The 72,089-nt window shown below is 41.4% G+C and overlaps 1 long non-coding RNA gene across 2 annotated transcripts; it reads right to left on the bottom strand.

Moving 5' to 3' along the window:
* Positions 1–29,994: 29,994 nt before the first annotated feature.
* On the bottom strand, positions 29,995–49,699 carry LOC138424337 (uncharacterized). Of its 2 annotated transcripts, none has more exons than XR_011250758.1 (4): positions 49,373–49,699; positions 37,554–37,694; positions 30,514–30,713; positions 29,995–30,168 (listed from the first exon to the last, which is right to left on the bottom strand). It is a non-coding gene; the product is annotated as an uncharacterized lncRNA (long non-coding RNA). The 2 variants fall into 2 exon arrangements; XR_011250759.1 differs by lacking the exon at positions 49,373–49,699 and adding an exon at positions 40,670–40,957.
* Between the last annotated feature and the right edge of the window lie 22,390 nt (positions 49,700–72,089).

Raw genomic sequence — 72,089 nt, 5'->3', positions numbered from 1 at the left:
AAAACATTTAAAAATTTGTATGGAAACACAAAAAACCCTGAATAGCAAAAATAATCTTGAGAAAGCGGAACAGAGCTGGAGGAATCAAGCTCCCTGACTTCAGACTATACTACAAAGCTACAGTATTCAAAACGGTACAGTACTGGCACAAAAACAAATACACAGATCAGTGGAACAGCATAAAAAGTCCAGAGATAAACTCACACAGGTATGGTCAATTAATCTATGACAAAGGAGGCCTGAATACACAGGGAAGAAAAGACATCTCCTCAATAAATAGTGCTGGGAAAACTAGACAGCTACATGTAAAATAATGAAATTAGGATATTCTCTAACACCATACACACACACACACACACAAATTCAAAATGGATTAAAGATTTAAGTGTAAAACTAGACACTATAAAAATATCAGAGGAAAACACGGGCGGAACACTCTTTAATATAAATTACGGCAGTATTTTTTAAAATCTGTCTCCTAGAGCAACAGAAATTCAAACAAAATAAACAAATGGGACCTAATTAAACTTAAAGCTTTTGTAAAGGAAAGGAAACCATAAACAAAATGAAAATACAGCCTGCAGACTGGGAGAAAATATTTGCAAATAATGTACCATGAGGGATTAATTTCCAAAATATACAAACACCTCATACAGTTTAATATTTTAAAAAATGCAATCAAAAAATAGGCAGAAGACCTAGCTAGACATTTGTCCAAATAAGACATACAGATGGCCAACAGGCATGTGGAAAGATGCTCAATATCACTAATTATTGTTGTTGTTCAGTCACAAAGTCATGTCCAACTCTTGCAGCCCCATGAACTATAGTCTGCCAGGGTCCTCTGTCCATGAGGTTTTGCAGGCAAGAGTACTAGAGTGGGTTTCCACTCTAGTGGAAGTGCCATTTCCTTCTCCAGGGGATCTTCCTGACCCAGGGATCAAACCCATGTCTCCTACATTGGCAGACAGATTCTTTACCACCTTGCCACCAGGGAAGCCCCATCACTAATTGTTAGAGAAATGTAAACCAAAACTGCAGTGAGGTACCTACCAGCTAACACCAGTCAGAAAGGTCATCAAAAAGTCTACAAAGAGTTTGTCCTGGGGAGGGTGTGGAGAGAGAGGAACATTTCTACACTCTGGATGGGAATGTAAATTGGCTTAGCCACTATGGAGAACAACATGGAGGGTCCTTTGAAAATAAAAGTAGAATTACTGTGTGATACAGTAAACCCATTCCTGGGCATGTGTCTGGAGAAAACTCTAATTCAATAGCCGAGACATGGAAGCAACCTAAATGTCCATTGACAGAGGAGTGAATAAAGAAGACGTGGTATACATGTGTATGTATGTACGTGTATATATATTTAGTGGTATATACTTAGCCATGAAAAAGAATGGAATGATGCCATTTTCAGCAACATGGGTGGACCTAGAGATGATCATACTGAATGAAGTAAGTCAGAAAAAGACAATAGCACCTGATATCATTTATATGTAGAATCTAAAAAAAAAAAAAGGTACAAATGAACTAATTTACAAAACAAACACAGAATAACAAACATAGAAAACAAACTATGGTTACCAACGGGGAGAGAGAAAAGGGTAGAGGGCAGATAAATTAGGAGTTTGGGATTAACAGATATACAGTACAATATACGAAATAGGTAGACAACAAGGGAACTATACTCAATACCTTGCCACAAACTATAATGGAAAAGAATCTGAAAATGTGTGTGTGTATATATATATATATATATATATATATATATATATATATATATATATATATATATATAGTGAAGGTGATACTTGCTCAGTCTTGTCTGACTCTTTGCAACCTCATGGGTATAGCCCACCAGGCTTCTCTGCCCATGGAATTCTCCATGAAAGAATACTGGAGTGGGTAGCCATTCCGTTCTCCAGGAGATCTTCCTGATGCAGGGATTGAACCTGGGGTGGATTTTTTACCACCAAACCACCATGGAAGCCCGAATGTATGTATAACTGAATCACTTCACTGTATACTTGAAACTAACACAGCACTGTAAATCAACTAAACTTCAGTAAAAATGTTCTTAAATGGAATCGATTTTTTTCTGGCCTATTCTAGCTGTATTTTAACTACACGCTTGCTGCTGCTGCTAAGTCACTTCAGTCGTGTCCGACTCTGTGCGAACCCATAGACGGCAGCCCACCAGGCTCTGTCATATTACAACTTTGAGCAGCAGTTTTTGATGTGAAATAGGATGAGAGGACACTATTCTGAGACAGCTGGAAGCGCTAAGAATTTTAGCACTTTTCTCTAGAACTGGCTTCCATTTCCCTAAGGGTAACTAGAGCAGACCATCTTATTAATAGCATGGCTTCAGCAAGAGTAGAAATATTGGCATCATCAGGTATCTTTAGTACCTTTCTAGGCACTGTGTTTATAGAATGAAGGTGACTCCCTCCCACAACTGAGTCATGTTCTGTGGTTTAGATATGTTTCCTCAGCTGATAATCATGAACTGATTATCATTATGGCTTTTTCCTGGGCTGGTTTCAATGCTGAATTTGGTTTAAAGAGTGTGCTCACAGATCGGTTATCTTGTAATATCCTTTGACAACTTCATTCCTATTGGGCTGTTGGGCTTTCACATATTAAGCCCCTTAGGTAGTACTGGTATTTACTCTGCATATTAAATGGATTCCAAATATTTTTATGGAATATTTGCCACATGAAAGTAAGTTTTTGTTTTACTTTTCATAGTAAAAATCTGTTGAATTCTACCTTGTTTCTGAATTTAACCAAGATTATATAATAATTACTTACATTTTGGCCTAATACCTTACAGTTTTTAAGAACACATTTCATTTTTAAATTTACCTGGAATTTTTTTGTATTTGTGAAGAAAGAAAGGATATAACTTTATTTTTTCTCTGAGTGTCTAGTAAATTAGCTCAGCAATAATTTTTATTAAATTATTAAAATTATTATTTCTGCATTTATATTGTATATATAATTCCCATTGTACGTGAGCTAGGTGCTGGTTTCTCTATTCTTCCTTACTAATTCTTTGGTCTATTTTTCTACTACTATCACACTATTTAATTGCTGCACATTTCTATCATGTTTTGATACCTAATGGGAAATTTCTGTATTTTCAATTATCTCTATACTTCTAGCACAGGTACTCTTCCAGTTTTAAAAATACCCTTGGGCTTTTAATTCAGTTTTATTTTAAAAACTACTAACCTGTTAGACCAGAAGATAAGCTGTTATTATATTATTCTGAATTGACTAAAAAACTAGATTTTGGTACACAAAACACTAACTTCCATATGGCAAATTCATCTCCAACTGGATTCAAATGCAGTCGACAATGTCAGAAAAATACTTGCAGTATCTAATGAGCAACTTCCTATGTCAGACGGAAGGCACTGGGCCTCGTGGCATTTACACGTGGCAAGGTATGGCTGAAAATAAACAATGAGCATAAATGAGTAATTATGTGGTCATTAGAGGGCAGGCATAGGGCTTCCCTCGTGGCTCAGAGGTTAAAGCGTCTGCCTGCAATGCGGGAGACCTGGGTTTGATCCCTGGGTCAGGAAGATCCCCTGGAGAAGGAAATGGCAACCCACTCCAGTATTCTTGCCTGGAGAATCCCATGGATGGAGGAGCCTGGTGGGCTACAGTCCATGGGGTTGCAACGAGTCAGACATGACTGAGCGAATTCACTTTCATGCTATGGAAAAAAGATGAAAAGTAGGGGAATCGCCATCACTTCATGGCAAATAGATGGGGAAACAGTGGAAACAGTGACAGACTTTATTTTGGGGGGCTCCAAAATCACTGCAGATGGTGACTGCAGCCATAAAATAAAAAGACGGTTGCTCCTTGGAAGAAGAGTTATGACCAACGTAGAGAGCATATTAAAAAGCAGAGACATTCCTTTACCAACAAAGGTCGGTCTAGTCAAAGATATGGTTTTTCCAGTAGTCATGTATGGATGTGAGAGTTGGACTATAAAGACAGCTGAGTGCCAAAGAATTGATGCTTTTAAACTGTGGTGTTGGAGAAGACTCTTAGAAATCAGTCCTGAATATTCATTGGAAGGACTGATGCAGAAGCTGAAACTCCAATACTTTGACCACCTGATGCGAAGTACTGACCTCATTTGAAAAGACCCTGATGCTGGGAAAGATTGAAGACGGGAGGAGAAGGGGACAACAGAGGATGAGATGCTTGAATGGCAACACCAACGAGAAGGACATGAATTTGAGTAGGCTCCGGGAGTTGGTGATCGACAGGGAAGCCTGGCGTGCTGCAGTCCATGGGGTTGCAAAGAGTCGGACGTGACTGAGCAACTGAACTGAACTGAATTTAGGGGAACTGGTTAAGGGAGTCTGAGTTCTGGATTGGGGTGGCAGGTGGAAGCTTTGAACAGTGAGTGTGATCAGGAAAAGCCTCATTGAGAAAGGAGCAGTTAAACAAAACTTGAAGAAGGTGGAGGATTTAGCTATGTGGATACCAGGGATTATCTCTTGGGATCGGTGGCTAATATGTAAAACTCATTCGGCGAGATGATAGATTATTGATTCTTCCTACCCAGGAACTAAGTATGTTTTTCCATTTATGTAGGTCTTCCTCTCAGAGAAGACAATGGCACCCCACTCCAGTACTCTTCCCTGGAAAATCCCATGGACAGAGGAGCCTGGTGGGCTGCAGTCCATGGGGTCGTGAAGAGTCAGACAAGACTGAGCGACTTTACTTACACTTTTCACTTTCACGCATTGGAAGAGGAAATGGCAACCCACTCCAGTGTTCTTGCCTGGAGAATCCCAGGGACGGGGGAGCCTGGTGGGCTGCTGTCTATGGGGTCGCACAGAGTCCAACACGACTGAAGCGACTTAGCAGCAGCAGCAGCAGGTCTTCCTCTAATCCCTTCAGAAAGATTTGTATCTTTATGGATTTTGGATATTTATAGATCTTCCACAATTTCCATTAGGTATATTCCTAGGTAATTTATGATTTTTTTACTTTTGCTATTTCTAATGGAAAAGTGAACTTTTCCACTATATTTTATAATTTTGTTTCTGATATAGAAAAAGTATTGATTTTTGCTTATAGATCTTCTATCCATCTATCTGATTCAACTCTTTTATTAGTTGTAGGTTTTTTTTAATTTTTTAATTAATTAATTAATTTATTTATTTTTTAAATTTTAAAATCTTTAATTCTTACATGCGTTCCCAAACATGACCCCCCCTCCCACCTCCCTCCCCACAACATCTCTCTGGGTCATCCCCATGCACCAGCCCCAAACATGCTGCACCCTACGTCAGACATGGACTGGCGATTCAATTCTTACATGATAGTATACATGTTAGAATTCCCATTCTCCCAAATCATCCCACCCTCTCCCTCTCCCTCTGAGTCCAAAAGTCCGTTATACACATCTGTGTCTCTTTCCCTGTCTTGCATACAGGGTCGTCATCGCCATCTTTCTAAATTCCATATATATGTGTTAGTATACTGTATTGGTGTTTTTCTTTCTGGCTTACTTCACTCTGTATAATAGGCTCCAGTTACATACACCTTATTAGAAGTGATTCAAATGTATTATTTTTAATGGCTGAATAATACTCCGTTGTGTATATGTACCACAGCTTTCTTATCCATTCATCTGCTGATGGACATCTAGGTTGCTTCCATGTCCTGGCTATTATAAACAGAGCTGCGATGAACATTGGGGTACATGTGTCTCTTTCAATTCTGGTTTCCTCGGTGTGTATGCCCAGCAGTGGGAGTGCTGGGTCATAAGGTAGTTCTATTTGCAATTGTAGGTTTTTTAAGAGTTTTTTTTTTTTTAAGGTGGAACATGTTTAGTCTTTAATTTGTTGCAATATTGATTCTGGGTTTTTTCTTTTTGCTTCTGTTTTTTATGTTTTGCTCTTTTGGCCATGAGGCATATGGGATCTCAGCTCCCCAGTCAGGGAGTGAACCTGCATCCTCTGCATTGGAAGGCAAAGTCTTAACCACTGGATTTCCAGGAAATCCCTGTTGTAGGTTTTTAATTTGTTAACAAGGTATAATTTCTCAATATGTAAACAAATTGTGTTGTTTTAGACAACCATATTAACTAAAAAATAAAAATAGTTCTGTTGTTACATTTTATCTGTCCTTTTTACTTATCTATCTCAAATATTGACTAGAATTTAAAAAATAACATTGAATACCACATGTAAGTATCTTAATTAACCATGACTTATTCCTGATATAAATGGGGATATTTCAAACTATTTCAGCATTAAGTACTATATTTGTTCAAGGTTTCTAATCGTTCACTTTTATAAGTTTAATGAAATGTAAGACTCAGAACCAGATGTTAAAGTAAAAGATGTAAAAGTAATCTATTGCAATAATTATGTTATTTTGTGACTTTAATATATGTATTAATATGTATATATTAGTTTAATGAATGAATGAGTGAATTTTAATTTTCTGAACAAGTAGGTAAATGTTTTTAGTTCATCATTAGGATACTTATTTTTAAAAATACTAAATTCAATTGATTCATGCTTTATCTGCATGTTCACATTACGTTTCTTAGTGAGATTGGTGTATAATTTTCTTTTTTGTTCAATAATAAGAACTCTCTCTCTTGGACCTTGAAAGCAATGACCTTGAAAATTGTCTGAACTTTGTATATCTTTTCTTGTTACTTGTTCAGTTTGCTCAGTGGTTACAGATCTAGCCAAGTGTCTAGCCCTTGATTTTGCTAAAAGAGCATCTAGATTTCATCTAGATTTTGACATATTTTGATATCAAGATGCATAAGTTATCCTCTTAAAATTTTTTTTCTGTTTTCATTGCCTGTTTCAGTGGGATGACCTCTTTTTTACCTCTAGTCTCGTTTATTTATTTGTTTTCTCATCTTTTGGAGCAAACTTGCCCAAAGTTTTACTATTGCGTTGGGCTTTTGTAAGAATGATTCAGTTTTATTGTCTGTTTTTATTATTTTTAATGTTTTTTTAATTTTACTTTATTACAGTTTTGTCTTTATTGATATTTCCCTTCTTTCTTTAGATATCCTGGTCTTCTTAACTTTTAAAGTTAACTGCTTATACATATATTTCTTTTTCTTTAATTAATGCAAAATGCTAGTAAAATAAAAGATTATAAAATCAATTACCAAGTTCTCTGCCCCACTGACTCCCACATTCCAGTTCTACTTCTTATAGAGTAAACCACTGTCAAAACTTTTACTATTGTATGTGGTCCTTACTCACTATCCTATCAGCAAAGACTACTTCCATTGCTATTTATTGGTCTCTCAGTTTTAAATATTCAGTTCAGTTCAGTCGCTCAGTCGTGTCTGACTCTTTGTGACCCCATGAATCGCAGCACACCAGGCCTCCCTGTCCATCACCATTCCCGGAGTTCACTCAGACTCACGTCCATCGAGTCCGTGATGCCAACCAGCCATCTCATCCTCTGTCATCCCCTTCTTCTCCTGCCCCCAATCCCTCCCAGCATCAAAGTCTTTTCCAATGAGTTAACTCTTCGCATGAGGTGGCCAAAGTACTGGAGTTTCAGCTTTAGCGTCATTCCCTCCAAAGAAATCCCAGGGTTGATCTCCTTCAGAATGGACTGGTTGGATCTCCTTGCAGTCCAAGGGACTCTCAAGAGTCTTCTCCAACACCACAGTTCAAAAGCATCAATTCTTCAGTGCTCAGCCTTCTTCAAAGTCCAACTCCCACATCCATACATGACCACTGGAAAAACCATAGCCTTGACTAGACGGACCTTAGTTGGCAAAGCAATGTCTCTGCTTTTGAATATGCTATCTAGGTTGGTCATACCTTTTCTTCCAAGGAGTAAGTGTCTTTTAATTTCATGGCTGCAGTCACCATCTGCAGTGATTTTGGAGCCCCCAAAATTAAAGTCTGACACTGTTTCCACTGTTTCCCCATCTATTTCCCATGAAGTGATGGGACCAGATTCCATGATCTTCGTTTTCTGAATGTTGAGCTTTAAGCCAACTTTTTCACTCTCCTCTTTCACTTTCATCAAGAGGCTTAAGGGTGGTGTCATCTGCATATCTGAGGTTATTGATATTTCTCCCAGCAATCTTGATTCCTGCTTGTGTTTCTTCCAGCCCAGCGTTTCTCATGATGTACTCTGCATATAAATTAAATAAGCAGGGTGACAATATACAGCCTTGATGTACTCCTTTTCCTATTTGGAAATATTGAATATTATCTATTAACTTCTGTTATACTTTGCTCTGTTATAGGAACTCCATATAATTTAACATGTCATAACTTGGTTTTTTTTTTGTTTGTTTGTTTTTTTAAATTTTTTTAGTTTTTTATTTTTTAAATTTTAAAATCTTTAATTCTTACATGCGTTCCCAAACATGAACCCCCCTCCCACCTCCCTCCCCATAACATCTCTCTGGGTCATCCCCATGCACCAGCCCCAAGCATGCTGCACCCTGCATCAGACATAGACTGGCGATTCAATTCTTACATGATAGTATACATGTTAGAGTGCCATTCTCCCAAATCATCCCACCCTCTCCCTCTCCCTCTGAGTCCAAAAGTCCATTATACACATCTGTGTCTTTTTTCCTGTCTTGCATACAGGGTCGTCATTGCCATCTTCCTAAATTCCATATATATGTGTTAGTATACTGTATTGGTGTTTTTCTTTCTGGCTTACTTCACTCTGTATAACGGAGCTGGAGGAATCAACTTGCCTGACTTCAGGCTCTACTACAAAGCCACAGTCATCAAGACAGTATGGTACTGGCACAAAGACAGACATATAGATCAATGGAACAAAATAGAAAGCCCAGAGATAAACCCACACACATATGGACACCTTATCTTTGACAAAGGAGGCAAGAATATACAATGGAGTAAAGACAATCTCTTTAACAAGTGGTGCTGGGAAAACTGGTTAACCACTTGTAAAAGAATGAAACTAGATCACTTTCTAACACCGTACACAAAAATAAACTCAAAATGGATTAAAGATCTAAATGTAAGATCAGAAACTATAAAACTCCTAGAGGAGAACATAGGCAAAACACTCTCAGACATAAATCACAGCAGGATCCTCTATGATCCACCTCCCAGAATTCTGGAAATAACTTGGTTTAAAATTGTATTCACTATTTACAATATTTTCATGCTGTAAATAGAGTTTGCTATTGAGTCACATAATATTTTCTTTCCTGTGCACTTCTTGTTCTTTCTGGAGTTGATATTTATCTCACTTTTTCTTTTGCTTTTGAAGCGCTAAACCAGAATGAACAATCTTCACGCCATTTCTGTCCTGGTGGCTTCCTTACTCCAGCTCCCCAGGCCAACTGCAGAGCTTCCCTTCTTTTCTTACACAGAATTCCGTATTTCCCGATCTCATGTTTTCACGTTTTGTTTTACTCTCATTTTATGGAAGCACATCTTCCAAACATTTCTCAGAAAACGATGAACAGGAGGGCCCTATAGGTCTGAAATATCTTAATATTAGGCTCATGTTTAATTGATTGTTTGACAAGTCATGGAACTCTAGTTTTAAAATCATCTTCCCTTAATTTTGAAGGCATTGTTCCATTATCTCCTACCTTTTAGAAGCCCAGTGGTTCTCATTCCATTTCCTCAACCTAGATGGCATATTGAAAAGCAGAGACATTACTTTGCCTACTAAGGTCCGTCTAGTCAAGGCTATGGTTTTTCCAGTAGTCGTGTATGGATGTGAGAGTTGGACTGTGAAGAAAGCTGAGCACCAAAGAATTAATGCTTTTGAACTGTGATGTTGAAGACTCTTGAGAGTCCCTTGGACTGCAAGGAGATCCAACCAGTCCATTCTAAAAGAGATCAGTCCTGAATATTCATTGGAAGGACTGATGCTGAAGCTGAAACTCCAATACTTTGGTCACCTGATGTGAAGAATTGACTCATTGGAAAAGACTCTGATGCTGGGAGGGATTGGGGGCAGGAGGAGAAGGGGACGACCGAGGATGAGATGGCTCAATGGCATCACGGACTCGATGGACATGAATTTGAGTGAACTCCGGGAGTTGGTGATGGGCAGGGAGGCCTGGCATGCTGCGATTCATAGAGTCGCAAAGAGTCGGACACGACTGAGCGACTGAACTGAACTGAACTGGAGACCATTGCGGCAGGTCCTTCAAGCTGAAATAGATTCCCATGACCAGCGCTTTTTTTTAAGATAGATTTTCTTTATTGATAACTCTAACTGTATTTCTTTAGATACAGGAATTTTGAACTCAAACACTTAGGAGAAAACAAATTAAGGTTGCCTTATCCTGAGATTCATTACCAGTAACATCCTGCAAGTAAAACAACTTGGAAAAGAGGTGGGAAGGGAAGGGGAATGAGGGAGGGAAGATAAAGAAAAGTAATTAAATTGATCAAGTAGAATTTTTTTTCTTCCTTTCTTTTTTAAAAAAATTTTAATGAATAACATAATATGCATAAATCAGCTTGACCTTGGAACAGCTCTGAAGTAAAGCCAGTGGCTCTAAAACCTGGCCCAGGTAATGGATGAGATGAAAAGTGGGTGTATGTGTTTACTGGAAAGTCACATGGTCATGTTTCCTACCCCTGCTTAATAGCAATCCCCCTCTCCCGGCACACACTAAAACCTCCTGGGCTCCTCTGCCTAATTCCACCCTTGAACTTGCTCTCTACTACCTCTAGCCCTACAGCTACTTTCTTTCATGTATTCTTTGAACAACTATCCACTTAATACTTAGTAAATTCCAGGCCTACTTTTGGCGCTGCAAATACAGCTATCAATAATGCCTGTCCCTCTGCCTGTGGAGACCTAAAATTGAGTTGCGTCTTTATGATAAAGAATTGGCTCACATGATTATGGAGGCTGACGAGTCCCAAGTCCGCAGTTGGCAGCTGGGGACCCAGGAGAGCCCATCGTGGTCCAGTCTGAAGGATGCAGGGTGAAGATGCAGAAAAAGCTGATATTTCATTTTGAGGCCTTCAACTGATTTGACGAAACTCACTCACATTAGAGAAAATGATCCCCTTTTTTCAGATAGCTGATTGAAATGTTTATCTCATCCAAAAACACCCTCACAGAAACACTCAGAATAATGTTTGACCAAATATCTGGGCATTCCAAGGCCTATGGAGGCTGATACATAAAATTAATCATTATGAGTTCCTTTTTGGGGTGACAGAAATGTTCTACGATTAGATAGTGGTGGTGGTCCCCAATTCTGTGAATATACTAAAACCACTGAATTGTGCACTTTAAAAGGGTGAATTGAATGGTACATAATTGTCTCAAAAATGCTGTTTTGAACTTAACAAAAACAAAACATACTCAAAACTCAACAACAAAAGCAAACACAAGAGCAGGCATGATCCTAATAATGATACTAGTGACATAAGATGTCCATCTAGAAATCCACCCAGTATTTCGCCTCTCAAAGTGTGGTCCGTAGGTCAGCAGCCTAGGCATCATCAAGGAGTTTGTTGGAAAAGTAGAATCTCAAGCTTTGTTCCAGAACTGCTGACCCAGAATCTGCATTTTAACAAAATCTTCAGGGAATTTGTATGAGAGTGAGGAAGTTAGTGAGAAGTTTTTCTGATTTGGTGGTCTTAATTTTGCTTATTGGTTTCTTTTATTTCAGCTGTGCTGGGCCTTTGTTGTGGCCCTTGGGCTTCTCTCTATTGCAGAGCAAGAGCTCTGGAGCACACAAGCTTCAGTAGTTGTGACATCTGGGATTAGGTGCCCTGAGGCATGCGGGATCTTAGTTCCCTGATCCGGGATCAAACCTGCATCCCCTGCATTGCAAGGTGGATTCTTAACCACTGAACCACCAGGGAAGCCCCTTATTGGTTTATTTTGAAGAATGGAATCATTTCTTAATTAACATCTCAGACCAAAGCTTGATCTAAGAAACAGCGAGAAGAGAGCATCTTTGGTTGAAGAGAATCATGGAGCCCTGAGCCCACCTGCCTGTCCCCACCTTAGACAACTCACAGACCCTCCTTCCCAGGAATCCAACTCCAGGGGATCAGCTCACTCTCTCTTTCAAGCAAAGTTTATAATAGTAGTAGTCGGCAGAGTCACAGGAGACTCAGTCCTCTCTTGGGAAAAGCAGAAAGAAGAAGGAAAAGAAATCCTAACACAGACCACCTCCTCTGCCCCCCCGGAGCCCTCGCCCAGCCTTGCTGTCCCTCCCCACCGTGGCGTGACCCTGGGGTCCATGCTGCCCTTCAGCTGACAGCGTGGACTCGCCTGTCCTGGTGCACGCTGCAAGGAGCAGACGTTTCCCGGCACCTGTGTGTCTGTGGGTGCCTCCAGCTAAACCCCACAGTTGAACCGTTGGAAATGTGCTGACCTTCCCTGAGGAGCTGATGCCCTTCCCTCACAGTGTTCACCAGGCCGTCAGACACCATCCCGGTGACATTTCTTCACAGCTGCCGGCCATGGCCTTTAGTTCCCCTGGTATTTAACCAGGGTGACGCAGCCCCCAGCTATCGCATGTCTGTTGGTGTGAGCGGAGCCAGGCTGGTCTCTGCTCCCCCTCACCCAGGATTTCACACCAACTTATAGTCTGAGGGCACCTCAGCCACCACAGCACAAAACCTCTCCTTCCTCTTCTGCTCAGGCTTTGCATTTTTATGCTCCCTTTTGAGTGGCTCTCTGTCAACATAGAATTGTAGGATGGAGCTGGAACATGTCATTTTAATGTAAAATGTAAAATCAGACATAGACAACCATCCAAGTCAGGATGCTACCTGAACTCAGTCTTTCTGATTCCAGATGCCTTTCTCCTGGACAAATGCTGTCCCAAATCCTTCAGCTCACCACAGGTCAAAGTTCAGCAACAAAGCGCCCGAATCACAGGAAATCCTCTGGCATCTTTGTTTTATTTATTTATTTTTCCTGCTGGTGTTGCTGAGATGTAATGGACACACAGCATTGCATAAGTTTAAGGTGTGCAGCCTATGATTTGAGAGTGTACATCATGAAATGATTCTCACAATAAGTTTGGTGAATGTCCACCATCTACTACAGATATAAAACAATAGGAAAAGGAAACATTCTTTTCCTTGTGATGAGAACTCTGCTCCTTTGCTCACTTTTCTTTCCCACCACAAACCAGCTTTCTCTGTCTCAATCTGGAAGTTCTATACAGACCACCTGCAGCCTGGGCCTTGGTGAGTGACTCCCGCAACAACACAGAACCGGTCCTTAAAGGTTTCTGGGACATCTGCTACCATCAGGGAGAATGCACGACTGCAGCTGTGACCCAAGAATCTGGAAGCCATCACCCTCTCAACACAGTTGTTTCCTAACAACCACAAAGGTGGGGGATAGACACAGATGTTGCTTCAGAAGACTCATGGCTAAAAACACATCAAAACAAGTAGTCAAATGCACGTCTGCCTGCAAAGTCTCACAGGAATGCATTAATGAGTGAATCTAATGCGAATATACCGCCCGCAAAGGGGCCTGAAGAACATCATTGTTTACCCTTTGACCTCTGAAGCACAGGAAGGCATGTGATCAGAAAGAGGGTGAGTGTCTAAGGGTCCCTCAACCACATCTAACACGCATAGTCAGACCACGTTCAGAGAGATTCAAATGTTGCATAATCAGATTGATCATTATTCCTCTTTGTCATTTTTCCTCTCACTTCAAAGCTTACAAAGTCATTCTGCTCCAGAGAGATGTAATAAGTATCACATTCTGATTTCTTCTTATCATCTTATTGATACAGTGAGTCCCCTACATATGAACTCAGTTCCATTCTGAGAGCATGTTCATAAGTCCGATTTATTCATAAGTCCAAAGTCAGCCTAGATACCCAACTAACACAATCGGCCACATGGTACCATAATGTAATAGGTTTATAAGATTTTTCACACAAATAATGCCCCCAAAACAAGCACAAAAGATTAACATTTTTAATCTTACAGTACAGCACCTTGAAATGTACAATAGTACTACAGCATCATTGCTGCTCTTACTCTTGCTTCAGGGCATCCTGGGCTTAAAATAAAGACACTATGCTCTGGGCTTCCCAGGTGGCTCACTGGTGAAGAATCCACCTGTCAGTGTGGGGGATGCAGGAGACATGGGTTCGATCCCTGGATCAGGAAGAGCCCCTGGAGAAGGAAATGGCAACCCAGTTCCAGTATTCTTGCCTGCAAAATCCCATGGACAGAGGAGACTGGTGGGATGCAGTCTATGGGGTTGCGAAGAATCAAACGTGATTGGGCGTGCATGCACGCACTAATACGTGCACCCTATACAGTGCGGCACAGCAAAGCACACAAAAGCACACCTGCTCGTGGAGGACACACACACACGGCAGTGCACGCCGCCTTACACGACTGGGCGTGCAAACACATGTTGGTACCTTTGAAGGTCTGTGACTTGAACGTTTGTATGTAGGGGACTTACTGCACTCTCATCTGAAATGAAGATGGATGTAGAAACACAAAGATGGAAATACTTGTTGGGGAATAGTAGATTTTTCATTGATGCTCAAAACTGTAATCAACAGTTATCTGTAAAATTTTAAAAATGATCTTAAAAAGTAGCAATATACAGATTGTTCAAATCTACTTTGGATTTCTGGTTACTGTAACTGCCTGTGGGCAAATCATGTCATAAACTAGGTACCAGTTAACACTGATGTACAGTTTTTAAATACATAGGTATAAGTTATCCTCAACTTTCCGCTCTCACAAAAGTACAACTTTAGTCTGTTCTCATAGGACAGCTGATGGGACAGAAGTCCACGGGATCAGAAAAAACAAGGCAAGTCAGAACTCATAGTCATTAAGTGATAGTCTCTCTCTCATGTGAAGCTTAATTCAGAAAAGATTCCTTCAATTGGGACCTACTGTATAGCACAGGGAAAACTACTCAATGTTCTGTAATAAACTAAATGGGGAAAGAACCCGAAAAGAATGAATACATATATATGTATAACTGGATCACTTTGCTATACCCTGAAATTAGCACAACATTATAATAAATCACGGAGAAGGCAATGGCACCCCACTCCAGTGCTCTTCCCTGGAAAATCCCATGGACGGAGGAGCCTGGTAGGCTGCAGTCCACGGGGTCGGTAAGAGTCAGACATGACTGAGCGGCTTCACTTTTACTTTTCACTTTCATGCGTTGGAGAAAGAAATGGCAACCCACTCCAGTGTTCTTGCCTGGAGAGTCCCACGGACGGAGGAGCCCGGTGGGCTGCCATCTATGGGGTTGCACAGAGTCGGACACAACTGAAGTAACTTAGCAGAGTAGAATAATAAGTCAACACTGTGTGCATGCTAAGACACTTCAGTCATGTCCAACTCTTTGAGACCCTAGGGACTGTAGCCTGCCAAGTTCCTCTGTCCATGGGGGTCTCCAGGCAAGAACACTGGAGTGGGTTGCCATGCCCTCCTCCAGGCAATCTTCCCAACCCAGGGACTGAACCCTCGTCTTTTATGTCTCCTACATTGGCAGGTGGGACCTTTAACACTAGCGCCACCTATCCAATATAAAATAAAAATTAAACTAAAAATTAAAACAAGTAATCATTCTTCTTAAAGATTTCAACTTGAGGTGTTCCAAAATCTTTCTTTAAAAAAAGAGTCAAACTCCCCTAAAGTCTCAGAATGTACTTCTTCTGTCCAGTACTTTAAAGACCCTCACCACCCCACAGAGATTTCTTTTCATCATAACATTCTGCCTGTGCTCCGCCTCCTCCTTGTGATGGCTAGAGCTGGATGCCAACGTAGGGAAGGTTTTCCAGAGTAGCATCTGTGTCCCCACAAGTCCTGGGGCTGCAGCCGGCACGGTGGTCCTCAGAGTCCCCCCAGCACTACAGTGGGTTGGTTTAGTCAACTGAGGCCTTGCTCCAGCTATTACATCCGTAGGAAACCTACCTTCTCTATTGTGCCTTTGGCTAAGACTCTGTTGAACCACTTTTCCCATCTTTGTTGTGGACAATCATGTGAGCTTATCCCTTTTCATGGGGTCTGTTGAGGAAAGAAAGTCATTAAGGCTGGTTTTCCCAATCTTTACTAAACATCAAAATAACTTTTAGAAATTAAAAAAAAATTATATATATAGATCCAGAGATTCAGATTCAATGGTCTGGGGTGACACGCAGGGATCGGCCTTTTTAAGCTCTCCCAGGAATTCTATTCTGCAGCCAGGGTTGAACACTGAGGGGATAAGAAACGCGGGCCTAGCACCAGTAACTATTTTGTTCTGGTTTGCTTGAGATTTGTCTCATAGCCCAGGAACCCCTCAGTCACATGTAAACCTAGACGGTGGGTCACTCTAGGCCAAGAAATTTCTTCTCTCCGATTTCTTCCAAGAAAGCCCATCCCATAAATGCACTGGTCTGCAATGATGCAGGGGACCCGCACTGGCTTACAGACCCCAGGCCAGGCCACAGCCCTTCTGCTGTCCTCACCGCTCACCACCAACGGTGGCCGGGGCTCACTTGGCTCTTCAGGGAGAAGGTTTCCATAGCTTTTGCTCCTTCATTTCCACATCACGTGGATTAAGCAACCGCACACAGGACAGAGGGGGAAACGGAGGCTGGAGGAGGATGCTGACTTACGATGCTGGGTTCCTGGTTTGGGGAGAGCCTCAGCAGCCCCCAAGGACAGTAAGACATGCCCCCACCTCCTCCTTTGGGACCACTTACTTGGCATGAGCCCAGATCTGCAGCTCAGACGCTATTTGTGGAAGTTGTTGTCCAGCCTCACTCTCAAACTCTTCCATCTCAAAATATAGCTAGGTGTCCCACAAAATTGGGCTTTCCAGGTGATGCTAGTGGTAAAGAACCTGCCTGCCAATGCAGGAGACACGAGAGATGAGACACGGGTTAGATCCCCTGGAGGAGGGAAGGGCAACCCACTGCAGTATTCTTGCCTGGAGAATTCCATGGACAGAGGAGTCTGGTGGGCTACAGTCCATGGGGTTGCAAAGAGTCGGATATGACTGAAGTGACTTAGCACACATGCACCCAAAATATTATGGTGACCTTAAAACTGTATTCTGTTCACTTCTATAGTAACTTCCTATCATCGGCCATCTGGGAAACAGAAATGTGGTACCCACAGACTGTGATGCGGGAAGAACACAGGGGCCCGCATCTTCCAGAGATGCCAGGGAGTCCAGGGGCTGCTTGTCTTACACCCAGAGTTATTGGCCTTTTGACTGCACACTCTCACAATAAAAACTTTGAGTAAACTTACCTCTTAAAAACTTAGTTTCAAAAATAAATAAATAAAGACAACTAGCACCTTGTTTAAGTGATGTTCTCATCATGGTTTGACTGAACAACTTGATAGAACCAACTCGCCTGTCTGGAGTTGAAGGGACAGAAAGGAACAGATTTTTAAAATAATTATTCATAAGATGTCAACTCTCATAACACTGTTTCTTGGTTATCTCCTGACCTGAGGGGCTCTTGCTCTGCTCTCAGAATAGTGTGTGACATGCTGACATCCGACTGGTCAATGGTAATGAGATATTTAGTGGGTAAAAGAAGGCTGGACTAAGTCCAGCCTCAGCCCCCGCTTTGTCTGCAATCCACTGGGACAATTCACATAACATTTCCAGGGGTACTTGGTAACATGAACTGAGAGTTTAATGCTAAACACTTGTGGTCTAGGTGGGAGGGAGCAAAGAATAAAAATGATCCAAGAAAAATGTAGACTTTCTTGAGGGAATTTTTAAGTATCAAGGGGATGTGCAGAATAGAAAAAATGGCTGTCAGGAGAATTTCAAATCCCCCTCCATCAGTGTTCTGGCTGTGTGACCCTGGACAAGTCATTTAAACTCTCTGAGCCTCTTTTCCCACCTTAAAAATGAGGTAAAACACTTCTGGGGACAGTGGTGATGATGAAATGCAATAATCCACATAAAGTATCTTGTGCATAAAAACATTATCCAAGTGATAATAAATCGCAAGATTTAGATGTAAATCATTATTTTACTTATGTGAAATTTTAATGTTTCCATTTTGAACTGGACTTCCAAACATGTTTGGTTGAATATTGCATTTGATGAGGCAGGTGTACTGCTTTGAAGAACATGATGTGAGTAGAAAGTCTGATTTAGACAAAGGTTCTGTGATTCTCAAGGGGCAGTGACATTATGCTTTTTAAAAAAAAATTCATAGTGGCTTTTATTTGAATTAATTTTCATTTTGGTTTCTTGAGGGTAAATATCATAATGTGTGGATGTTCCTAATCTTTCAAAAAATTGGTTTACAGTGATGCATTAGCTTCAGATGTACAACAAAGTAAATCAGTTTTGTATACACTTGTATGTATTCTTTTTCAGGTTCTTTTTCTACGTTATGTTTGACTCAAAGTTGCCTTCCAGGTTGGTTTCAGAGGGGCAGGTCTTCCTCGTGTTTCTGCCACATATGAGCAAAGCAGCCTTGAGAAAGGCGAGCTGTGTGAGACGAGGTGCTCGTCTCATCTATAATTACGGTACTCTGATCCTTCCCATCACAGGGTTCCTGGAAGAACTAGGAGAAGGTGCATACGAAGGTGAGAAGTCCTGCACAGGCATGAGAACGCCATGATCCTGAGGAGTCCAGTGAACTCCTGACAGGCATTCCCAGCTGTGGGCTTGGGGATCTAGGTGTATGTTGAATACATGCACTTTGGGGCCCCAGAGGAATCTCCTAAAGACACCAGCTTGGAGCCAAGACAGCCTCCTGGAGGCAACCTACCCCCTCCACACTTTATAGACAGGGTTGCTCTGTGTCAGCTCTTGACTGGGCCATGCCTCATGTGTAGCCAGCGGCCCCCTCCCTGTGTCTTGACACTACCCTCAAGGTCACGGAGTAAGTCCCCCCCGAGAAAAGCACCTGCGGCATTGATGACTGTCCATCGCATGACTGCCATCCTTGCCCACGACACCGGGGCCTGACTGTCATCCTTGCCCACGACACCGGGGCCTGACTGTCGTCCTTGCCCACGACACCGGGGCCTGACTGCCGTCCTTGCCCACGACACCGGGGCCTGACTGCCGTCCTTGCCCACGACACCGGGGCCTCCGTAGGTAGGAGTCCAGAACGTCCAAGGGCAGGGCCACCCTGGAGGTGACACTGAACTCACTACTGTCTCTGTCTCAATTTTCAAAAACCGACGAAGAAAATGATTCTTAGGAAAGATATTCAAAGGGCCGTGCTACCAATCTGGCTGTCTAAATCATGACTCTTGATCTTTTAATATATACGTATTCTTTATCAGCCAAAAGTTGTCTGATTGTTTTTTTAAAATGGAGATGTAACTGACATACCACATTACATTAGCTTCAGGTTTACAACCCAATGGTCTGATATTTGTGCACGTTGTGAAATGATCACCACAATGAGCCTAGTGGACAGTGACTGCTGTTAGAGCTGACAGGGCTTTTGAAACTGGCTCACACTAACCAAGCTTAAGAGACTGATGTGTAACCAGAATGTGGGCATGTGATTTCACAACAGGGGTGGCATCCATTCAGCAAAGAAAATCCGTGTCCACCATCCAGCACACTGCCTCCCCTGTGAAAGTACACACTGAGAAAATATTTGGAGGTCAAAATACTCATCAGAGATTGGCTGGTAAATATTGAGTTTGACAAATAGAAACAGCCATTTCTCCTTTCCATTCGCTTTTCCTAGAACATTCTTAAGGTATTCTTCAAGACAATCTACGTGCTTGTTTTTGTCCCTCTCTGTTGGGTTTCTACCAAATATCCATCCAATGGGAAGTGCCCCTGTCTCCTTGGTTGACTTCACACAGAAGTAGATCCCTTGAAAAGGAATTAGTTTAAATCATTTATTTGGAGAGGAGCTGGGAAGTGAGATAAGAAAGGGCAAGAAACCCTGCAGGGTGTGTTGAGGAGGTTGTCACTGTGGGCACCTGGGTCTCAGGCCCACTGGGGACTCATGAGGAATGAGGTAGAGCACTCCTGAGAACAGCTACGCTTGAGGAGCGAGGAGGCTGGGAGCTTCTCTTCTGACTCCATCACCATCACAACTCCATCACCATTGGCCAAGGGATGCTCCCAGAGACATCATTTCCCCAGAGCCACCCTAAGGCAAGTGTACACTGAGTATTTGCTAGCATAGAGAGTCACAGGTGTTGGCAGCATGAAGTGGTCAGGTGAACAGGCATGGTGAGCTGGGGTAAGGGGGTGGAAGATGTGCAAGGCACTGCAGCATCCGCTAGCATCCCACTGGGCGTGATTTGTGTCAAGTCATTTTAAAGATGGTTGCCTCATAATTTACATATGATTATTCAGGGATTAGATGGAGGCGATCAAGGCAGATTTTCCTCAATTCATGGGCAGCACCCTGAAAACTTGTGTGACTTTTTTCTTAAGACAAGTGCAAACACTTTTAAACTTTATTTCCTGCCTACCTACCAGAGGTCCTAGCTATGGTTTTTCCAGTAGTCATGTATGGATGTGAGAGTTGGACTGTGAAGAAAGCTGAGCGCCAAAGAATTGATGCTTTTGAACTGTGATGTTGGAGAAGACTCTTGAGAGTCCCTTGGACTGCAAGGAGATCCAACCAGTCCGTTCCAAGGGAGATCAGCCCTGGGATTTCTTTGAAGGAATGATGCTAAAGCTGAAACTCCAGTACTTTGGCCATCTCATGTGAAGAGTTGACTCATTGGAAAAGACTCTGATGCTGGGAGGGATTGGGGGCAGGAGGAGAAGGGGACGACCGAGGATGAGATGGCTGGATGGCATCACAGACTCAATGGACATGAGTCTGAGTGAACTCTGGGAGTTGGTGATGGACAGCGAGGCCTGGCATGCTGCGATTCATGGGGTCGCAGAGAGTCGGACATGACTGAGCGACTGAACTGAACTGAGGTGATGAAATAAGATGAAGGATGTAGAACAGAAACAAGGCTGATGGCAATGTGTCATTTCCCACAGCTGCTATAACGATGGCCACAAAAACGGCAGCCAAAGCAGCACCTCCATTTGCCGTCTCACAGTCTCCATGGACCCGAAGCCCGGGACCCCTTATAAAGCACAGGACTGCACACGGCTGCGATCAAGGTATCAGCCAGACTGCATTTGTATCTAGGAAAGATGTCTGCTTCCAAGTGCATTCAGGGTATTGGCAGAATTCATTTCCTTGTAGTTATGTGATGGAAGGGTACCCTGAGTCTTTGCAGGATGTCAGTTAGGGAATATACCCAGGTCCTAGAGGCCTCTCAAATTTTTTTGCCGTATGGGCTTCCTCAATATGGCAGTTTACTTCATCAAGTCAGCCAGGAGAATCTCTGCTAGGAAGGAGTTTTGTCTGTGTGTGTGTGTGTGTGTGTGTGTGTGTGTATGCACACCTGCTCAGTCATGTCTGATTCTTTGAGACCCCATGGACTGTAGCCCGCCAGGCTCCTCTGCCTGTGGAATTCTCCAGGCAAGAATACTGGAGTGGGTTGCCATTTCCTTCTCCAGGGGATCTTCCTGATCCAGGGAACGAACTGACATCTCTTGCGTCTCCTGTATTGGCAGGCAGATTCTTGACCTGTGCCACCTGGGAAGCCTCAGGAAGGAATCTTACATAATATAAAATCATCACAGAAATGGCAGTCTATCACTGTTGCCTTATAGTGTAACGTATTCAAAGGAGTGACACCCATCACTTTGGACACACTGTCGGGAGGAGGCAAGTCCCAGGTCCAGCACACACCAACAGGAAGCAGATGAGGCAAAGGAGTGGACTCAGGAAGTGAGGGATCATGGAGGGGTCACCTTAGGTCCATCTGCCGTAGATATGCAGTGCATACTCAGTCAGTATGAATGCGTTTCCTCTGGTTTAGCCTCTCCCATGCCCGCGTGTTATTACTGCCACAGCACATTTATGCCAGAATAAGGCCTCATGATGGACATGGATTCTCCGGGATTGAGAACACAACGCAGACGTGACAGCTCCGTGGTGACGAGGAGAACTGTCAGATCCCATTACCTGCCTGAGCACAGTTATCACACATTTAATGTGGTGAAATGTTATGGCCACATCACAGTCAGGCTGAGCTGATGGTTTTAATTTGGGTCTAACACTAGGGCTATGCTGATGCTTTTCACCACTGGCTAGACCCGGGGAGTCACATTTCCATGAGCTTCTGCAATCAAGAGGAAGTCTTTGTTCCCTCTTCATCTTGAAATTTTCAAGCAAGTGAAAGCTAGTATTTACCAGGTGGAAAAAACTGTCATTAGGCATTAGTCCCTTGCATTTCATATGGGATGAGATTCTGAGTGAGTTATACAAATAGAGGGGTTGACACACTCAGGCTTTGGGAACTCTAAGTGGCAATGGAAATCTGGCCTCCTAAGGAACTGGTGAAAATAAAAGAGCTCATACAGGTCCACAGTAGCCAAGGTCACCTGAGTATAAGCTGCAAAACTGCTTTATGTTCATACAACTACCATTGACTGTTGAACAACACGGGTTTGTACTGCATGGGTTCATTTATGTGTGGGTTTTTTCATTTCCCATCACAACCCCAACGCTGCTGGTTAGACCTCCCAAAACAATGACTTGGCAGTCAACCTTCCCTGCATCAAGGAACATTCATGACTTAACTTGGAGGATCATATTCTTGGAGTGACCTCTGTTGATTTTGGAGAGATTGAGCCCATTTTATTAACTGATGATGGTACTACAAATGTATATGGATTAAGAAATCCATAAGCAAAATATTGCAATTTTAAACATACCATTTTCTGTGAATTCAGAACCTGAGACGTCTGGGGTTGTGATGTTGGAAAGAACAAACGTTGTGAAGAAGACAAACACTATCCTAGAAGTTCCAATTGATAAAATTCTGTGTCCACATATAGATTCCTTGAGGATGCCACTGGTGGAAAGGGTCCAGCTCATTCTAAAATCTCCTTTTGGAGATTTGATCCAAAAGGCACTGGGAACATTCCCCAGTGCTTGTGCAAATGACCGTGAAGGCTGTGAATAGCTTGGAACTGATTGGCTGTGATCAGCTCAGTTTCATTATTGGTGACAAACTCTCAGAATATCCATTTTTGTTTATATACATACATATATATATATATTTTATATATATATATATATATATATATATATATATATCAGTCAGTTCAGTTCAGTCACTCAGTCGTGTCCAACTCTTTGCAACCCCATGAACTGCAGCATGCCAGGCCTCCCTATCCATCACCAACTCCCAGAGTTCACGCAAACTCACGTCCATTGGGTCGGTGATGCCATCCAGCCATCTCATCCTCTGTTGTCCCCTTCTCCTCCTGCCCCCAATTCCTCCCAGCATCAGAGTCTTTTCCAATGAGTCAACTCTTTGCATGAGGTGGCCAAATACTGGAGTTTCAGCTTCAGCATCATTCCTTCCAAAGAACACCCAGGGCTGAACTCCTTCAGAATGGATTGGTTGGATCTCCTTGCAGTCCAAGGGACTCTCAAGAGTCTTCTCCAACACCACAGTTTAAAATCATCAATTCTTCGGCACTCAGCCTTCTTCACAGTCCAACTCTCACATCCATTTATGACCACTGGAAAAACTATAGCCTTGACTAGATGGACTCCTGTTGGCAAAGTAATGTCTCTACTTTTGAATATGCCATCTAGGTTGGTCATAACTTTCCTTCCAAGGAGTAAGTGTCTTTTAATTTCATGGCTACAATCCCCATCTGCAGTGATTTTGGAACCCCCCAAAATAAATTCTGACACTGTTTCCACTGTTTCCCCATCTACTTCCCATGGAGTGATGGGACCAGATGCCATGATCTTAGTTTTCTGAATGTTGAGCTTTAAGCCAACTTTTTCACTCTCTTCTTTCACCTTCATCAAGAGGCTTTTTTATATATACATATAATGAGTCATTTTGCTGTACAGAAGAAATTAACACAACATTATAAATCAACTATATGTCAATAAATTTTTTAAAAAAACATCAAACCTTAAAAAGAGTTATTATGAGGAATTATTGAAAAGGTTACCCATTAATCAGATGCAAAGCTGAGGAAGATCGTGTCACAGTTCCCAAATTTTAAACATCTACAGATTGACACATCACACACATGTGGAGATGATTCTGTAATTTTTTCTAATAATTTTCTTCTACTTGCTTAAATAGTGTATTCATCATTTTAACACATATAGATACTACTAAGGGCTTCCCATGTGGTGCTAGTTGTAAAGAATCCACTTGCCAATGCAGATGAAGGAGACCTGAGTTCGATCCCTAAGTGGGAAAAATCCCCTGGAGTAGGAAATGGCAACCCACTCCAGTATTCTTGCCTTGAGAATTCCATAGGCAGAGAAGCCTGGCTGGCTACAGTCCATGGGACTGCAAAGAGTCAAACGTGACTAAGCAACTAAGCACACACTTGAGATATTATTAAAAACATGTTTTTTCAGGACATCATATAATAAAAAGTATAGGGAAATATATAAAAGTATGTGATTTGGGATCAGATGAACCAGAGTTGACTTCTATGTCAGTCACATCAGCTGGTAGCATGAACAAGTTATTTAAACTTTCTGAGCTTCAGTTTCCTTATCCGTAAATTTGGGCTAAGAATTTCATAATTATGGTGTGGATTAAATGAAATCATTCAGGCAAGATGCTAAGTACAGGTTTGGTACACATTAAACATGAAACAAAGGCTCTCTTTTCTATGTCTGTCATTATTTCAAGTAAGTCCTGGCTAGTTTATAACTAGAAAATGTAGATTTGAAAAGAAATCCTTCTTTAAATGCTGTCCAATAGAATTATAACACAAGCCACACAAGTAAGTTTAAATGCCCAAGTAGCCCCAATAAAGTAAAAGGTAGAGGTGAAATTAATAATATATTTTATTTAGTCCAATATATATGCCTCTTGAGAAACCTATAGGCAGTTCGGGAAGCAACAGTTAGAACTGGACATGGAATAACGGACTGGTTCCAAATAGGAAAAGGAGTACGTCAAGGCTGTATATTGTCACCCTGCTTATTTACCTTATATGCAGAGTACATCATGAGAAACACTGGGCTGGAAGAAGCACAAGCTGGAATCAAGATTGCCAGGAGAAATAGAAATCACCTCAGATATGCAGATAACACCACCCTTATAGCAGAAAGTGAAGAGGAACTAAAAAGCCTCTTGATGAAAGTGAAAGATGAGAGTGAAAAAGTTGGCTTAAAGCTCAACATTGAGAAAACGAAGATCATGGCATCTGGTCCCATCACTTCATGGGAAATAGATGGGGAAACAGTAGAAACAGTGTCAGAATTTATTTTGGGGGGCTCCAAAATCCCTGCTGATGGTGATTGCAGCCATGAAATTAAAAGATGCTTACTCCTTGGAAGGAAAGTTATGACCAACCTAGATGGCATATTCAAAAGCAGAGACATTACTTTCCAACAAAGGTCCGTCTAGTCAAGCCTATGGTTTTTCCAGTGGTTGTGTATGGATGTGAGAGTTGGACTGTGAAGAAAGCTGAGTGCTGAAGAATTGATGCTTTTGAACTATGGTGTTGGAGAAGACTCTTGAGAGTCCCTTGGACTGCAAGGAGATCCAACCAATCCATCCTAAAGGAGATCAGTCCTGGGTGTTCTTTGGAAGGACTGATACTGAGGCTAAAATTCTAATATTTTGGCCACCTCATGCAAAGAGTTGACTCATTGGAAAAGACCCTGATGCTGGGAGGGATTGGGGTCAGGAGGAGAAGGGGACAACAGAGGATAGATGGCTGGATGGCATCACCGACTCGATGGACGTGAGTTTGAGTGAACTCCGGGAATGGTGATGGACAGGGAGACCTGGCGCGCTGAGGTTCATGGGGTCGCAAAGAGTCGGACACTACTGAGTGACTGAACTGAAATGATCTGAAATATTATAATTTCAATATGTAGTCAGTATGAAAATTATTAATGAGGAATTTTTTATTCCTTTTTTTACTCAGTCTTTGAAACCCCATGTTCACAGTTATAACATTTTAAGTGCTTGACTGCCCCACGAGTCTACTGTCAGTCATGTCCGACTCTTTGTGATCCCATGGAACCTGTCAGGCTCCTCTGTCCATGGGATTCTCCAGACAAGAATACTGGAGTGGGTTGCCATGCCCTCCTCCAGGGGATCTTCCCAACTCAGGGATCGAACCCAGGTCGTCCAAGTTGCTGGAGGATTGTTTACTGTCTGAGCTACCAGGAAGCCTATAACAATGATTAATGAGGAAATTTTTATTCCTTTTTATACTCAGTCTTTGAAATCCCATGTTCAGACTCACAACATTTCAAGTGCTTGACAGCCCCATGTGTCTACTTGGACAAAACAGAGTTGGAAACTTTTGTTTTAAATGGACTGTAGAAAAGGCTTCTTCGGTTGTGAGGGTGGCGTGGGTCGTGGGAATGCTATGAACCAGTGCCTCTTGCATATAAGAATCACCTGTGGAGAAGGTTAAAATGCAAATTCCTGGATCCCAGTTCCAGAGATTCTGACTCATTAGGTCTAGGTTAGGGACGAAGACTTTGCCTTTCCAGTAAGTTCCCAATTGATGCTGATGTTGGTCCATGGACCACACTTTTTTTTAGTTTGTCATTTTCCTTATTAAGATAAATTGCTATGGTAACAGTGAAACTCTGTTTACCTGAAAGTCTTAAGAGAATGAATCATTTTGAACAAAATTTCATCATAGCTAATTTCTAAATACATGGTCAGTTTTCCTCTACAATTTAAATTTTGCTCTAAAAACTGTATTCTATACTTTCTCAGCTTCTTAATTATAGCAAATTGAAGATAATTTTACTTTTTATTTTTGATTCAGGTTATTATCAGCATTACTTATTATGCTGTGCCATAAAGGAAGTTGTTGACTGTTTCTCCTTTTGTGGGAAGAAAGTTATTTGAGATCTTGAGTATGCATTCTGCTTTTAAAACTTCTCATTTTCTATTGGAGTATAGCTGACTAACAATGTTGTGATAGTTTTAGGCTGGACCACACTTTCGGGTACATTGGTGTAAAGTCTCCCTCTGTGAGTTTTACTAGGACCTCGCTGTTTTCACTACTTTTCCAAAAGACTGCATGCCCCTACTTTGGCCACAGTAATAGAAATGCAGGCCTTTGGCAAGGCGAGCACACATATCAGGCCCTATCTATACCAGCCCCACATACTTACAGGATGGAGAGCTTGCAGCCTGTTGACTCGACTCTGCTAGTTACTGAGCTACTCCAGCCCAAGCCTGGTCATATCTGGAGAGCCTCATCTCCTCCTTCAGTTGAGGACCAGCTTGCTCTTGTTTCCCCAAACCTGGTAGAGGTTCCCCGGGAGCCTGCGCCTCTTCAGCTGTTACCTCTTCCTTCTAACCACCATAGGCTCTGCCATTAGTCTTATCTTGACTGTGCATTTAAGACAGTTTGGCACAATGGACCGGCTGAATTTACGTGATAATTTTGTCTTAAAATCTAATGTAAGTATATACTAATATATATTCATTCTTTCTCCATAGTATATATTAATGATCATTCCTTTTGCTTGAATACAACGATGCTAATATTTAGGCAGCAGACCATCTGCTCAAACACATGCCTTCATGCCAGTATTCACATGTCAGATAATCTTTACTGCTCGTCATATTGCCACTACAAAAAGATGTTGAATAATTATGATGGAAACTATGGTTTAGCCAATGTTTATATTTAACTTACGTGATGTGTCCACCATCTTGTTTCACCAGAGCACTATTTCAACAGTTTGGCCTCGTGGCCCTCTGAGAGGATATGTAGTGAAACCTCAACAGTCTATTCTATAAAAGCTGTTTATCATTTAGTTGGGGAAAACTATTGCAAATGAAGGAGATATAGCTCAGTATTGCTTAAGTTCACCTAGAACACCACGAGGCTCCGGGCACTCAGGGGCCGGTACCATGGGAGGCGGGAAATGGGCTGAAGAGGTGGACCAGGTGTGAGGGATGCTCCTGTCACTTAGCAATCTGCGTAGCAGCAGCCCAGTTACACAACCTAGTTCCTTTCTAGTTACTTCTCCAAACTGAGTTTCCTGTAAAACAAAAATCACAAAGCCCGTAGTTAACGGGGGTGACTGTGAAGATTAAATAATGTCAACCAGAAGGAAAAAATAGTATTCCTCACTGGATAATCTGAAAACATGTCATGAAGGAGACAATACTTGAGTTGGATCTTGAAAACTGTTAAGATTTTTTGGTCTTTTTTTTCCCAATATTTTTTATTGGAGTAGAGTTGATTTACAATGTTGTGTTAATTTCTGTTGCACACCCAAGTGATTCAGTTATACATATATAATCTATGCTTTCCTTTTCATAGTCATTTCCATTATGATATTGAGAATATTGAATATTCTCACAGGATATTGAATATAGTGCCATGTGCTATACAGTAGGACCTTGTTTTTTATTAATATCTGTCTTTTTTCAGTATTTTTAAGCATGAATGAATCCATTGTATAAAATATTAAAGTTAAGTTGAAAAAAAATCACTAATGATTCCATCACTCAAAGATAGTCCCTGTTACTATTTTGGTGTGTTTTCCTATCTACCACTTGGTCTTTTTTATAATTTTATCTAAAGTGGCAATGTCTTTAATACGACTCTTCCTATCTCAGGGTTAGCCAATGTCCCCACATTCTAAGGCAGGGTACAAGAGCATCTTTGCAGGATTTTCATTTGGGGTGCTCTTTTGCCAGCGTTAGCTTACCACCCATCTTCATAAAAAAGAAGAAAAACTAAAGAAGTCATTAAGAAGTAGGCAGGTTTGTAGAAAAAATGCTTTTAGGTCAGTGGCTCTCAGATGGAGACAATTTTACCCCCAAAGGACGTTTGGCAATGGTTGGAGACATCACTGGTTGCCACAACTGAGAGCTGCTGCTGCTAGCTAGTGAGTAGAAGCCAGGGATGCTGCTTATCCTTCCATAACCCATGCAGCAGCCCCACAATAAGGACTCATCCAGGCCCAGATGTTGATAGTGCTAAAATGGAGAAGCCCTGCCTTACAGACAGTGTCATCCTGAGCAGCTGCACTGTTCCACCCCACAACTTGCTCTCACCCTGATCTAAGTAAAGAGACTGAAGAAAAATGCTTGGATACCTTGGGCCTCTTGAGCTTGCTGGACACAGTAGTAGTATTTGATGCTCTCCTGGAAAAATGAAAGAGGAGGAGCTGAGGGAAGTAAGCAGTGCCAGCAGGTGGGGTGGGGGAGCCTGAGTTAAGAAGTACCTGCACGTCGAAACAACAGCAGAAACTGTACTCTATACTTGAAGTTTAAGAAAGTATGTCTTGGAGAAGAAAATGGCCACCCACTCCCGTAATCTTGCCTAGGAAATCCCATGGACAGAGGAGCCTTGTAGCTACAGCCCATGAGGTGGCAAAGAGCTGGACACAACTGAGTGACTGAACAACAAAAATAATTACCAAGTGTCCAATCCTAACTAGCTGGCTGATCGTTTAGAAGTTAAGTGTGTCAAAGCCACAGAGAACCTGTGTGTTAAGCTCATTCAGCTAGTGACCTTTATTGAATCCCATGTATGTTTGTTAAAAAAAAAAATTGAAAGCCTTTGTATAAAAAAAGAAATTAAAAATAAAAAGAAAGTATGTCTTAAGTGTTCTCACCAAACACACAACAAAAGGGGTAACTATGCAAGATTATAGATATGTTGATTAACTTGATTGTGGTCATTTTTCCACAGTGTATATGTATATTAAAGTATCACATGTACACCTTAAATATGGAGCTTCTTGGGTAGCACAACGGGAAAGAATCCACCCACCAATGCACGAGCTGCAGGGGGACAAGGGTTCAATCCCTGAGACAGGAAGATCCCCTGGAGAAGGACATGGCAACCCACTCCAGTATTTTTGCCTGGGAAATCTCACTGACAGAGCAGCCTGGCAGGCTATACTCCATGAGGTCACAAAAAGCCAGACACAATTGGGAGATTGAGCATGCATGCACACACACCTTAAATATATATGATTTTTATTTGACAATTATATCTCAATAATGGAGAAAGAAATGGCAACCCACTCCAGTATTCTTGCCTGGAAAATCTCAAGGATGGAGAAGCCTGGCAGGCTTCAGTCCATGGGGTCGCAGAGTCGGACACGACTGAGTCACTTCACACATCTCAATAAAGCTGGAAAAAATTTCAGACATAAAATTGGGTATTTTTTGTTAAGAAATTCAAATGCTGAACTACTTATGAATGTAATTTGATTTCTAAATATGTAAATGTGAAGCAAGTATGTTTATAAATTATATCTACATGACACCATAGCAACTGAACACAGAATGAAATATTCGATTCATTTTGTAGATGTTATGCTTTCCCTCCATCAAATGTCTCTGTTTTTTCTCTTAAATGACCTGATATTTTGACAATTTAGGAATTCAAAATGCTGAGAGTTTACTGACCTGAGCCTTTTCTTAACTATTGAGATAGACAAATAAATCATAATATTCTTAAAAAAAAGAAAAGTACCTGCACTTCAAGGGTTCACTTGGGACCGAGATCCCTGCTTCTCTGTTTTGCTGGCCACATGGACCATGACTATAATCATCTCCAAAGGGATCATTTCCAAGAAGACATTGAAAATCATGACGGACAGCCTGGGGTGAGGGTTGAGGACAGACTCGTGAGGCACAGAACCATCCTGATGAGTAGAGAGAGCAGAAGGGGAGCTGTGAAGAGAGAAGGGTCAGACGATGACGCTGTGGGGAGGGGCACAGCACAGGCTCTGAGGATCCCTGGGTCACTGGCGTCACAGCCCAAGACAGGATGGCACCCATCTTTTCTGACCTCTCCTTTCCTCCTTGCCTTCAGATGTTAAGATTTATGTTATGACAGTTACAGTAATTTTAAAAAATGATAAAGCTTTCTCAAAAGCAATTGGACAAAAATATCAATAGTACTAAAAATATTAATAATCTTTTTTCCCCACACTGTACTGTATGTGGAACTTGGGTTGAGCCCAGGCTCCCTGCAGCGGAAGCATGGAATCTCAACCACTGGACAGACAGGGAACTCCAAATTCATAACCTAAGTCCAGGAAATCATACTATAGGACAAGATCCATAAGGATGTTCATTATGGTGCTATTTCCAGAAGTAAATTGGTAATTCATTATTGAAATTTCCAACAACAAAATTAGGGGTTGCTCACATGAATTGTTGATATACATATATGATATTATTTCAGTGACATGAAAATAACCTTATAGTAAAATGTTAAGTGAATAAATCATGATATAAAATTCTTGATATAGTGTGATCCAAATATATAATATACATATATACACATATGTATGTATACCTATTTGTTATACAGATGATATAATTATATATGGATTGAACTGAACTGATATTCTCTACACATATATATATATATATTTATACCATATATATTCTACAACGCATGTAACCAATTTGTTGCATAAACTGGACTTCAGTTCAGTTCGGTCACCCAGTCGTGTCCGACTCTTTGCGACCCCATGAATTACAGCACGCCAGGTCTCCCTGTCCATCACCAGCTCCGGAGTTCACTCAAACTCATGTCCATCGAGTCTGTGATGCCATCCAGCCATCTTATCCTCTGTTGTCCCCTTCTCCTTCTGCCCCCAATCCCTCCCAGTATCAGAGTCTTTTCCAATGAGTCAACTCTTCGCATGAGGTGGCCAAAGTACAGGAGTTTCAGCCTTAGCATCATTCCTTCCAAAGAACACCCATGGCTGATCTCCTTTAGATTGGACTGGTTGAATCTCCTTGCAGTCCAAGGGACTCTCAAGAGTCTTCTCCAACACCATAGTTCAAAAGCATCAATTCTTCAGTGCTCAGCTCTCTTCACAGTACAACTCTCACATCCATACTTGACCACTGGAAAAACCATAGCTTTGATTAGATGGACCTTAGTCGGCAAAGTAATGTCTCTGCTTTTGAATATGCTATCTAGGTTGGTCATAACTTTTCTTCCAAGGAGCAAGCATCTTTTAATTTCATGGCTGCAATCACCATCTGCAGTAATTTTGGAGCCCCCCAAAATAAAGTCTAAACTGTTTCCACTGTTTCCCTAACTATTTGCCATGAAGTGATGGGACCAGATGCCATGATCTTCGTTTCTGAATGTTGAGCTTTAAGCCAACTTTTTTGCTCTCCTCTTTCACTTTCATCAAGAGGCTTTTTAGTTCCTCTTCACTTTCTGCCATAAGGGTGGTGTCATCTGCATATCTGAGGTGATTAATATTTTTCCTGGCAATCTTGATTCCAGCTTGTGCTTCTTCCAGTCCAGCTTTTCTCATGATGTACTCTGCATGTAAGTTAAATAAGCAGGGTGACAATATACAGCCTTGACATACTCCTTTCCCTATTTGGAACCAGTCTGTTGTTCCATGTCCAGTTCTAACTGTTGCTTCCTGACCTGCATACAGGTTTCTCAAGAGCAGGTCAGGTGGTCTGGTATTCCCATCTCTTTCAGAATTTTCCACAGTTTATTGTGATCCACACAATCAAAGGCTTTGGCATAGTCAATAAGGCAGAAATAGATGTTTTTCTGGAACTCTCTTCCTTTTTCCATAACTCAACGGATGTTAGCAATTTGATCTCTGGTTCCTCTGATTTTTCTAAAACCAGCTTGAACATCTGGAAGTTCACGGTTCATGTATTGCTGAAGCCTGGCTTGGAGAATTTTGAGCATTACTTTGCTAGCGTGTGAGATGAGTGCAATTGTGTGGTAGTTTGAGCATTGTTTGGCATTGCCTTTCTTTGGGATTGGAATGAAAACTGACCTTTCCCAGTCCTGTGGCCACTGCTGAGTTTTCCAAATTTGCTGGCATATTGAGTGCAGCACTTTCACAGCATCATCTTTCAGGATTTGAAACAGCTCAACTGGAATTCCATCACCTCCACTAGCTTTGTTCGTAGTGATGCTTTCTAAGGTCCACTTGACTTCACATCCCAGGATGTCTGGCTCTAGGTGAGTCATCACACCATCATGATTATCTTGGTCATGAAGATGTTTTTTGTACAGTTCTTCTGTGTATTCTTGTCACCTCGTCTTAATATCTTCTGCTTCTGTTAGGTCCAGACCATTTCTGTCCTTTATTGAGCCCATCTTTGCATGAAATGTTTCCTTGGTATCTCTAATTTTCTTGAAGAGATCTCTAGTCTTTCCCATTCTGTTGTTTTCCTCTATTTCTTTGCATTGATCACTGAGGAAGGCTTTCTTATCTCTTCTTGCTCTTCTTTGGAACTCTGCATTCAGATGCTTATATCTTTCCTTTTTGCCTCTCTTCTTTTCACAGCTATTTGTAAGGCCTCCCCAGACAGCCATTTTGCTTTTTTGCATTTCTTTTCCATGGGAATGGTCTTGATCCCTGTCACCTGTACAATGTCATGAACCTCCATCCGTAGTTCATCATGCACTCTATCTATTAGATCTAGGCCCAAATCTATTTATCACTTCCACTGTATAATCATAGGGGATTTGATTTAGGTCATACCTGGTCCAGTAGTTTTCCCCAGTTTCTTCAATTTAAGTCTGAATTTGGCAATAAGGAGTTCATGATCTGAGCCACAGTCAGCTCCTGGTCTTATTTTTGTTGACTGTATAGAGCTTCTCCATCTTTGGCTGCAAAGAATATAATCAATCTGATTTTGATGTTGACCATTTGGTGATGTCATGTGTAGAGTCTTCTCTTGTGTTGTTGGAAGAGGGTGTTTGCTATTACCAGTGCATTCTCTTGGCAAAACTCTATTAGCCTTTGCGTTGCTTCATTCCATATTCCAAGGCCAAATTTGCCTGTTACCCCAGGTGTTTCTTGACTTCCTACTTTTGCATTCCAGTCCCCTGTAATGAAAAAGACATCTTTTTTGGGTGTTAGTTCTAAAAGGTCTTGTAGGTCTTCATAGAACCATTCAACTTCTGCTTCTTCAGCGTTACTGTTCGGGGCATATACTTTGATTACTGTGATATTGAATGGTTTGCCTTGGAGACGAACAGAGATCATTCTGTTGTTTTTGAGACTGCATCCAAGTACTGCATTTCAGACTCTTTTGTTGACCATGATGGCTACTCCATTTCTTCTGAGGGATTCCTGCCCACAGTAGTAGATATAATGGTCATCTGAGTTAAATTCACCCATTCCAGTCCATTTTAGTTCGCTGATTCCTAGAATGTCGATGTTCATTCTTGCCATCTCCTGTTTGACCACTTCTATTTTGCCTTGATTCATGGACCTAAAATTCCTATGCAATATTTTCTTTACAGCATTGGACCTTGCTTCTATCACCAGTCACATCCACAACTGGGTATTGTTTTTGCTTTGGCTGCATCCCTTCATTCTTTCTGGAGCTGTTTCTCCACTGATCTCCAGTAGCATATTGGGCAGCTATCGACCTGGGGAGTTCCTCTTTCAGTACCCTATCATTTTGCCTTTTCATACTGTTCATGGGGTTCTCAAAACAAGAATACTGAGGTGGTTTGCCATTCCCTTCTCCAGTGGACCACGTTCTGTCAGACCTCTCCACCATGACCCACCCGTCTTGGGTAGTCCCACATGGCATGGCTTGCTGCTGCTGCTGCTGCCGCTAAGTCGCTTCAGTCTTGTCCGACTCTGTGCGACCCCATAGAAGGCAGGCCACCAGGCTCCCCCGTCCCTGGGATTCTCCAGGCAAGAACACTGGAGTGGGTTGCCATTTCCTTCTCCAATGCATGAAAGTGGAAAATGAAAAGTGAAAGTGAAGTCGCTCGGTTGTGTCTGACTCGCAGCGACCCCAGGGACTGCAGCCTGCCAGGCCCCTCAATCCACGGGATTTTCCAGGCAAGAGTACTGGAGTGGGGTGCCATTGCCTTGTCCATGGCATGGCTGACTTCATGGCAAATAGATGGGAAACAATGGAAACAGTGACAGATTTTATATTGGGGGGCTCCAAAATCACGGCAGATGGTGATTGCAGCCATGAAATTAAAAGATGCTTACTCCTTGGAAGAAAGGTTATGACCAACCTAGACAGCATATTACAAAGCAGAGACATTACTTTGCCCACAAAGGTCCGTCTAGTCAAAGCTTTGGTTTTTCCAGTATTCATGTATGGATGTGACAGTTGGACTATAAAGCTGAGCGTTGAACAATTGATGCTTTTGAACTGGGGTGTTGGAGAAGACTCTTGAGAGTCCCTTGGACTGCAAGAAGATCCAACCAGTCCATCCTAAAGGAAATCAATCTTGAATATTCACTGGAAGGACTGATGCTGAAGCTGAAACTCCAATCCTTTGGCCACCTGATGCGAAGAACTGACTCATTTGAAAAGATCCTGATGCTGGGAAAGATTGAAGGCAGAGGAGAAGGGGACGACAGAGGATGAGGTGGTTGGATGGCCTCACTGACTAATGGACGTGAGTTTGAGTAAGCCATGGGAGTTGGTGATGGACAGGGAAGCCTGGGGTGCTGAAGTCCATGAGGTTGCAAAGAGTAGGACATGACTGAGCAACTGAACTGAACTGAACTAGCTGCGTTAAATATATTCATATTGTTGTGCAAGAAATTGTCAGAATTTTTTCATCTTTCAAAACTGATACTATGCCCATTAAACGACAGCTCTCCATTTCCTTCTCCCCACAACTGCTGGTAACTACCATTCTACTGCTTCTATGAATTTGACTATTTTAGATAACGCATGTAAGTGGAATCATACAGCATTTGTCTTTTCATAACTGGCTTAGAATGTCCCCAGACTTCGTTCATGTCATAGCAGGTGATAAGCTTGCCTTCTTCATTTTATGCATATGATACACTTAGTTTATCCACTCATCCATCAATTGACATTTAGACTACTTCCAGCTGTTGGCTATTGTGAATAACACTACTATGAATGATGAGTGTACAAATATCTCTTCAGAACCTTTTTTCAGTTCTTTTGGATAAAGGACTGGGGTAGACATTTCTCTAAAGATTATATTAAAATGGCCAAGAAACACAGGAAAAAACATGTTCCACACCATTAATTATAAGAGAAGTACAAATCATAACCACAAGGAGATGCTACCTTAAGCCCATGAGGGTGACTACTATTAGAAACAAAAAGAAAACCAGAAAACAAAAAGTGTTGACAAGAATGCAGAAACCTTTTAACCCTGGGTACTGTTGGTAGCATTGTAAAATGGTGCAACCACTATAAACCAGAGTATAAACTGAAAGTGTTAGTCGCTCAGTTGTGTCTGACTGTTTGCCCACCAGGCTCCTCTGTCCATGGAATTCTCCAGGCAAGAACACTGGAGTGGGCTGCCATTCTCTTCTCTGGGGGATCTTCCCGACCCAGGGATCGAACATGGGTCTTCTGCATTGCAGGCGGTTTCTTCACTGACTAAGCCAGCAGGTACTTCAAAAAGTTAAACACAGAACTACCATATGATCCAGGTTTATCAATTTATATGCACACCAGCAACACAGATCTTTACATATTAGATGCACAGCATCACTCCTATACCATTCTATTGTTCAACACAAGTCAGACTATCCCAATTCTAAAGAAAAAGAAATGCACGCCACCTCTTGATAAGAGGTTGACATGCCTGTTACAGCAATGGAGGAATTCTAGGTGGCTATCTTTACAGACCATTTGCAATAGATAATTTGATGGATGGATGGTGATAATCTTATGCTTTATTGTTCATTTCATTGATTACTCGTGAGGTTTTTCTCATGTTTCCCAGCCATTTTGTAGTTCTGTGAATCATCTGTTCATGCCTTTAAAATGTCTTTGACCGTTTTAAAATTTCATTTATGAAATCTTTATATATTAGAATTGTTGATTGCAAGAAAATATTACATTAACTCATTTTCTATGTTTATTGCAAAACTCTCAATCTATCCTATAGTATTGAATATTTATAAGTAAAAAGCATTCTAAAATTTTTAATTTTTAAGAGCAAAGTCTGTTGAGTTTTCTTGTAACATATTCAGTGATAATACACAATATACGTAATCATAGTGAGCAGTCATCATCTTTGGGAACTCAACATCTTAACACTTTTCCTAATTTGAGAACATTTCCAATTGTTGGGTTTGGAATGAGACAAGGCACATGCCTGGTGGTGGTGTGTATGGCTCACTAGGACAGAACAGAAAAAAACTGAAGTATCTCTATTCATTGATTATTTCCTCTAAACAATATAGAAATGAAACTTTACTAATACTTAATAGAGACATGAGCCCTGGGACTGAACTCGGATCACATATCAGTGATAAGAGGTACCCTGGGCGAAGGCAGCAGTGATGCTCTTCTATCTTCCTTCCTTTGCAGAGGATTTCAGTGTGTTACCATTTATTTACATGTGCCTAAAATGTGAATTTATAGATGATCGTACCCAGCTTTATTTAAACTACCCTTCAGATATGGACATGTGTCTAGAAACTTTCCTGCAAATAAATGTGGAGTGAATACACTATCATCAACGCAAAAAGAAGTGACAGCAAAAGAACAGCAGGACTGACACCCCACTTCTTAGGATCTCCCTTCAAAACTCACCAGATATGCCAAGAGAGTAGTCACCAGAGGTAAAGAGAATGAGAAGGCTATCTGACGTGTACACATGGATTGACACCCCGTGTGCACATTTCATCGCAGTAGCTGATAGCAGCAGGAGGTCTCAGTGATTGGCAAGGCGATCTGCATAAAGGTAGAAACAAACATCCATCATTTTTTTTTACACATTGAAATTCACATGATGCTCACCCGGTACTTCTTTTTTCCCCTAAACTTAATGATACATATTTATACTGAAATTTTTTACTGAAAAATCTTTCTGAGGAGAAAAATTTCAGCTGTGACAGCATTAAAAGTTGGTATTAAAATAAACTTAAGAAACAGTTCTTTGGATACACTCTCAAAATAGCAAAGGCAATATTGTGGTAAAGCATTTTAAATAATGCTGCTGTTTACAAACTATTATTTATAACCGTTTTAGAGCATAAGTAAAATGCATTACCACTACTATTGCTAATATAAAATAAATATGTTAAAAATGCAGTAATTTCCACTTTCATCTTTATATCACTTAAAATGCATATTTTTGTGTGACTTTTATATATATTTATACATAACCACGTATAAAGAAATAAATATGCACGATCATGACACTGCTGTCCCAGAAAATAGGCAAATTACAAACAGCATTCTTAGAATACACAATGGGGAAAAACAGCCTCTTCAATAAATGGTGTTGGGAAGATTGGATAGCTACATTCAAGAGAATGAAACCAGACCATTCCTTACATCATATACAAAATAAAGTGAAAATGGATTAAAGACTTAGGTATAAGACTGAAACCATAGAACTGAAAAGATAGACAGCAAACTCTGACATCAGTCTTAGTATTATTTATTTTTTATCTGTCTTCTCAGGGAAGAGCAACAAAAGCCGAAATAAACAAATGGAGCTATAGTAAACTATAAAGCTTTGGTCCTGTGAATAAAACCATCAATAAAACGAAAAAGACAACTCACTAAATGGGAGAAGATCCAAGCTATACAAACTCCACATCAAAAAAACAAACAATTCAGTTAAAAATGGGCAGAGGACCTGAATACACATTTTTCCAAAGGAGACGTACACATGGCCAACAGACACACAAGAAGATCTGAGCACCACTAATCATCAGGGAAATATACAAAACAAATCACAATGAGATATCATCTCACCGCTGTCAGAAAGACTCCCATCAAAAAGGCGAGGAATACCAAGTGCCGGTGAGGACGTGGGGAAAAAGAGCCCTTGTACAGTGCTGGCAGGAGTCTAAACTGGAGCAGCCACGATGGGAACAGCACAGAGGCTCCTCAAACAGCTAAAAGAGGGAAGACCATGCGACCCAGCAAGGCCACCTCTGGGTCACTACCCAAAGAAAACGAAAACACTGTTTCAAACAGATTTTTGAGCACTGATGTTCATTGTAGTGTTATTTACAATACTCAGGATACAGAAGCAATCCAAGTGTCCACTGATATTAATAAATGAATGGATTAAAAAATTGTGTGATACACAATGGAATATAGTCAGCCATAAAAAAAAAAAAAGAATGCAATCTTGCCATTTGTAACAACATGGATGGATATAGAGGGTTTTATACAGAGTGAAACAAGTCAGACAGAAAAAGACAAATATTGTGTGTGTTTGCTTTCATGTAAAGGTAAAAAAACCAAAACAGGACAGAAATAAATTCATAGACACAAAGAACACACTGGTGACTGCCCGCGGGGAGAGGGTTGGGGGACTGGGCAAAACAGCTGAATGGAACTAAGGGGCACAAACTTCCAGTAATAAAGTAAACCATGGCATATAATATACAGCATATAATATATAGCACAATATAGTCAATAATATTGTAATAACTTTGCCTGGTGACAGACAGTAACTAGGTTTATTGTGGTGATCATTTCATTTAGTATTTAAATTTCTAAAGACTGTGTTATACACCTGAAATGAATATAATACTGTAATTCAACTATACCTAAATAAAAAAATAAGAAGGCCCTTGCACTTTGAAAAAAAATAGTGCTCTTTCATTAAATAAGTTTTTTTTACTAATATATCCCTTAAATTTTTATTATTTATTTCTACAAACCACAAAATTACCAAATATGCTGTGTCAATTATAAAAATAAGATCACCAAACATAAAATAATAGAAAGCGAAATTTTTAAACAAAATAATTACAAATAACACAGTCAATTTATTTTAAACAGTTGTTTTACAGAAATGAAACATTTATGATGATTTCCATGCTTAGTAGCTTCAGTATGTCATTTCCCACAGAAAGCACCTCGGATGGACTTTCTAGTTTTCTTGAGATACTGCTGATCAACTTAAGTGGTTTTAAGTACATTTAAAATTTGATGCTCTGTTTTCTCCACTAGCAAGTCTGAGAGTGCCATTTTTCCTACAGACTTTGCTCGCTTCATGTCTCTATGTCATGTTTTAGTAATTCTTGCCATAGTTCAACTTCCATGAAATTGACAACCCACCTAAGTATTCTTGCCTGGGAAATCCCATAGACAGAAGAGCCTGGTGGGCTACAGTCCATGGGGGTCACAAGAGTCCGATAGGACAGAGTGACTAAATCACCACCCGCAGCAAAAAGATTATGACACCCTGAAGGCTCAGATGATAGTGTTTTATTAGCAATAAAGCATTCTTTAAATCTTCCTGGGTTGGGAAGGTCCCAAGACGAAAAACACTCCAGTAGTCTTGCCTGGGAAATTCCATGGACAGAGGAGTCTGGCGGGACACAGTACATGGGGTCTCAAAGAGTTGGACATGGCTTAGCTACTGAATCACCACCACCACCACCACCACCACCACCATAATACTATAGCACACAGTAGGCCCAAAGATCATGTAAACATAGCTTTTAGACCCACTGAGAAACAAAAGACTATCAGTGACTTGCTCTACTGCGATATTAGCTTTACGGTGGTGGCCTGGAAATGAACCTGCAGTTTCTCCAAAGTGCCTGTATATGGAAATGTGTTTAATTAATTTTTGTGGAAAACAACTCAATAGTGAAATTCTAATATCTCAGGAGAAATCAATCAAGATTTTAGAAAACAGCTTAAAAATTCGAGTTTCTTAAATATTTACGACTCACCAATATCATATCCTCTGTTACAGCCATCAGTGGGTGGCAATTATAGCTTTTTATGTTGTAGTATTTCATAGTCCTCATACTTCCTCAAATGACATGTTATTTAGAATATCAGACAGACATGGTATTTGCTTAGCATCACGAAACTTTCTTTAATGATTTCCTTAATGATGACATCATTGCATTTAATACAAAAATCAAAATTTGTGACTTGGAAATTTTGGTTCTGGATCACCAATGGGTTGACTGTGGGATTCCCAGTCAAAATCAGTCCTCTTACTTAGTTTTTATCTAAAATGAGAGGTTCAGACCTGTGTCAGCAAGTTGCAATTTTTTTAGCAAAATAATAGATTCTTTAGAAAAATCACATTTCTTTTTAAAAGAAATCTCCTACTCTCTTTGAAGTTTTGAGAATATTATATCTTTTGAATCTGGTTTCTGCAACATTTTGCTTATAACTCTCACATATTAACAATATAGTAAATTAGTACTAACCAAATGTTATAAATGTTATAAAGTATAAATATTGATACTTTTTCAAGTTTACTTTGGTTTATATTCTAGAATTCTTAGATTAATGTCTTTATTAATACCATCAAAATAGTCTAAGAGAGATTTAACCTGCTTCAACTTTTTTATTAACATGATGTTACCAATTTCATTTCCTATTAAAAATTCAATGGTGGCCAAGGACTTATATCTAGCAAATGTGTTTTCAATAGTCTTCAACTTCTATTGAGTCTACAAAACAGTTGTACAGTTTGTGCAAGATAAAAGCTGCTCGGTGTTAGAATTTTTGCTGTCTCATTTCCTCCCAGTTCAAAAATGCACAGAACACAGAATGCAGGATATTCTATCATTTTCAAACATCATCAGCTGCAATTTGGTATGTTTTCCATGAACATCTATGCTCTTATTGTAGTTTGATTTTAGATGTCCAGATTACCTCTTTGTAAGTATATATTATATGTTTAATAATTAAACATATATAGAATCATTCTTGAGTTGGTGTTAACTATAGGACAAAATTTAGAGATACAAGAGTTGCATTTTGAAATTCACACATCAAGCAACTATGCCGTCTGTTGTACGTGACTTAGATTTTATATATAGGAGCCAGATTGCACTGGTTGGTGAAGTCGATTGTTAAACATGCAGGAATTTTGTGAGCCAGTTATTAAACTTGAAATAAGCTTTATTAGGGTTGTTTAATTTACTATTCAGTGTTACCATTGAAATTGGCCTTTTTATTTCTTGTTTTAAGAGAGTCAGTTATCAGCCCACCACTAGTTGTATCTAAAGTAACTGAATAATAATTAGCAGAACTCACCTTCATGAAATTAAATAATTTGTTAATTTCATCATCTATAATCTTAATTTTTGGTTTTGTATTTCATCCTCTCAGTCATGTACAGTGTTGTTATTTATCTTTGATATTTATATTATGGATAAGTATGAGTCATGACATTGTCAAATTCTGCTATGATTTTTTTAAAATATAACTTTATTTATTTTAATTGGAGGCTAATTACTTTACAATATTGTAGTGGTTTTGCCATACACTGACATGAATCCGCCATGGGTGTACATGTGTCCCCCATCCTGAACCCCCCTCCCACCTCCCTCCCCATCCCATTCCTCTGGGTCATCCCAGTGCACCAGCCCCAAGCACCCTGCTGCTATGATTTCTACCAAATGAAGAAAAACCCCAGTTTTGTAATTTTTTCTCTGAATGCCAATTGTTTTGCTACCCACATAGATATTTATAGTATATATTTATTAGTGGCATGTTAACATTTTCTTGTTTTAAAGTAATTATTTTCTGTCACATCAATAATTATATCTTCTTTTCAATAATTTACAATTTTAAACATTCAGTAACATGTTTGTGGTGCATTTCACTCTATTCCTGTTTTACAACAATTGACTGATAAAATCTGCTACCATTTCCTTCACTCAGTTGTTTTTTTTCTTCATCCTTAAAGAGTTTACAAATTAAAAAAAAAATTTGTCTTAGAAAGAAGGGATTTCAAGCTTAAAAAAAAAGTAGTTAGAATTTTTTTCCCACTGTTTATCAGTATTCTTGTGTAAGAAGTTTCCAGAAATTCCTTACCTGTGCTTTCTTCTGCAAGATAAACATTTGTTACTTGAGATGGATCATCTCTTCAAGAGGGGGTTCTGCTCTTTAATATCAAAGACACATAACTAAATCAACAGAAAGTACATTTTGTTTAACGGATTCCTCATGGTTTTTTTCCTCTCATTTTTTAAAAGGAATTCATCCATTCTTATTAACAAGAAAATAAAGAGTGGGGTCACTATCTCCCCTCTGAGACAGTGTTAACTGTCTGCACTGGATCCTTTTGAGACTGACCTGGCATTGAACAATCCAAGTAATTTTCTTCCATTTTACTGTTTAGTAGATTCCCATTTTCTATTTTTCTGACTGTGATATGTTGTTTTCTTAGATTTCGAATACTGGGCAGAAATAATGTGATCATTTAATTAGTTTACCATCAAATGTGTATTATTTTAAAATTATATTTATTTAAATGAGCCATTAAACTTTAACAACGATCAAAACTGCATGATAAAATGTTCACAACAACCAATAAATAATAGCTGTGATATAATTCAATGATTATGTGGTCATAGAAAATAAATATTAGGTCCTTATTATATAGTCATTTATGTCAGTTTAAAGTGTTATTAGACTTAAATTGAAATACTGCAACATCATTTTCATAAAATAAATTACAGTGCTGTGAACTGCAAAACGAGACATCAGATTTAGCTAACTTTTACTGTAGGGAATTTCTCTTTTTTATCTGAAGATATTTTCTGATGCAGGGCGGCGGGCATGTGTGCTAAGTCGCTTCAGTCGTGCCCAACTCTTTACCACCCCATGGACTGTAGCCCGCTAGGCTCCTCTGTCCATGGGACTATCCAGGCAAGAATACTGGAGTGGGTTGCCATTTCCTCCTCCAGGGGATCTTCCTAACCCAGGGATCGAACCGGCGTCTCTTAGGACTACTGCATTGCCGGCAGACTCTACCGCTGAGCCCCGGGGAAGCATGGCCGTGTGAAAGACCTTCCAGGGTCAGGAGCGTTGCTTATCGCTAAACACGTCTTCTGTTCGTGGCACCCCTTCCTTCTTCAGGAGTCAAAGCAAAATACCTGTCCCCTCTGTCAGTGAGAAGGCATGTCACTTGGTTAGTCAGGGAACGGACATAACGAATACACAAATAGCCTCTCTTTGCAACCTAAAATATTATAGTAAAACTATAGAAAATATCTCAAAATAGTGAAAGCCTACACTGTGGACTGCCACGCCCATGCACAGGACATAGCCCGTACATCTGTGAACGGCAGCCGCGCTCCTCTGTGGACACGCGCTTGGGAAGGTTCAGAGCCCACTTTCATCACCGCGGTGTGAGACCCGGAGCAAGCAGTCAGTTTTTACTAATTTTGCTGTTTCTAGCACTAAAAACAAAACTTAAACTAGTTGATTTGATCAATCCATTCCTTTTGTGATTTCCTCCACTGGTTTTGCTTTCTATTTTGGCTTCTAGAGTCTCCCCCCCACCTCCATCTCTCTGAGATCATGGCACTAATTGTAATTTCTGTTATTTTGTTATATTTTGTAATATTAAGAAAACTTCAATTCTGTTTAGTTTCTTTTAATAGATAATATATAGCGAGATTCTAACTTGCTCTCACAGTTTGCTCTATGGTGTACTCACCCTTTACGTGACAAGGTAAATTTTATCATAATAATTTTTCACAAACTAGCATCAGCTTCTGTAACACCTCTTTTATTTGTACCCATTTTTGGACCATGAACCTGCTATGCTACCTGGCATAGCTTTATAATATACTTTATCATTTGGCAAGATGACTCTTCACTCATTAAGCTTTGGATCTCTTTCTTCATAAGACATTTTTGCCTGCTTTTTCTTTCGGATACACGACATGGGACTTTAAAGAGTGGAGATAAAGAGAGAAAAGATATTTCAAAGTGGGAAACAGAGAAAAGCAGAACTTGCAATGGACAGACGCACTTCAGGTCCAGCGGAGCACTGAGTTTAAAAAAGGAGGGCTGTCTTCTCCTCATCTCAGCTATCTCAAAGCTAAGTTTGCCGAGAGAAGATCGTGTAGGTAAGAGGCTCACAGAAGAGAAGAAATCCATAAATATTCTAGTAGGATGATTCCAGCCGCCTTGCCACAGCACTTGCTGCTTGTTGAATTTGCTCTTTACAACATGTCATATAAATAGAAAGTCTCTGAAAACATTCTGAGAAAGTAAAATTTTATTTTTATAATGGTTTCTCCTAAACCTGCTATTTGTTTCACACTGCCCTCCGCAGAAACCCTGCCTCCTACCAACTTTTGTGAAGTTGTCATATATTCTTTTAGAAAACCTGAGTCAAGATTCAAGGAAACTCTGGTTTTAAAATGTAGAGGTTTTGGCTTGGTTTCATTTTGAGGTTTTGGGGGTTACAGAAACTCATAGCAAAATGAAGTCTCTATAAATCCTCAAACCTCCATTTTATAAGAAGTATTTTTGTGATACCTTCTGTTCTATGCCATGAAATTTATAATTAACCTATCTATACATAAATATTTTTTAAAATTAATGTCTACATTTAGTATAAAGAATAAATCGAAGGAAAGACATTCATAATCTCAATATGTAAATGCTTGGTCACGGTCACACGACAAGGTGTCAAGAAGTTGTAGATACTTGTAAATCTATGTAGCAATCACCATGAATAGCTGTTAGTGAGGTGCAAGGTGTTGGCAACTCAAAAGCCTGAGTTGAGAGGCTGTCACTAACATGATTTTCCAAAATGGTAAACCACGGTTGATAAAATTTAGTCTAAAACAAAACATAATCTTCTCTTGATTTTTATGTGTCTACATCCATGAAAAAGTCAGTATACACAGAAAACAAGCTGAAGTCGAGACTCAATTCATCACACACATCCACTGAGTAATGCATTCAAGAAGCACTGTAACGTAGCTCCTTGACATTCCTAAAGGCTAGACTCACAGACACTCAGTGGGACATTCCCAGCGTCATAATGAGATGAGAGGCTGGATCTGCCATGATAATCTCAGACATGTCAGATAGGCGTGAGCACAGATAGACGGGAGAAAGGGGGATGGGGGGGGGGGGGTGATAACGCCGAAGACAGGCTCCCAAACCGAAATTCCAGACAATGCATGGAAAACAATCAGCAAGAAATTCAGCCAACAGAACCAACAACCAGGAAATAGCCTCTCTAAAAAAAGTTTTTTAAATATAGAAGAGTCTGAAAATAATTCCACCCGTCATCCTCAATTAGCTCTGTTAGCTACATAAATAAAATATTTTCACTTTTAAAAGTCTACTATTTTTCAGATGGATAATTATGATTACATATATAACCTCAGCTAGGTTTTTTTTCTTTATGTGGACCACTTTGAAAGTCTTTATTGAATTTGTTGCAATATTGTTTCTGTTTTATGTTTTGATTTTTTCTCCACAAGGGATGTGAGATCTTAGTTTGAAGCCCGCTCCCCCTGCACTTAAGGCATTCTTAACCCCGTTAAGGCGGTCTTAACCACTGGACCATCAGGGAAGTCCCTGAGTTAGGTTTTACTGCAGTTTTTTTCTTGAGGAAGTGTCGCATGCCACAACAGGAAGAAAAAGCCTATTTCAAACTGAATTTTAAACAATTATAACCAACAAATGAAACGTCCTAGGGGTTCAGAATCAGAGACCTCAGCATCGTGCAGTCCAGTGCCGATCCCACCAGAATCTCAGATCTCGCCACACAATCCACAACACCTTTATTACCCTCTCCTAGTGAAATCGCGACTTCTGAGGCCAGTCTAACTATAAAGATCTTTATTATTACATGAATTCAGAACACGTCTGGAAGCAAAGTGAGGCCGTGAGCCCTGCAGCAAACCTGAATTTGTCCCTTACGGGCTGTGTGAGTTCAGGGAGGTATGATGCCACATCTCCCCATCTCCGTTTCTGTACCTAGTAAATGCAGATGCTAATAATAATGCCTGCCTCCCTGGTGTCTCAGCGCTAAACCATCCACCTGCCAGTTCAAGAGACACAAGTTTGATCCCTGGGACTGGAAGATCCTATGGTGGGCTACAGTCCCTGAGGTTGAAAAGAGTCAGACGCAACTGAGCAACTACACAACAAAAACAACAATAACACCTACTGAATTGTTTGCTGCAAGAACGAAGAGTTAACTTATATAAGGTGATTGAGACAGTTCCTGGAAGATAGAAAGTGCTACATAAATGTTCACAGAAAGACCCCCTCGGTCTGCATTTAACTCTGAATACTAGGAAAGTGCTAAAGTTGCAGCTAAGATCCCAGGTCCTTGTTTGCCTTCTCCCATTGTGTGATTGAGATTCTCTTTTCATCCTCATCAGGCTCCATTTGAAAACTCTTGAAAACTGGGTTCCTAGAGTGAATCCTTAGTTCAGGTGTGTTTGGATCTGTGTGACCCAGAATGCATTCAGAGAGCAAATAAAAATTATGCCTACTCTACTTCTAATAATAATATGTCCAAAAATTGTATTTGTACAGGGAACTTAGATCTCAGGCAAAATGAAGTGGTCAAGAACTTTTCTTTGTTTTTCTGGAACTGAGTGCAATTTATAGTGTGAGTCTCTGGGGGGCAGAGACTTAACGAGTCAGCTCACATCTGCTTCCTCCACGTCCCCCAGGGATGCATCAGAATTCTGGGGGGCTGTAGGCTCACAGAACTCACTGTGTCAGAGGACCGGGGTGGATGGATTCCCCAGGTGCTGCAGTGGTAAAGAATCCGCCTGCCAATGCAGGAGACACAGGAGACAAGGGTTTGATCCTTGGGTCGAGAAGATCCCCTGGAGAAGGGCATGGCAACTCATTCCAGTATCCTTGCCTGGGAAATCCCACGGACAGAGGAGCCTGGTGGGCTGCAGTCCATGGGGTCGCAAAAGGGTCGGACACAACTAAGCGACTAAACAATAACAACGACAACCAGGAGGGACTGGGAGAGAGCAGGTGTCCTGGTTTTCCTGTGAGACACCAGTCACTGGTCATTAGCAGACCAGTACCATACCCTCCTACCCTACCCTGAGCTCCCCATCTGTAAGGCCTCTTTAAGACCCCAGTGTCCCTCTGAGTCAAACCTGTATGGAGGGAAATTCCACTATACGGTACAACTCTGATCTTGGGAAACTGCTGTGTTTTCAGGTACTAGACCCATGTGCTATGCCATATAGTCCCAGGGCTATGCCACATAGACCCAGGGCTATGCCACATAGCACTGAGGCTCCTCATCAGCTGGTGGTAGGCACTGGCTCTGCGTCTCCCCACCTCCACCCCGGGCAGCACCCAGGGACAAACGCCCATGTCTTCTCCGCTGTCCTACCTGCAAACTTAGCTCCGTGTCCTCTACCCTCGGCCCATCCCATTGCTGCAGGAGGCTCCCAGGTCTCATCATGTCCCCTCTGAATCTCCCCAACATTCAGAATAAGGAATCTTTGTTCATCTCTTTGAAGTGAATACTGACTCTGATTCATCGTGTTTTCTTCCAAATGAGATGAGGCCCTTGAAAAGCCAAAACTTATGAACTTTATCAGATTTCTTAAAGTCCACTTTCTGCTCTGGCATCCCCTTTCCTAAAAGAAGGCAAATTCTCAGCTCCCCAGCTGGAGGTAGACAAAAGGGAAGAGTCAAGAGTGACAGGAAACGTGAGGAAAAAATACTAGTTAGAATTAGAAAATTTCTCATATTATTCCCTTTTGGATGTCATTCAACCAGACTGAATCAATTCTATGACAAGTAAGAAATGTTTTCTCAGCACCTACCATATAGACCAGATACTGGGCGGGTGCTAAGTCATCAAAGATAAGTAAGGCCTGGACCTTGCTCCCAAGAAACTTATTCTCTTATACTTCAAGCAGGTCTCATTCTCTTCATTTCCTCTTTTGCTTTATTTAAGATCATATAATTTTTCAGCTGTATATTTTTGTATAATTATAATATATATTAATAAAATACTATTATGTATTATAATATATTATGATGTAATAGAATAAATATTATTTTGTATAATTATAATTTTGTATAATTTCTGTAGAATTTTTCAGTTTGTCTATCTCCCTGCATAAGTTTTCTTATTTTCCAGTTTTAGGGACCCCCTACTCATTCTTCACATTAACTACCACATAAATCTAATCATATCATTCTTTTACTTAAAAATCTGTAGAGGGCTCCATCATCTTCAGGGCAAAATGCCAGGCATGATCTTAGTGCTTAAAAATATATCTTTCAGTTCTGAAAACAATTCTATCAGGTAGTTATTAAGATCTCAAGTTTACAAACAAAGAAATTGAAGTGTGAGAAGCTGAAACCATCCTGATCAAGTTCACAGAGCTGGGAGAACCAGCCCCCGAATCAGTGTTCTTGTCTCTACACTCACTGCTTTTAATGTTAGACTTTCTGCTCTGGTCTCCAAAATCGGTCTCCCTCTTACATGAAGGAGTGATTTAAAGGAGGACTACTGCCCCTATTACTCCATTACTCCTTAAGTATAATGAGAAACTATTGCTTGTTACTTATTAATACTTGCAAGCATAGTTACAAGCATGGTCACATGTTATTATTTATCTTCAAAATGAAAAAGGAAGTAGGAGGAGGACACTTACCTTGTCAGCCAGGTCGGTCCATCAGCCACATGAACCTTGTCAGTCCATGGGTGACACAACTGAGCCAATCACCCTCGAGTCCAATGTAGGGTCCACAAAGACTGAAAGGTGAAACACTCAGAGACCTTAATGTTCTCAGATACTTAGTGTTCATGCACCACGTCACTGAGAAAGTAGAACGGAAATTCCAACCTCCCAAATCCTCTGTCCACTAAGCCATAGTGCAACACACAAATCCACTCATCCAAATGAACCCTTGCATGAGTCAGCCCCGTGTAACAAGCAGCTTAACACGTTCGAAAGCTTCAAAATATGGCACTTAATCACATCTCTAGGAAGAGTGTGGTACAGCTAAATACAGCTAAATGGAGACTCATGCACAAACCTCAAAAACACCAGCGTTGCTTCTGACTGTAAACCTCACTCAAAACTTTTTTCCCAAGTGGTTTCAATATTTAGTTGGAAGAGTGACAGTTGAACTTAATGGTTTTCTTTTCTCACTTTTCTTCAGAAACCAATCCATCTCAGTGCTGCAGTGCTTTGAAACGTTTTTAGACCCATGACCCTTTTGGATAAACCTGAAAATCTCATGACACCATCCCCCACTCCACCTCTAACTCCTCCCTTGAGCTTGTGCAGGGAACAAACTCTATTTCCTGCATATCATGTCAGACAAGACAAAAGTTATGGCCTTTAATTTTCAAGTTATATGAAAAAAGATATTTTACTTTCCATGTATAAATATATTTTTAAAACTTTTTTTTCAAATCACATAACATCCTCTCCTAACACCCCACCCTGTCCCTTCCAGCTACTCTATCAACTAAGTGCTTCCATATGTTGATAATGGATAGCCTATTCTATGCAGTATTGAAGCTCAGTGTAAGACTCTGCTGCTGTTGCTGCTAAGTCACTTCAATCGTGTCCAACTCTGTGCTACCCCAGAGATGGCAGCCCACCAGGCTTCCCGGCCCCTGGGATTCTCCGGGCAAGAAACTGGAGTGGGTTGCCATTTCCTTCTCCAATGCAGGAAACTGAAAAGTGAAAGTGAAGTCACTCAGTCGTGTCCAACTCTTCGCGACCCCATGGACTGCAGCCCACCAGGCTCCTCTGTCCATGGGGTTTTCCAGGCAAGAGTACTGGAGTGGGGGTGCCATTGCCTTCTCCGGTGTAAGACTATAAATGGATCTAATTATGAAAATAGCATATTTGTCCTTCATAAAAGAATTTCTAGTTAAAACAGAAATCAAATAATAGACCCAAAATTCAGAGACTAAGCTATCCAGGTGTTAAGGGCACAAAAGGGTTGTTTAGCCTCAGGCTTTCCATGTCAGACTTATGAGGTCCAAATTTTGACCCTGAGACCCAGGGATCTGGGTTATAAGCAAGCAACTGAGATCAGTCTAATAACCACTTGGATTGGGGACCCAGTTACTCAGTCTTATCCCATTATTTGGCAAATGAGGAAACTGAAATGCAAAGGGATGATAGGCAGCTTACCCAGTTCACAGACCTCACTTCACTTTGCACTGGGTATAAGAGCAATAAAAAAAAACCTTTCAAATCTGATATAGATGTTTTTCAGGCATAAAAACCTTGAAGACATGGTACTAAGTAATTTAAGTCAGATTGTTGCTGTTTAGTTGCTAAGTCATGTCCAACTCTTTACAACCCCATGGACTCCTCTGTCCCTGGGATATTCCAGGCAAGAATACTGGAGTGGGTTGCCATTTCCTTCTCCAGGGGATCTTTCCCACCTAGGGATCAAAACTACATCTTCTGCATCTCCTGCATTAGCAGGTGGCTTCTTTGCCACTGAACCACCAGGGAAACCATTAAATCAGATAGAGAAAGATGATCTATGATCTCAGTTCAGTTCAGTTCAGTTCAGTCTCTCAGTCGTGTCCGACTCTTTGCGACCCCATGAACTGCAGCACACCAGGCCTCCCTGTCCATCACCAACTCCCGGAGTCCACCCAAACCCATGTCCATTCAGTCGGTGATGCTATCCATCCATCTCACTGATGTGAAAAAAAATCTCATAGAAACAGAGACCGAATTTGTGGACCCCAGAGGTAGAGGATGAGGAGTAGGTGAGCTGGGAGGAGGGGGTCAAAAGCATAAACTTCCAGTTATAAGAAAACTAAGTTCTAAAAATGTACAACATGATAACTATGGTTAAGAATACTCTATTATACACTTGAAAGTTAAGAGTAAATTTTGAAAGTTTCATGAGGGAGAGGGATCGGCATTGATGGAAGAACCAGGTCTCTAGCAGATCACCCCAAAGCGATGACAGCCTTGTATCTGTATTAGGTTGTGAGCGTCATCACAACCGCATCCCTCAGAGTGGATGGCTTGAACAAGAGAACGTTATTTTCCTTTAATTCTGGATGACTGAGATCAAGGCGTCAGGAGGTTGGCTTCTTCTGAGATCCCTCTCCTTGTCTTGTCTGTTCCTTCTCATGATCCTCCTGTGGCCTGGGTATCCCAATCTCCTCTTCAAGACACTTAGGCACATACAACTGGGGGCTCCTCATATGCCCTCATTTTACCTTTTTGAAGACTCTGTCTCCAGATGCATCACATTCTGAGGTCTTGGGTTAGGACTCCAACATTAAAATTTTATATGAACACAAGTCCATAAGCGCTTCTAAAAGATTGTTAATCCTTTACGTATAATCATGGTCATCAAGATCATTAGACACACACAAAGCTCTCTAAACACACTCACTCACTTATTCAACACGCCCCAAAGAAAATTAATGTACATGACAGGGAAAACTTTAAAGATACCAATTAATATCTTCAGAGAAATATGAGAATATCTCAAATTGGCAAAACCAGAACTGACTATTATAAAAGAAGATCAATCAAAAACAAAGAATTTGAACAATTAAATGATGATAACAATATATAAGTAAACACACAATGAAAAGAAAAGGAAGTCTAGGATATCCCTCGGAAAACTGAACCCCTCACCCCCGACTATATATGAGGCTTCTCAAGTGGCGCTAGTGGTAAGGAACCTGCCTGCCAGTGCAGGAGATGTAAGAGACTCGGGTTCGATCCCTGGGTTGGGAAGATCCCCTGGAATAGGAAATAGGAACCCACTCCACTATTCTTGCCTGGAAAATCACATGGACAGAGAAGCCTGGCAGGCTACATCCATGGGGTCACAGAAAGCTGGACATTACTGCAAGGACTTACACACAAACACACATACACACAAAACATAAGAAGGTGAACATAGGAAGGCAATGAGCTATTAAGAAGCTCAATCTAAGAGGTTGAATATCTATTAATAAGGATTTCAGAAAGAGATAGCAGATAAAAATGAAGAAGATATCAGAGAAATAGGACTAAGTGTTCTGAAATCTAAATGTCCAACCTGTTCCTGTCTTGAACACCCCAGGGATAGGGAAGGGAAAATGGAGTTTCTCCAAAACAGCTGCCTTTTTGGCAAAGCTTAGATAAAGGCAACGTTGTAGGAAATTTCAGAACTATAGAGAGTGAGGGCAAGGTCAGGGTAAGACACATGAGGGTGGAGTGGGGGGAATTCTAGCTACTGGGTATCCCCAGTCTTTTTCACTTCCAAGACCTATTTATGCTTTTTTTCTTCTAGAAGCTTCCCCACCCCATAAACACCATACTTCCCAGCAGAGAAGACTTCCCTCAGCTTTTAGCCCAGGGGAGGAATTCCCTAACCTCCCCCAAGGGAGGCTGGCACCCTCCCTTGGCTCCCTGAGCACTCTGCCGCAGTGCTAAGACTCTGTCCTCAAATGTCTGTCTTTACCAGCTGACTGTGAGTCCCTTGAGATCAGGGGACATTTCTTTCCTCACTGTTTCTTCTCTGAATGACTCTAGCCTAGGTATCGAGAATGTTGCTTGGCTGAAATAGAGGTGCTGAATGATCCAGCAATCCCACTCCTGGACGTATACCCAGATAAAACTATAATTCAAAAAGATACATGCACCCCAATGTTCATAGCAGCACTATTCACAAGAGCCAAGACACGCAAACAGTCTAAATGTCCATTGACAGATGAATGGATAAAGAAGCAGTACATATATATACAGTGGAATACTACTCAGCCATGAGAAATGAAACGATGCCATTTGCAGCAACATGGATGGAACCAGAGATTATCAAACTAAGGGAACTAAGTCAGAAAAACAAAGACAAATACCAAATTATATTACTTATATGTGGGCTCTAAAATACAGCACAAATGAACCTGTCTATGAAAGAGAAACAGATTCACAGACATAGAAAATAAATTTGTGGTTGCCAGGCGGGGCACTGGAGGGAGAGCAATGGAGTAGGGGTTGGAGTCAGCAGATGCAAACTGTTGCATTTAGGATGGATGAACAAGGTCCTGCTGTATAGAACAGGGAACTGTATTCAGTCTCCTGGGATAAACCATAAGGGAAAGGGACATGAAAAAAGGGAGACACATATATGTAACTGAGTCACTCTGCTATATAGCAGAAATTAGTACAATTTTTGTAAATCAACTAGAGTTCAATTAAAACTTTAAAAAATTTAAAAAGAATGTTTACTGACAGAATGATCACTTTTCCAAATGCATAGTCTTCCAAATATACATGCTCAAACCCAGCAGAGCCTATTCAGTGATAGTATTCAGAGGCAGAAAGGCCTTGATTTTTGGTTTTGTTTGTTTGTTTGCTGATCTTACAACAAAGGCGAGTGAACTCAAACACCTGCAGCGGCTAGACAGGTCAAGTGCATGAGAAGGGGAGGCTACTTAGAGCACACACTGATCCTCAGAGGCTGATGGCTGGCATTCCCTCCGCTGAGGAGCTGCCTGGGGCACTGCGGACCCAGCCTTGCTGCGACCATTATTTCAAGAGAAGCCTGAAATCCAAATGTTGTGCAAAATGGTAGCCAAGTCAAGCGAGCCATCAAGGCCAATCACATCTGTGGTCTGAAGTTGGCCCAAATCCTGCCGACTTGCAGCCTCAACCAACAGAGCTTTATCCTTGTTTCTACTCAAGTGTCTCTCCATCTAGAGGGCTGTCCTGAGCACTGTGACTCCACCAGCACTGCACACACACACGCACACACACACACACATGCACAAACACCAAACACTTATATTTGATCCCTTTAAGTTGCTTAGGAGAAGGCAATGGCACCCCACTCCAGTACTCTTGCCTGGAAAATCCCATGGATGGAGGAGCCTGGTAGGCTGCAGTCCATGGGGTTGCTGACAGTCGGACATGACTGAGTGACTTCCCTTTCACTTTTCACTTTCATGTATTGGAGAAGGCAATGGCAACCCACTCCAGTGTTCTTGCCTGGAGAATCCCAGGGATGGGGAAGCCTGGTGGGCTGCTGTCTATGGGGTTGCACAGAGTCAGACACGACTGAAGCGACTTGGTGGCAGCAGCAGCAGTTGTTTAACTTTTCACTATCTGGCATTATTCTGCAAATTACTTTGTGTATTTTTTTTTTTCTTATGTGTGTCTGCTACTAGAGTGTCATTTTCTCTAGAGCAGGGTCCCTGTGTTTTGTTGACTTCCCCAGGACATGAAACAGTGCCTGGAACACATACGAGACAAAACATCAACTGCTTAAATATTGACTGTTCCTGTCTCCTCTGCATTTCTGGGGGATGCATGCCCTTTTCAGACACTCAAAGACATCAGCAGAGATTCTTGTAGGTTTCCTGTCTCTAGCCCTGAACTGGAATTTCACCATAAGTGCCTTCAGTCTTCCAAAACTGTGATGGGAGCTCACGCTATCAGATGAAAATCTAAGCCCTCGCTGAAGATTTAAAGCTCACAGCTGAAGGCCTGGAACCAGCTGTAAGAGAAAGAGCCTTCAGGGGTTAAGGAGAACTGTTCCACAGGGGGCCGGTCTACAGGCAGGCCCTTATGCTAACTGGGGAAGGAGGAGGCAGGAGAAGGGGCCAAGTCCACAGGAGGCAGTTCTTCACTTTCCTCCCACAAGTTCGAGCCCAGGAGAGCCCGTCTCCAAGGAACCTGGCATGAAGATGGATGAGAGGAAGGGAGAGGCAACCTGGTAGCCAGGATAGCTGTCCCATGACCCTCAGGACACATGCTCTGGGAGGGGGTCTGTGAGGTCATGTGAACACAGAGGCACCTGTCTTAACCCCCACCCTGACCCCATCTCATCTTCCTTACAGTTTCCTATGTTTGACCACATATGTTTAGTTCTTTGTTGTCATTCATTATTAGTTTTTTCTACAAGTGAATCTAGTTGCAAAATTATTCCATTTACTTCAAAATAAAATTTCATGTGACAAACACTCATGACAAAGCATGACCACTATACCCTTTCTCCTTGGAAGAAAAGCTATGACAAACATAGACAGAATATTAAAAAGCAGAGACATCACTTTTCTGACAAAATTCTGTATAGTGAAAGCTATGGTTTTTCCAGTAGCTAGGTATGGGTGTGAGAGTTAGACTATAAAGAAGGCTGAGCACTAAACAACTGATGCTTTGGAACTGAGGTGCTGGAGAAGGCTCTTGAGACTTCCTGGACTGCATGGAGATCAAATCAGTCAATCCTGAAGAAAATCAACTCTTTATATTCATTGGAAGAACTGATGCTGAAGCTGAAGCTCTAATACTTTGGCCACCTGATACGAAGAGCCGGCTCATTGGAAAAGACCCTGATGCTGGGAAAAATTGAAGGCAAAAGGAGAAGTGGGTGGCAGAGGTGAGATGATTGGATGGCATCACTGACTCAGTGGACATGAGTTTGAGCAGACTCCAGGAGATTAAAACAGGGAAGCCTGGAGTGCTACAGTTCATGGGGTTGAAAGAGTCAGACATGACTTAGTGACTGACAACAACATACATAAATAGGTAAAAAACACACACATGCAATGAAAACAAAATACTATTATTAAGTCCTAAATAGCTGCCAAAGTTCTTTGCATAGACTGTGTTTTTCGCTGTTGGCTCTGTTTTGTGTTCTGTTTTGTTTTGTTTCAACTAATTTTATTGGGGGGCATGGTTGCTTGACAACATTGTGTTATTTTCTACTGTACAGCAAAGTGGAGAATTTGCAGGCATTTATCCCTTCCTTTTTGGATTTCTGATATTGATGGACCTAGAGACAGTCATACAAAATGAAGTAACCTAGAGCCTATTTTATTTGTGCTCATCTAAAGCTTGGTTTGTTGTTGTGTCCAACTCTTTCGCCTCCCCGTGGTCTGTAACCCGCCAGGCTCCTCTGTCCATGGGATTCCCCAGGCAAGAATGTGGAGAAGGTTACCATTTCTTCCTCCAGGGGATCTTCCTGACCCAGGGATCAACCCGTGTCTCCCGCAAACCCATGGCAGATTCTTTACCACCGAGCCACCTGGGAATTACTCTTGACCTTACTGGAAGGAAGGCAGGAGAACTCACAAAGGAATAAGTCTACATGATACTGATAGTCAACATTACAGCCCTGATTCGTGGCCCCAGGTGCACCGGAAAACACACCTCCCAGGCTTGGGAGTCGGCTGGGACCAGCAACCCCTGCAGGGAACGACAGAACTTTCCATCACCAGGCCATCACCAGGCCAGCTTGGGTTTGGAACCTTTACCTGGAGGGTCTTAGTAGCTGCGGGGGGTGGGCTGGAAACAGCAGAGCCTGCCAAGTGAACAGGAAGTCCGGGGGCTTCCCTGGTGCGCCTGGTGCACACTTTTCTGCAGCTCCTCCTGCTGGTCCAGTCTCCATTCAACTAGCCTCATGATTTCAAGGTTCCAAGTGGGGAAGGGCAGACGCAAAAGAAAAAAGGTCTCTTAAGATCAAGGCCCCAGGACTGGAAGGAAAGCGCATCAACCACGTTCTACTTGTCAAAGTTCTGAGAGAGCTCCATTCAACAGGGATGAAAAACAGGTCTTAGTTCTTGAAGGGAGTAGAAGCAGCATCGCTTGGCAAAGGGATGTAGACTTACTGGGTACTCCTGTCTTAATGACCTGTCTTCTGTGTAGCCACCTTTGTGGGCCCCCAAACTCTCATATTTCTCTAATCACAGTCTGCCTTTTTAAAAATTCTTGGTGTCGCTGTTTTATACAGTAAACTCGGTTGGGAACTGCTAACAGGAGCTCCCTGCTGATGCAATTGAATTTAAGTTAAGCGCTCAGACTCCCCAGTTTGTTGTCAAGAAACAGAGTGAAAGTAGGTATTTTCTTTGATAGTTAGGTTCTTTATAAATTTAACTTTTATTTTATATGATAGTTGTTTTACAGTGTTGTGTTAGTTTTAGGTATAGAGCTAAGTGATTTAGTTATACATATATTTATTCTTTTTCAGATTCTTTTCCCATATAGTTTCTTATAGAGAGTTGAGTAGAGTTCCCTGTACAGTAGGTGCTTGTGGATTATCCATTTTATATATATTATCGTGTGTATGTTAATCCCAAACTCCTAATTGCTGTCTGCATTTCCCCTTTGATAACCATAGGTTTGTTTTCTATGTCAGTGAGTCTGTTTCTCTTTTGTAAATAAGTTCATTTGTATCATGTTTTAAAGACTCCACATATAAATGATATGATATGATGTTTGTCTCTCTCTGACTTCACTTAGGGTGATAATGTCTAGGTGCATCCATGTTGCTGCGAATGGCATTATTTCATTCTTTTTATGGCTGAGTGATATTACATTGCATGCATGTACCCCACCCTCCTTATCCATTCCTCTGTTGATGGGCGTTGAGATTGCTTTCACATTTTGGCTATTGTGAATAATGCTGCTGTGAACACTGCATGTATCCTTTTGAATTATGGTTTTCTCTGGGTATATGCCTAGGAGTCGGATTGCTGGGTCATATAGCAGCTCTATTTTGAAAGTGTGTTTTAAAAGGACAGTACTGTTTTCTTTTGTCACAGCACCGATAAGTAAGTCCCCACTAGCTTGAAACAGTACAACAGAGTGCAGCGTACCACTGTTAGAAATGCTGATTACCAGGTTCTACCCCAGATCTACTGATTCCAAGTCTCTTGGTTGGGTCGCACCATTTGGGTTTAACAATCTTTTCAAGGGGCTCTACTGCACACTGGAATTTGAAAACCACTGATGTGGTGTCAAACATACCACCAGATTCAGCATTCCTACCCTACTGATTTACAAGCTGCCTAGCTTTGGGTGAATTAATCTCTCTATGCCTCAGTTTTCTTATCCAGAAAATGATCATAATAGAGAAACATATCTCACCGAGTTGTTGAAAGGGTGAGATGGGGTAATGATACAAAGCTCTATGCACAGCTTCTATGCATAGTGTCAGGTTCTGTTACTGCTCATGCTTCTGGATCACGGCATTTAGAGCAGCAAATAGTATGATACAGCTAAGGACATTTTTGACAGAAAAGAATATTGACTGATGACAGAGGGTGGGGAAAAGCATTGAAAACCAGGATGCTTTACAGGGAACTCTACTGTCAATATTCTGTAATAATCTATATGGGAAAAAATCTGAAAAAAGAATATATATATATATATATATATATATATATATATATATATAGAACTGAATCGCTTAGCTGTACACCTGAAACTAACACGACATTGTAATATCAAACTATACACCAATATAAAATAAAAATTAAATTAAAAAAAGAAAATCAGGATCCTTTCAGTTGTCACTAAGTGGAACACGATCATGTCAGAACCAGGCTAGTGTTTGCTTTGGTTTCCCCAAATACTAGTTTATAATTACATCTGTAATGTTAGAAGAAGGGCAATGGTGAATAAACCCTGGGGCAGATCTAGGAGTGAAAGCTAATAATTCTAAATTTGATGTAAGAATTCTGTCCTGTGAATTCTGTATTATATAACCAGATCGTAGAATTGAGAGGCACCTCTCTCCACCCATCTCCTGCCAGCTTCACTCGCTCTCTTCTCTCAAGCCTGTACTCAAAGTCCAGTTCTGTGCCAGCCTTTCCTGGGCAACCTCCTTAAAATTTACATGCACACAAACATACACAAACATACACACATATAAACACACACTCATGCACACATACACACATATACACAGATACACACACATACATAGATACACAAAAACTCGTACACACTTGTACACACACCCATAAATCCTTCTGATCCCCCTCCCTCTTCTCCATGTTAGTTTTCACCCTTAAGAATTATTTCATGGTGGCTAGACTTATCATGATCATTTTGAAATATGTAGAAATACCAAATCACTATGTTATATAACAGGACCAACATACTGTTGTAGGTCAATTATCTTCAAATAGAAACAAGAGAACTACTAGAAAAAGAGATCAGATCTGTGGTTGTCACAGGTGGGGGCTGGGGGAGGGGAACTGGCTGAAAGCTATCAAAAATACAAGCTTCTGGTTACACGATAAATAAGCACTAGGGGTGTACTAGTGTGCAACACGGAAAATATGACAAATGCTGCTGTATGTGATGAGCGAAAGTTGTTAAAAGAGCAGATCCTGAGAGTTCTCATCACAGGGAAAAATGTTTTGTCTGTCTTGTTGATGTCCCTGCATGAGACACTGGATGTTCACTAAGCTTACTTTGGTCATCATTTCATGATGCATGTAAGTCGGATCATGATGCTGTGTACTTCGAACTTATACGATCTGCGTGTCAAACAGGTATATTTATATAAAGCTGGGGGAAAACAACAAGCCCCATCTCACAATGTCCACACTATTTATTTTGTGTCCTGCTGGTAACAGATGGCTCAGCTGAAACCCTGTGGAAGTAAGTTCTCAGAAGACAGGAGTTTTTGTCTGCTTTATTCACGTTGTGCCCCAGTGCCTGGCCCCTAGTAAATAACCAAAAACATTCTTGAATAAACGAGTGATAGTAGTACCTTTAACCTGGTACTCTCTCAAATGGAGAGAGTAAAGCAGGACCTGGAGAACTGAGGCTGTGACTGGGGAAGGTGAGGCTTACCTCCAGGTAAGGCAGAACCATTGTGCACCCAAGCTACTGCAGCTGAGCCGTGGGTCAGGAGTCACTGGGCACCTCTCAGGCACGATAGAGAGAATCTATATTCGGTCTCTACCACAGACCCATCAGATGGATAACCTCATCTCTGAAAATGAAGAAACCCAGGCTGGGAGACCTAACTCATCAGGGGCTTGTACAGTTGGAAAGAAGCGATATGGACACTAGATCCAGGCTTTACGTCCAAGTTTAAGTTATTTCTTCATTGTCAGTGCAGGAGATAGATCCTCAGAAAGATGAACTTGGAAGGCTGAATGTGGAAATTGGGCTCCACAGTTTTTATTTTTGTCTAGACCTGCCCTAGTAACTTTACTATAATAATAATAATTCATCTTAGCCAGTATTTGTTTGGTGCTTAGTATGTAAAGATACTTTACATAAATTACTTCACTATTCTCAGAATGATCCTTATAAAATATTTCCTTTTATTATCTTAGCTACAGTCCATCAAGTCACAAGACTCAAACATGACTTAAGTGACTAAACCACTATCACCATTATCTTATAACAGACGACTACTGGGGCTTAAAGATCTCAACATTGCCTAAGGTCACACAGCTACTTAGTGGTGGAGTTGAGGTCCTTTTTAGATGTTTGAAATAATAGCATTTAAAAAATAAGTCTGCAGAGATTCATAGTAGCAATGTAACCAAGTTATACTTAACCCAGTCTGCCTGTTGGTAAATCCAGCAATGAGTACGTTGACATTTGTGACTCTCTGAATGTTTTCCTGATTTTCTATCCTAGTGACAAGCAGATTCCCTTAAAAGAAAGAAAATGAAGAATAAACAGAGTTAGTGAGGAAGAATGCCTCCAGGCTGGTCACCTTCTTCACAGGCACCTCACGTTCTTTACTTCTCCAAAAATAGAAGTGATTTCTGTCTAATCATATCTAATGCAGGAATTCCAGTTTTGTCCACTTATTCTGCCCTGTCTTTAAGGGTTTCCCCACCATGAGAAAGGGAAGTGAAATTTCAAGAGTTCTCTGCCCGAGCGCCCGCTTGCCACATCCTTCACGTTGGCTTTCTGATGTGAGCTATTATCCACGAGCCCCAGAGCTGAGACGTGAACTCCGTTTCCTGGAGGGCTCCGACCAGAATTCCCTGAAGTGAAAGCCCAGTCTTTTACCCACCAGCATCCCACTTTTTGTAGTTAATCAACTGGCTAAGTCCTCTGAAGTGAAAAAATGCATTTTGTTGCCTGCGACGCACTGAGGCTGAACGCCTCTCACAACAGCAGAGCCTACAGAGTGCCTGCATATTAGGGACGAGTGATTTCTCACACTTAATCTGTTTCTACCCACGACAGCCAGGCTGGTCCACCGGGCCTCCAAACTGAGATATCATATTTCCCACATTTCTTGCTTTTCCTTCTCCTTGTGCTCCATTATTTATTAAGGTCTTGAATGCACCTGGGGCTCCCTGCCAGCTGGGGTCAGACTTCTCAGGCCTCCTTGTTCTCAGGAGTTGAGTTTTTATGAGTGTGAAATATACCCTGCAATAACCCCGAACAAGCGGGCTGTTACGAAAAATAGAAATGGAGACACAAAAGCTCGGCTGAGAGAAGGTATTTCCAGGACTTGAGGTCCAAAAACCAATCTATCGCCTCTTAAGCTTTGTTAAGAGGAACCTTAACCCTGTGTGTTATGGCAGAAGCTGACCAATTGTGTGTCTCTACCAATTAGGACACCTTTACTTACAAATCATAGAAACCTTAATTCAGAGGATCCCCCACCTCTACAATATAGATGCAAAGTCTAGGGCGGTGTTAGGGTTCCAGGAATACTGAACACAGGGGCTCAAAAAATGGCCTCAGACCTCGTGTTCCCCCATTTCGTCCTCTGCCCCTTCCTCTGTCAGCTTCTCTCTCTAGCAGTGAAGAACCACTTGATTTTCTGCACGTGCCCTCATATGCCTTTTTAAAAACTTACATATTTTATTTTAAAATTAATTTTTATTGCAGCATAGTTGCTTTACAATGTTGTGTTACTTTCTGCTGTACAGCAAAGTGAGTCAGCTCTATGTACACATGCTGCTGCTGCCGCCAAGTCGCTTCAGTCATGTCCGACTCTGTGCGACTCCATAGATGGCAGCCCACCAGGCTCCCCCGTCCCCGGGATTCCCCAGGCAAGAACACTGGAGTGGGTTGCCATTTCCTTCTCCAATGCATGGAAGTGAAAAGTGAAAGTGAAGTTGCTCAGTCCTGTCCGACTCTTCATGACCCCATGGACTGCAGCCCACCAGACTCCTCGCATGGGATTTTCCAGCAAGAGTACTGGAGTGGGGTGCCATTGCCTTCTCTGATATGTACATGTATATCCTTTTTTTAAAAATTTCCTTCCCATTCAGGTCGCCACAGAGCACTGAGTAGAGCTCCTTGAGCTCTGCAGCGGGATTTCATCAGTTATCTATTTTATACACAGTATGGACATAAGGGCTTCCCTGCTGGCTCACCTGTAAAGAATTTGCCTTCCAATGCAGTAAATGCAGGTTCAATGCTTGGGTTGGAAAGGTCTCCTGGAGAAGGGAATGGCAACCCACTCTAGTATTCTCCTCTAGTATTCTTGCCTAGAGAATCCCATGAACAGAGGAGCCTGACTTATAATATGTGTATGATAAGTCACTTCAGTCATGTCCAACTCTTTGCCACCCCATGGACTGTAGCTACATGGGTTAGAGTCCATGAAGCTGCAAAACAGTCCTGATTGAGCAACTAAACAACAACACATTCCATTTTTCTAGATTCCACATATCGTTACTATATGATATTTACTTTTCTCTCTCTGACTTACTTACTCTGTATGACGGCCTCTAGGTCCATCCACATCTCTGCAGATGGCACAATGTGGCTCCTTTAATGGCTGAGTAATATTCCACTGTATACATGTGTTTCTTTACCTGGTGCCTTTCACCTCCAAGGGCCCATGCTTCCTCATATTTTGATTCTGAGGCATCACTGCCTGCTGCTTCCCTGAGAGTCAGACCTGCCCAGGAATGTCAAAGTCCAGATGCAGACGCATCAATGCCCACCCCCCTCACCCAACTGGAAGCACCTTTGCAGGGGGCTCTGCAGCATCCCCAGGGCTGTCCTACCTCCCCAAGAACTGAGCCACACTTATAGAACTTTGCCGACTAGTACATCTGTGTTCCACCTCTCTCCCTTCCAAGTGTGACTTCCATATGCCCCCTTGGGTTTTCCTGGGAAGAAATTCCTGGGATAAGGGAAATCCCACTGAAGACAGGCAGATTCCTTATAGATGCTGGTTCAAACATTCCTGACCTACCTCTTTCTAGATTGAAATCCAGAGCTGTCCAAGCAAGAATCCCTTCATTTAAATGAATTTGACTCCAGCTCAGGTACTCACCTCTAGTCAATCATAGTGAATACAGGATCACAGGATGTTTGATCAGACTTGGCTCACAGGCCGCCTGCTGGGTCAAGAGTGGGGACCAAACCACCTGAACCACATGGCCTGGGAGTGGAGTTGGTGGGAGTGGTGGTTCTGGATGAAAAATCAAGTCTCTTTTAGAAAAACAGAGAATGGATAATTCAGCACCGTATAGCAGGGATTGGCAAACCCAAACAGGACACCTGCCTGTGTTTGTAAATAAAATATCACTGGAACACAGCATTTCACTTTTTTATAGATGGTCCGTGCTGCTTTCAAGCTAGAACAGCAGCCCCAAGGGGCCACCACAGACATAGTAGGGCTCACCAAACCTAACCTGTGTACTATCTGGCCCCTTAGAGGAAAAGTTAGCTGAATCCTGAAATATAGCATCGCTCTAGGATGTACTCTGAAGTCCATTTGAGGCACATTCCCAAGGAAAATGCCAAGAGGTAGTTAATTGCTGTCATCACACTTATAGGCAGTTTTGTGCCATTTTCTGCAGGCCTCCAGATTAAAGGAGGGCCAGCAGGGTACAGTGGTGGCCAGCTGGGCACCCTGAAACCCTTCCTGCCCAGGAACTGCAATGGAGTAGGGGTGGGGCAGGAGCCAGCACACAGGTCTCCCTAAATCCTGCTCTGCTTCCCATTTTCCTGTCCACCCAGCCAGCTGGATGTGGGGGAGTCCTGCGTTGTAACCATGGAAACTGTGTTTGTGTTTCCAGTCTTGCTCAGTGGGAACAGCCCCTTCCTTCCCCAGAAGGATCAGTGAGGCAGCGACCCAACCACTAATTCTCAGGCACAGAAAGTCCTACACTCATTTCAAGTCCCAAACAGTCTTAACTGAGGAATCTAACTGTAGAGCATCAAGTCACTTCTGAACAAAGCAAATGTAACCCCACCCACCAGCCCCCTGTGCCTTCCAGGCAGGGTTTGCTCCTCCTCCCTGCGCCCCAGCTCCCCACCGGCCCGTCAATACCTCTTTTTCTAAAAACATCTTTTTCTTTTGTATTGGCATATAGCCAGTGAACAATACCTGTATCCATTCTCCCCAAAATTCTCCTCCCATCCAGGCTGTCACATAACATTGAGTAGAGTTCCGCGTGCTTCAGCAGCTCTTTTAAAAATTTCTTTCTTTCTTCTTCTTCTTTTTTAATATTATTGATTTATTTGGCTGTTCCTGGTCTGGGCTGCTGCATGCAGGGTCTTTAGTTGCAGCATATGGGATCTAATTTCCTGACCAGAAACTGAGCCTGGGACCCTGCATTTGGAGCTTGGAGCCTCAGCCACTGGCCCACCAGGGAAGTCCCTAAATTTATTTATTTATTTGAAGTATAGTTGATTTACAATGTTGTATTATTTACTGCTACACCACAGTGACCCAGATATATATATGCACACACACACACACACACACACTCTCTCTATTTTCTTTTCCATCATGGTTTATCACAAGACATTGAATATGGTCCCCTGTGCTGTACAGAAGGACCTTGTTGTTTATCCATAGTTCTTATTCTTCCCTCCACCTGACTCTTCTGATTGAACAGAGAGAAAGACAGAGCATTAAGGGAACAGAAAAGTTTAACTAGCCTGCTCCAGCCCTAGCTTTGTGATCTCCAGACCTCAGTGGTATTTAAAACTGACTCTGTTTCAAGAGGCATTTTTCTTGGCTTCTTCGGAGGGCCCCCAGTGTTGAGAACATTTTCAGATTATATCCCAGACTAGGACCCACAGATATAAATATAAGACGTACCGCCAACAGTAGGACATACACCGGGTAATCACCTTTATTTCCGTCTCTCACTACCCCTTTCAAATACGGAGAGCGTCCTGTCTCTGTCACTGGTTGGAAACTAACCAGGCTGTGTGCCTCTTCTGGTCACTTGATGCTAATGGGAAATCCCACAGCCACTTTACACCACAGTTTCAATTCAAGAATCAAAAATGCCCAGCCCCGTTGTCAGACCTGCAAATTTGATTGAAAGTCAAGTCTTTCCTTTTCTACTCTCCTTCAGTTTCCTCATCGGCATTTCTGACCTTCCCAAAGCTGCGGTTTGGGAGGAACAGAGAGCAAGGACAGCAGAGTGGAAGGGACTCTCTGATGGGCAAATTCACAGGGTCTCTGTAGATTTCCTGTTCATTCCCTCTAACTTCTCTTTCTTGTTCTAAACCAAGGAAGGGCTGGTAAACTATGGCAGAGAGGTCAAATTCCATCCTTGCTGTTTCTGTAAATAAAGCTTTATTGGAACAAAACTATGCCCACCCATTGATATAATGCCTTTAGCTGCTTCTGTGCAACAGCCACAGCGTCAGTAACTGCAGCACAGACCTTATGACTCACAGGTTAAGTTGTTACCATCAGACTCTTTAGAGGGTTGCCAACCCCTGTCCTAAGCTCTCTTGTGCCTTTGGCTGGATGCCCACCTAACAACCTGCTGGCGTTCCCTTCCCAGGGTCACCCTTTAGGGCATAATTTCTTTTAAAAGTGACCCCAGGTCCACACTCCTCCCATGAGTTCTACATGTGGGCCCTGATTTCCACACTCTATGTTTATCATCAGAAGGGAATGCAGTTTCCCAGTTGCAGCCACAGCAGCAGAGGAGGGAATTACCAATGAAATCCTTCTTCACTGTTCTTTCAATTTCACAGCTGATTACTTTTCTGTATTTGATGTGGATGAGATGTTGTTGTGGGCCAGGATCCCTAGGAGCAAAGTCTGAAATATGAATTCTTACTTGAGGTGGTGACAGGACTTATTTGAGTTGGCCACAGGACTGGAAAAGGTCAGTTTTCATTCCAATCCCAAAGAAAGGCAATGCCAAACAATGCTTAAACTACCACACAATTGCACTCATCTCACACGCTAGTAAAGTAATGCTCAAAATTCTCCAAGCCAGGCTTCAACAGTATGTGAACTGTGAATTTCCAGATGTTCAAGCTGGTTTTAGAAAAGGCAGAGGAACCAGAAATCAAATTGCCAACATCTGCTGGATCATGGAAATAGCAAGAGAGTTCCAGAAAAACATCTATTTCTGCTTTATTGACTAGGCCAAAGTATAGTGTGGATCACAATGAACTGTGGAAAATCCTGAAAGAGATGGGAATACCAGAGCGCCTGATCTGCCTCTTGAGAAACCTATATGCAGCTCAGGAAGCAACAGTTAGAACTGGACATGGAAAAATAGACTGGTTCCAAATAAGAAAAGGAGTACGTCAAGGCTGTGTATTGTCACCTTGCTTATTTAACTTACATGCAGAGTACATCATGAGAAACGCTGGACTGGAAGAAACACAAGCTGGAATCAAGATTGCCAGGAGAAATATCAATAACCTCAGATATGCATATGATACCACCCTTATGGCAGAAAGTGAAGAGGAACTAAAAAGCCTCTTGATGAAAGTGAAAGAGGAGAGTAAAAAAGTTGGCTTAAAGCTCAACATTCAGAAAACTAAGAACATGGCATTTGGTCCCATCACTTCATGGGAAATGGATGGGGAAACAGTGGAAACAGTGTCAGACTTTATTTGGGGGGGCTCCAAAATCACTGCAGATGGTGATTGCAGCCATGAAATTAAAAGATGCTTACTCCTTGGAAGGAAAGCTATGACCAACTTAGATAGCATATTCAAAAGCAGAGACATTACTTTGCCAACAAATGTCCATCTAGTCAAGGCTGGTCATATGGATGTGAGAGTTGGACTGTGAAGAAAGCTGAACGCTGAAGAATTGATGCTTTTGAACTGTGGTGTTGGAGAAGACTCTTGAGAGTCGCTTGGACTGCAAGGAGATCCAACCAGTCCATTCTAAGGGAGATCAGTCCTGGGTGTTCTTTTGAAGGACTGATGCTAAAGCTGAAATTCCAATATTTTGGCTTCCTCATGTGAAGAGCTGACTCATTGGCAAAGACCCTGATGCTGGGAGGGGTTGGGAGCAGGAGGAGAAGGGGACGACCAAGGATGAGATGGCTGGATGGCATCACCGATTCGATGGACATGAGTCTGAGTGAACTCTGGGAGTTGGTGATGAACAGGGAGGCCTGGTGTGCTGCGATTCATGGGGTTGCAGAGTTGGACACGACTGAGCAACTGAACTCATTTGAACTTGAGTTGGTGACCAGATATAATACAAGATGTCCTGTTAAATTTAAATTTCAACAAATAATTTTTCAGTAAAAGTATGTTCCAGATATTACATGGGACACAAGTAAACTCACATAGCATTCTTTGATGACCTGCAGTTCAAACAGAACTGGGCATCTTATGTCTTGGTTTTTCCTAAATCCAGCGACTTTCATTCTCGTTCGAGTGATTTATTGGAGGTATGCTTTCGGGAGGTAGGGAACGAGGGAAGCCAAATGAGATGAGGGGAGAAGCTGAGTGAGGGTGTGGTTTCAGCTGGAGATGGAACTCAACCAGACCTGATGAGGTGCTCTGTAACACGGCGAGTCCTATGTTAGGGGCAGCCTTCAGACCTCCATCAGTCATGAGGCTGCCCCCTAGGTGAGGTGGGTCCCATGGGTTGTTCAGCTGAGAGCAGTTCTCCAGAAAAGGAGACAGCTGCGAGCCTTTTAGAACCAAAACTCACAGCATCGGGGGAGAAAGGCATTACACCAGGAAAAGAGACCTGGATGGAGTACCCACAGCATCCATCCCAGATGTCTAGCAGGTAAGTGTCTATTCTGAGACTGGCAGTCTGCGAAATCACCTGCACCCTAGCACTTGGGCCAAAACTTCTGGTTTAACACTCTGTTATATCTGTTCTATGCAATGGGTATTATACTTCCTAATAAATAGGTTTTATGACTCGAGAGATTAGAAATTGCATGAGTCTGGGTTGAAGGCAACTTGCGATTCTGATTTTGCCTATGTCATTCATTAGCTATGATCTTGCCTGCTCAGTCGTGTCCAACTCTGCGACCCTGTGGACTGTAGCCCCCAGGCTCCTCTGTCCATGGGATTTCCCAGGCAAGAATACTGGAGTGGGCTGCTGTTTCCTTCTCCAGGGGGTCTTCCCGACCCGGGGATCAAACCTGTGTCTCTTTTGCCTCCTGCGCTGACAGGCAGGTTGACCATTGAGCCATCTGGGAAGCCCAGTTATCATCTTTGATAAATGTTTCAACTCTCCAATGGTAGTTTACTCAGCTGCAAGTTGGAATTTAAAAATAAAATCTCTCCCACAAGGTTATTGTGTTTTATTTTTGACTCTGTTCATAGCATCAAAATCTGGTTTTCTCTTTTCCTTTTCCTGGAAAGGTATTTTCCCCACCCTCTTCCCCCGCCTCTGGGTTTAGGCATTTCTCAGTGGACAATGCCTGTTTCAGGTTGTCAGTGGAGAAGACAGACACCAGGCCTCAAGTCTGCCTATTAGACCAGCCCCCTTGGGATAGGGTAACTGAGCTCACCCATTGCCAGGGAAGAGGAAACTTGCTTTCTTATCATCAGGCCGATTCAAGTCAAGGGGGACAGGATATTTGATCACACTTTTTAAGAAAATTGCACTTTCCTTCCAGTGAACTCTTAAAGAAAATCTTAAAGTGGTTTTCAATCTTGAGATCTACCCCCATGTACATTAAGCAAGAGTAACTACACTGGTAATACACAGAGCTCCTACCCGAGATTATTACTATTTTTTTTAACAATAGGCTCTCTCTTTAAAAAAATTTTCATTGAAGTATAGTTGATTTACAATGCTGTGGGTTTTTTTTTTTCTTTGTCTTTTGTCTTATTGAAGTATAGTATCTATCTGAGATTCTAATCCAGGCTTCCCATAGCTTCCTGCCCACCTCTACCCCTAGACTGTGAGTGAGAAATTTACTGCTCTGAGCCTTGGTTTCTTCCTTTATCAAATTATGGTGCATAGACTGCAATCAAAATTCAATACGGAATGCCTGCTGAGGACTAGGGTTTTGTTTAATATAGTTTTCAATAATATTTCTCTTTACAATCTTTTCCCATTATACACAGGCTTCCCAGGTGGCACTGGTGCTAAAGAACTCACCTGTCAACGTGGGAGATGTAGAGACCTGGGTTCGATCCCTGGGTTGGGAAGATTCCCTGGAGGAGGGCATGGCAACCCAATCCAGCATTCTTGCCTGGAGAATCCCAGGGACAGAGAAGACTGGCGGGCTACAGTCCATAGGGTTACAAAGAGTCAGACACGACTGAACAGCTTAGCATGCACACCCATTACAAAAGTAATATAGGCTTACTGGATACAATGGTAAGCAGATAAGCAGAAACAAACGGGTAAAACTCTTGTCCCGTGTCCACCACCTAAAGCAAGCAGCTCTGTCCTATGGTACCTCTCATTCCATCTTCTTTCCCAAAGTGTGTGTGTATTTGTGCGCTTATATGTGTCTTCCAGGATTTAGTTCCTACTGTATACGTGTCAGATCCTCCTCTTCACATGAAGCTGTAATTCAAAAACACTACAGAGTTTTTATTTGATGTTGAATTGTTTTAAGAACTACCCATTTTCCTGGCATGTGAACTTTTGCAGTGGTGTTATAAAGAACTAGGTTAAATCTTGGGAAATGCCATAAATGATATGACAGCTTTGGTGTCAAAGCCTGAGCCCAGCAGAGTAGGTAAGTGCTTCAGAAATCTTGGTGGCCCAGAGATAAGCAGTACATCCTGTTTCTTTTCTAACATCAAGATGGTGGTTTCCTGTATGCTGTTGATGTGTAATGGTTAGAGTTTCTTTGATAGCACATTGGGAAAGTATTTCAATTAGATCAAAGTATTGCACGTTGGATGACAGGGAGGCAAAAGAGTCCTACAGAACTTGGAGATTGAGTTGACAAATGTTATCTTGCCTGGAATAGGAAGAAAAAGGGAAAAAACAGAATAAATCGTGAACTTCAGTTTATAATGCATCAAATAAGGCTGTTAGACAGCGGCATAGGTTCCTTTAACAGATGGAATGGGAAATACTTGCATTTGAATTTCCAAGATCTCTAACAAAGCATTGGAAATTCATCCTTAAGAAGTGACTTCTAAAAAAAAAAAAAAGAAGAAGAAGTGACTTCTAAGCAAACTGGAATTCACCATGTGATTGTATGTTTGCAAACAGATGTATATATCATCTAGCTATAATGTTTTTTCTACCCTGGACATGATTTCCTTGATACTGTTTTTCTTCAAAAGATGTCCCTGTTATAGACAAAGAGAGAAAGACAAAGAAGTTAAGCCAGTCATGGTTTCTGGCAAAGCAGGCACCTCCTGAGCCTTTAGACCATCATCCGTTGTCCCTCACTGTCCATTACACTGTCCCCAGGGGGCTGTAGTTTAGGTGCTTCTGGTTTCTGTAATATGGCTCCAAGGTATAGATTTCCCACTTCACCCCATTCCTGCAACTGAAGAAAAATGGATTTGATTTTTGAATACACTCAGTACAGAGTCATAAGAGTCAAAGTAAACAGGCCAGGGGTTGAGCCTTCCAAAGCCGGGCAAGGACACAGCACCTATAGAGGCACCTCCTTGTTGCGGGCCCTTGCATCTGGGAGGCACCAACCTGAAACACTGTCTCTAAAAATCAATAATATATAATACGTAATTGCTGAATTTCATGAAACCTAGCAACTTGATGTTTTGAGCTCCAGGAAGATATCCAATTCTGTTATTGTTTATTGAGCATATACTAGTACCAAGGTCTCCACTTCAGAATGCAGATACGACAGGCAGGCACAGTTCCTCCCCTGCCTTATTCATTAATTCATTCTTTAGCTAACCAGATATTCATATCATTCCCCAGGCACTGTGAGAGAAACAAAATCGGACGTGATTCTCCGCACAGAGCTTGAAGTCCAGTAAGAAAAATAGATTGAAACGATTAAATTTAATGCAGATCCAATTCTCATTTCTTTTATTTCTCCAAGGAACCAAGAACCTTAGAGACAGAAGCTTGGCATCCGTGCTACTACACAACCTTAGTTAATGCAAAGCAGAAACAGAGTCAAAGGAGTAGAAAATAAATTTATGGTTACCAAGAGGGCAGGGGTGGGGTAGGATGAATTGGGAGATTAGGATTGACACATATACACTATTGATATAAAACATAGCTAGTAAAAACCTACTTTACAGCACAAGTAACTCTATTTAATGCTTTGTGGTGACCTAAATTGAAAGAGAAATCTTAAAAAGAATAGATGTGTGTGTATATATATATATACACATATGCATAACAGATTCACTTTGTTGTACAGCAGAAGCTAACACAACATTGTAAAGCAACTATACTCCAATTAAAATCAATTAAAAATAAGCTTCAATATTTACTATAAAAGTCAGTATCTCAAACTGTACGACAAGACAATATTCTGAAAAGTTGTAAAAGGAGGGAAATCTAAATAGC

This window comes from Ovis canadensis, chromosome 19, assembly GCF_042477335.2.
Source record: "Ovis canadensis isolate MfBH-ARS-UI-01 breed Bighorn chromosome 19, ARS-UI_OviCan_v2, whole genome shotgun sequence".
In the NCBI taxonomy this organism is placed as follows: Eukaryota; Metazoa; Chordata; class Mammalia; order Artiodactyla; family Bovidae; genus Ovis; species Ovis canadensis.
This window is presented reverse-complemented; position numbering and strand designations above follow the sequence as displayed.